The sequence below is a fragment of the Platalea leucorodia genome (assembly GCF_965183815.1).
Source record: "Platalea leucorodia genome assembly, chromosome: 9".
NCBI classification, from domain to species: domain Eukaryota; kingdom Metazoa; phylum Chordata; class Aves; order Pelecaniformes; family Threskiornithidae; genus Platalea; species Platalea leucorodia.
The window spans coordinates 27,589,577-27,661,041 of record NC_138831.1 but is presented as its reverse complement, the minus strand read 5'-3'; the positions used below and the strand labels follow the sequence as shown (position 1 = coordinate 27,661,041).

At 51.0% G+C, this 71,465-nt stretch overlaps 1 protein-coding gene across 1 annotated transcript in view; it reads right to left on the bottom strand.

Moving 5' to 3' along the window:
• Nucleotides 1–69,911: 69,911 nt before the first annotated feature.
• Nucleotides 69,912–71,465, bottom strand: part of LOC309594892 (alpha-2,8-sialyltransferase 8F-like) — a gene marked incomplete at both ends in the record, with an annotated part of 4,616 nt that continues 3,062 nt past the window's right edge. Inside the window, 2 exons of the mRNA XM_082321294.1 lie at nucleotides 69,912–70,371; nucleotides 71,325–71,411. Of these exons, the coding sequence (XP_082177420.1) occupies nucleotides 69,912–70,371; nucleotides 71,325–71,411 (547 nt within the window). The remainder of the gene's footprint in view (nucleotides 70,372–71,324; nucleotides 71,412–71,465) is intronic.

The following is a 71,465-nucleotide window of genomic DNA, read 5'->3' as shown; positions in this document are numbered from 1 at the left end:
CAGAGAATGGCCCATTTCCCAACAACAAGCTCCACGCAAAGCGCTTGCCTCTCCCCGTTCTGCTCTCCCTGCTGGCAATCCCAGCCCACCAAGAGCAGGCCCTATCTCCGACACCCTCCACCCATCAGCAGGAGGTTCAGCAAAGTGGAAGAGAACGAGCTCTTTCTCAAGGAGCTCAGAGCAAAGCAGAGCCAGAGGAGGCACGGCGAGGCCTGCCGTGCAGCGAGGAGCAGTGGGCACAGGTCCCTCCTGCCAGGTGGGATGCGGACACCCAAGCCCATCTGCAAGCCGTGGCCACGCTCCTGGTGCTGCAGGGTCCCCGTCTTCCTTCCCACTCCGAAGGGGATGATCCGCTGCCTTCAGCAGTTCAGACTGCAGCGAGGGGGAGGCAGACACAGCCCTGCCCCCCCCAGACCAAGGGAGCCCCCAGAAGAGATGGGAACCCCCGCGGCGCTGAGGGAGCTCCCAACAGCAGCTGACAGAGAGGATCCCACGGCTGTGCTCTGAGGGAAAGAGGTGAGGATGGGGCCCGGCAGGGTCACCACCACCGGGGAGGCCTCAATGGCCACCGTTGAGTCAGCGCAGCGGGCGACACAGGGCTCACTGCAGCTGCTTGCAAGTGGGGTTGGGCCAGAAGCACCACAGGGACGTGGGAGACAGGGTCTGAAGCAAGACATCTCTCAGTGAGGGAGGCAAAGCTGAAACACAGAGCAGGCAGGGAACACGAACCTCAGTATCACTCTGTCTTTTCCTCAGCTCTCTCCGTGGACACTCTTTGTTTTCAAAAACACACACTGTACCTACAGCTCCCACGGCCCTCATCGTGCCCTGCGAGTTGCACAGCACAGGAAGGCTGACCCGCTTTTGGGACAGGACCCGGCACAGGGGCTTTAAAGCACCTGTGGAAAGACTGATCATACCCCATCTCCAGAACAAACATTGCTGCATTGCAGGAGGCACTGGATGCACTTGGCCATTTGCCTAGAGACCACCTGCCTTTAGGCAGTAATTCTGGTGGGCAGACCACCCTGCAGCGGAGCCCCATTGATCCCCTTCTGCTGGAAAGAACTCCCCTCTTCCCACCTCTCCCCAGCCACCTCCACCAAAAGGGCAAGAGGTGACAGCCCTTCAACTGTTCTGTTGCAAGGCCAAGCTGAGGCAGCCCCAGTGTCAACCTGAGTAGCCACCGTGACAGCAGTTCAGCCCACAGGGAGAGATGGAGCGGACTGAGGCTTACCTCGTTCCTCGAGGAAAGGGAGGCAAGAGAGGAGGGTGCAGAGCCTGGAGCAGCACAGGCTTTTATGCTGTGTCCCAGGTGCCCCATGGGGCCTCAAACATTCCTCGCTCATGAAGCATCTAAACACCTAGTAGTTGCCGCTTGCCGGTGACCACCTCGCTGGTGATTAAGCCCTTGTCTTTTTCACTTGAAATGTTTTTCTCCCACTTCATACCACCTAGAATTATAGAATGAAGCATAGAATGGTTTTGGGTTGGAAGGGCACTTACAGATCATCTAGTTCCAACGTTTCAAGTGCAACATCCAGTTTCAAGTGCAATGATGTTCCTGGTAACTAAGAACTGAGACGCCCTCATTTCTCTTGCAGCTTATGGCCTGCAGGCCAAGGGAAACACGAGGAGCCTCTCTCAACTAGAATCTCAACCTGAAGGGGGCAAAGCTTCTCAAGTGACTGATTCCAGGGTTGCATAAAGAAAAAAAAGCAATGTTCATCACTGTGCTGACAGTCAAAACACCAATCTGGCCGGTGGAGTCATATGCAGGGTTTGGGTTAGTGCAGAATTTAGACTCCCACTATGTCATCGGCAATGCTACAAGCAAGTGGAGTTACGAAGAGGGCGACCATTATTGCACAGGCTCTGTTCCCTACTGAAATGCCCACCCTAATCCTGTCTTGGAGTCACTCTAACTACGTCCAGGCCTGAAAACCTGAAAACCAGCACTTTCCTCCTTTCCACTCCACACTCATCCCCTGGAGTATATTAACATTCACATCTGAACAGCTGTTATCAATCCACATCTCCTGTGACCTCATCCAACACTCATAAAGCCTAAAAGGCCTGTATCATGACACTGAATGGTGTCATGCAACACTATGGCGACAGGCAGTCTTTTTAGGGAGACTCGGTAGAATGCTGTTAGAACCAAATGTGTCATCCTGACTCTCCTGGGTGCGCAGGACCCCTTCAAAGCAGAAGGGTGACCTGTGGCTAAAGGCTGCTTGCTCAACAAGATGGCGTACCAGGGATTAGGAGTAGGATGCACCGGTCAGAAAGGCATCTGGGAACTGAAATTATTTTTACGCTCCAGTATAAGAAACTTGTATAACTTCTTGTGTCTCCCACTATGCTCTTTTCCAATAAAGACAGGATGAGAAAATGAAGACTGGACACTGAGACAGCTTGTCCTGGGTCTTCATCACCAGCTTTGCCAGAGCCCTGGTTTTAAGACAAGCTCCTTCCTGGTGATGCTGGTGGCTTTGCCTGAGAGAGGCGGTTGGTGCCAGGCCTGTACTTGGCTCCTGGCACAGCGTCTGGTGTGGTCACTACGTGGTGGGAAGGAAGGGCTCGGCGCTGCTGAGCTCCTCCAAAGCCCTGCAACACCCAGGGCTCCTAATGGGCTGCAGGAGGCCCCTGCAAGAGTGCTATGCCTTCCTGCAAATGTTGGTGGGGATGAGAGCGGGTAGCTTTTTCCCATCTACCCTGTGCCTCTCCCCTGTGGACATGCAATGGAAGCCCTGGAAGTTTTTCCAGGCTTTGGCTCCCAGCAGACACCTTCATCTGACCCACATCTCAGCCCAATGGGGCTCCCAACAGCCTGCAAGGCCAGAGGCATATGGACAAGCCGCTCTCTTGCTTTCAAAGGCCTGCTCTCAGCCAGAAAGACCTGAGGAAGGGCTTCCCAACTTCTGCGGAGAACAACAGCCCCGCTGGTCCCATACCGCAAAACCAGAACCTGCAGAAAGGCCAAGGAGGAAGCAGGCAAATGTCTGGACAGGAAGGACTCAGCCCAGTGGAGCTTTCAGCATCTTTGAGATTTATTGCTGCCTGTAACCCATGTGTGCACAGCCATCCAGGGGAGCAGCCCTGCTGGAAACCATATAGTAGGGGCTGGACCCCTGACAAGGAGAAGTCAGGGCATGGGGCAGATCTGGTCTTCAGGGCCAACCCCAGCATGTTCTGATACAACCTTTTGCATGTCCCCACTTCTTGATAAACGTGTGCACAGGAAGACCCCATCTGTGGCTCATACTTCCTGATCACGGTCCTTCTGAAAAAAGCCACCAGTTCTTGTGCAGTCTGCAGTGGGATGGCATAGGGATGTCTCTCTCTTGAAGAGACATGCCTGGGCTGTTCTGCTGGATTATCTCAGGAAAAGGACTGACATATGCCCGATGACACCATGGCGGTGACATCCTTACTCCCAATTTCCCCTCTTCCCACTGGTGCTGGTTGTATTTGCAGGTGAGGAACTGCCAGTTCAGGTAAAATTTCTGGGTTCAAAACCTGCTGGTGAAAACCAGGTGTAATTAGGCAAAAGGAAGATTGTCACAGGTTACCAGCCTGGGTCTTGCAAGACCAGGATCTTGCATGCCAGGCTTGCGCAAAGCGCTCTGCCACTCCCTTGAAAGGCCCTGTGAGTAGAGAGTGCCCGGTGGCCGTGGAGGAATGCTGGACTTGGCGATGGCCAGGGGGGATGGAGAAACTGCCAGGCTCAGCCAGGACCATACGGCTTTGTGAGGGTGGCCACAGGGGAAAGGGAGCCCTGGGTCAGGTGGTCCCATGGTGTAATGGTGAGCACTCTGGACTCTGAATCCAGCGATCTGAGTTCAAATCTCAGTGGGACCTCAAGCTTTTGGCTCCTGCAGGGCTTTCCTCCGCGTGCCTACACCTTAACAGCCTTGCTGTTGGGTCACTCATTTAATGCACTCTGATCATCCTTCCTTTCCTGTGCTCCCAGACGTGGGACTGACGTCAGTGCCCCTTCTCCTGCCCTGTGCCCACCACACCTCTGCAGCTTTCCTGAGCGCTGACCCCTGCCCCCTCTCTGCATCCATGGGTTGACGGCTGCTCCTGAATGAGAAGATCCAGCAGAATCTCAGCAAATCACACCACAGCTGAGGTGGAGATGGTGCAGTCCAAGCCCGGCTCAAAGCACGGTCAAGTACAGGAGGTTTTCCATGGCCTTGTCTGCTGGGATGTTGGACATCTCCAAAGGTGCAGAATCTACAACTTCCCTGGGCAACCGTTTCCCATATTTCACCACCCTCACGGCGTTATTGTGTGTGACGTTACTTGTGCTTCCACCCCTGTCCGTTGCTTCTTGCTCCCTCCATTCCTCTGACGCTTTTCTGTCTCTCTTTTGCCTGCTTACTTATTTTTGATACTCTCATATCACTTCAGGGAGCTTCACCCTCAACTGGCAGTGCTCCATGCTTGGGGATATAATTGATGCCATTGGAGAGGGTTGATTCTTGGAGGGCAAGAGGAGGATGCCTGGAGCAGCACAGGCTTTTGTGCTGTGTTCCAGAGCCCTGGGGGGGGGTGGGTGGGGTGGGGGGTGTCACAATCATTCCTTGCTCATGAAGCATCTAAACACCTAGTAGTTGCCGCTTGCCGGTGACCACCTCGCTGGTGATTAAGCCCTTGTCTCTTTCACTTGAAATGTTTTTCTCCCACTTCATACCACCTAGAATTATAGAATGAAGCATAGAATGGTTTGGGGTTGGAAGGGCACTTACAGATCATCTAGTTCCAACGCCATTGCCATGGGCGTTGGAACCGTCCACTAGATCAGGTTGCTCAAAGGCCCATCCAACCTGGCTTGAACAGTGCCAGGGAGGGGGCAACCACAACTTCTCTGGATGACCTGTTCCACTGTCTCACCACCCTCCCAGGAAAGAATTTCTTCCTAATACCTAACCTAAATCTGCCCTCTTTCAGTTTCAAGCCATTACTCCTCGTCCTATCACTACACTCTCTGATAAAGAGTCCCTCCCCATCTTTGCTGAAGGTCTCTCGGGAACCTGCTCTTCTCTAGGCTAAACCACCCCAACTCTCTCAGCCTGTCCTCCTAGGGCAGGTACTCCAACCTCTTGATCATCCTTGTGGCCCTCCTCTGCACCCACTCGAGGAGGTCCATCTCTTTCTTATGCTGGGCGCCCTGGAGCTGAACACGGTATTCCAGGTGGGGTCTCACGAGAGTGGTGTAGGGGGGAGAATCACCTCCCTCCACCTGCTAGCCACGCTTCTTTTGATGCAGCCCAGGATATGACTGGTTTTCTGGGCCGCAAGCGTGCACTGCCAGCTCATATTCAGTTTTTCATCCGCCAGTACCCGCAAGTCCTTCCCCGCCCGGCTGCTCTCAATCCACTCATGGCCCAGCCTGTATCCATGTTTGGGATTGCCACGACCCACGTGCAGGACCTTGCACTTGGCCTTGTTGAACTTCATGAGATTCGCATGGGCCCACCTCTCTAGCCTGTCAAGGTCCCTCTGGATGGCTTCTCTTCCCTCTAGAGTATCAACCACACCACTCAGCTTGGTGTCATCTGCAAACTTGCTGAGGGTGCACTCAATCCTACTGTCCATGTCCCCGACAAAGATGTTAAATAATACTGGTCCCAGTACGGACCCCTGAGGGACACCACTCATCACTGGTCTCCACCCGGACACAGAGCCATTGACTGCAACTCTTTGAGTGTGACCATCCAGCCAATTCCTTATCCACTGAGTGGTCCACCCGTCAAATCCATGTCTCTCTGGTTTAGAGACAAGGATGTTGTGCGGGGCAGTATCAAATGCTTCACACAAATCCAGGTAGACGATGTCAGTCGCCCTTCCTTTATCTGCCAATGTGGTAACCCTGTCGTAGAGGGCCACTAAGTTTGTCAGGCACGACTGGCCCTTAGGAAAGCCATGTTGGCTGTCACCAATCACCTCTCTGTTTCCCACGTGCCTTAGCATAGTTTCCAGGAGGATCTGCTCCGGCACAGAGGTGAGACTGGCCAGCCTGCAGTTCACCAGGTCCTCCTTTTTTCCCTTTTTAAAAATGGGGGGGGGGGGGGGGTGTGTGTGTTTACATTTCCCCTTTTCCAGTCACTGGGAACTTCACCAGTCTGCCATGACTTTTCAAATTTGGTGGATAGTGCCTTAGCAACTTCTTCTGCCAGTTCCTTCAGGACCCTCGGATGCATCTCATCAGGTCCCATGGGCTTGTGCACATTCAGGTTCCTTAGATGGTCTCGAACCTAATCTTCCCCTACAGTGGGTGGTACTTCATTCTCCCGGTCCCTGCCTTTGGATTCTGTGAATTGGGACAATGTTGTTGAGTGCCTCAGCCTTCTCCATGTCGGCTATAGCTAGGTCTCCCGTTTCGCTCTTTGAGAGGGGAGGGGTACAGTTTCTGTCACCTTCCTTTGTTGTCCTATGTTCCTGAAGAAACCCTTCTTGTTAGTTTTCACGTCCCTAGCCAAGTTCAGCTCCAGCTGTGCCTTGGTTTCCTGATCCCTTCCTTGCACTCCTGGGCCGTTTCCCTATAATCTGCCCGGGATGTGTGTCCCTGCCTCCACTGCCTATGCGTTTTGGTTTTGCGTTTTAGTTTGGCTACGAGGTCTTGACTTAGCCAAGCTGGCCTCCTCTCTCCCCTGTCTGATTGATAAGGCCAATTAACTCGGAGGTCTCAGGTTAGCGTGGAGGAAGATTTTAAGTGGGTTTGTGTCATACGGATTGCCATTGTCACATTGCCCTCTTCATGGTGAGTGTGGCCACCAGTCACGGTGAAATTCAGCCATGAGCTCTCAAGTGCAGGCACTCAAGCTAATCCTAAGAGACGTTTCTCCAGTGGGTCATCGTAGACACGCAGGAGACAGTGGGTCAGTTCAGGCAGAAGGTCAAGACTGCACAATCCCATACGGGAGAAGAGACGCACCTCTCCAGGCATGTAGCAAAGCTCAGTGGCAAAGAAGGATCATTGTGGGCTGGAGGGAAGCCCCTTGCGGGCAGGACTGAAGGCCACGAGGACCTTGCTTACCGTCATCAGGCTCTGCCACAGCCTGTTTTCCTGGTTTTTCTGCCCACAAGCCCAGGGAACAAAGGCAGATGCATAGCGATGAAGAGCAGACCAGAGGGTCAGGCAGGTCTCTTTCAAGTGACTTCTCCCTGGGATCTCCACTGCCACGTCCCTTGACGACTTGGCCAGGCCCTCACGCTTCTTCCAACCAGGGGTCTGGGCCCAGCTTGGGAAGTGGAGAACCTCTTGGAAACAGGCCTGTGGAGCCAGTTGCCACCTCACACCTAACATCCAAGCCACGTTCTGGCTTCTGGCCAGTCAGGTACTCAGGTAGCAGGGAGCTCCCTTGCAGATAGATACCCATGCCGTCCTCCTGCTGCCAGCTCGTGAAGCACTCAGGCAAGGAGGACTTCTGGAAGAGGCCACTCTGGATTGTCTTTGCAATTGGCCTGGAAGAAAGTCAGTGTCACTCCTGTCTTCCAGAAGGGCACAAAGGAGGACCTGGGGAACTGCAGGCTGGCCAGCCTCACCTCGATCCCTGGGAATGGGAAGGAGCAAGTCATCCTGGAAACCCTTTCCAGACACATGAAGAACATGAAGGTGATTCTTTTTGTCATTACCGTCTTTCATCAATGAGCTTGTGTTGGAAGGGAGCTTTCGAGATGCCCCCCTCCAACCATGTATCCACCAAACAGGCACGCTTTCACCTGAGCAGGGGCTTGAGGCATGGTCCCCATCCTACCAGCCAGGGGCTCTCACAGCTGTGCCTCCCAGGCCCACAAGTGGGCCACCAGAAGACGACAGTGAGGGTGGCAGCGCCGGTGAGAAGATTCCAGGGTTATGGGGTAATGTCTGGTGGTGGGCAGGAGGTAACTATAGGATTAGGAGTGAAGGCTTCCTTTGGGATTTGCAGTGAAAGCTGTGAGCCAGACTCTTCTAAGAGGTGCACTGCAAAAGGGCAAGAGGCAACAACCACAAGTCGGAACAAGGGAAATACCAGCTGTCTTTGTGGGAGAAGAAGTGACAGGGGGCATGGTGCTGCCCTGCAAGGGCTGCCCAAGAGGCAGTGAGCTCTCTGACAGTGGCAGTGTTCAGAAGTCGACGGGCAAGGCCCAGGGCTTCCTGAGGTAAATGGGAAGCTTAGTCTGCTCGGAGCAGGAAGGCGTCCCAGAGAACCACCAGAGGTCCCTTCTAACCTTCGTTATTCTGGGGTGCACGGAGTCTCATGGGCCCTTGATGAGCCACTGAAAGGCAATGCCTTGGAAGGCGGCAGCAGCATGAAGTGCCATGGAAGCACCAGTTGTTTCAGGAACGGTGCTAGGACCTGAGGAAACGCCCTTGAGGAAAGTGGCACTTTGGGAGGAATGAGGCTTGGAGCTCTGGTATCCCCGGCGTGCCCGAGACCAGGGCACGGTGTCCACTGAAGTCCACAGCAGGGTGACTCATGTTTGCCTGGAGCTGAGGGTTTTCCCCAACTCTTCCACATCCCGATGACTCCCAGGTGCTCTGGGAGACTGATGCAGTGTCCCTTTGTAGTTGGAAATGCATCCTTTCCATCCAGGGATTTTCCATCCCTTACCCAGGAAAAAGGGCCATGAGCTTTGGGCTCCCTGCCCTGCGGCTCTCCTCAAAAGCAGGCCATCCAGGCTGTTGGCCTCTGGGATGACCGTGCTGAGCAAAACAGGTCAATTTGGGTGTGGGTCTCTTTCAGGGAAGGACACGGGCATCTCTTTGATCACAAAACCAGGCCATGGTAGAGCCTGATGAGCGTAAGCAAGGTCGCCTTGGCTGTCACTCCTGCCCGCAGGGGACTTCCCTCCAGCCCACCATGGTCTTTCCTTGCCATTGAGCTTTGCCACATCCCCGGAGAGGTGCGTCTCTTCTCCCATATGGGATTGTGCAGTCTTGACCTTCTGCCTGATCTTACCCACTGTTTCCTGTGTGTCTACTATAACCCATGAGGAGATATGCCTCTCAGGGTTAGCCTGAGTGCTTGCACTGAAAGAACTTCAGAGCTGACTTGCAATGCCCTTCATGGTTGAATTTCACCGTGGTTCATGTACAAGCTCACCGTGAAGACGGCAAAGAGACAAAGGCAACCCATATGACACAAACCCACTTAAAATCTCCTCGTACACTAGCCTGACACCTCCAAATTAATGGGCCTTATGAGGCGGGGAAACGATGAATCGTTTCGATGTTTGATGGTATGAAACGGGAGTACAAAATTTCAGATGAAAGAGGCAAGGGCTTAATCACCAGCGAGGTGGTCACCGGCAAGCGGCAACTACTAGGTGTTTAGATGCTTCATGAGCGAGGAATGTTTGAGGCCCCATGGGGCACCTGGGACACAGCATAAAAGCCTGTGCTGCTCCAGGCTCTGCACCCTCCTCTCTTGCCTCCCTTTCCTCGAGGAACGAGGTAAGCCTCAGTCCGCTCCATCTCTCCCTGTGGGCTGAACTGCTGTCACGGTGGCTACTCAGGTTGACACTGGGGCTGCCTCAGCTTGGCCTTGCAACAGAACAGTTGAAGGGCTGTCACCTCTTGCCCTTTTGGTGGAGGTGGCTGGGGAGAGGTGGGAAGAGGGGAGTTCTTTCCAGCAGAAGGGGATCAATGGGGCTCCGCTGCAGGGTGGTCTGCCCACCAGAATTACTGCCTAAAGGCAGGTGGTCTCTAGGCAAATGGCCAAGTGCATCCAGTGCCTCCTGCAATGCAGCAATGTTTGTTCTGGAGATGGGGTATGATCAGTCTTTCCACAGGTGCTTTAAAGCCCCTGTGCCGGGTCCTGTCCCAAAAGCGGGTCAGCCTTCCTGTGCTGTGCAACTCGCAGGGCACGATGAGGGCCGTGGGAGCTGCAGGTACAGTGTGTGTTTTTGAAAACAAAGAGTGTCCACGGAGAGAGCTGAGGAAAAGAAAGACAGAGTGATACTGAGGTTCGTGTTCCCTGCCTGCTCTGTGTTTCAGCTTTGCCTCCCTCACTGAGAGATGTCTTGCTTCAGACCCTGTCTCCCACGTCCCTGTGGTGCTTCTGGCCCAACCCCACTTGCAAGCAGCTGCAGTGAGCCCTGTGTCGCCCGCTGCGCTGACTCAACGGTGGCCATTGAGGCCTCCCCGGTGGTGGTGACCCTGCCGGGCCCCATCCTCACCTCTTTCCCTCAGAGCACAGCCGTGGGATCCTCTCTGTCAGCTGCTGTTGGGAGCTCCCTCAGCGCCGCGGGGGTTCCCATCTCTTCTGGGGGCTCCCTTGGTCTGGGGGGGGCAGGGCTGTGTCTGCCTCCCCCTCGCTGCAGTCTGAACTGCTGAAGGCAGCGGATCATCCCCTTCGGAGTGGGAAGGAAGACGGGGACCCTGCAGCACCAGGAGCGTGGCCACGGCTTGCAGATGGGCTTGGGTGTCCGCATCCCACCTGGCAGGAGGGACCTGTGCCCACTGCTCCTCGCTGCACGGCAGGCCTCGCCGTGCCTCCTCTGGCTCTGCTTTGCTCTGAGCTCCTTGAGAAAGAGCTCGTTCTCTTCCACTTTGCTGAACCTCCTGCTGATGGGTGGAGGGTGTCGGAGATAGGGCCTGCTCTTGGTGGGCTGGGATTGCCAGCAGGGAGAGCAGAACGGGGAGAGGCAAGCGCTTTGCGTGGAGCTTGTTGTTGGGAAATGGGCCATTCTCTGTGCCTCCCTGAACCCTGCAGACGTGTTTCTTGGTCTCTGTTCAGTGCCACCGCATTTGCTCCTTCTCATTAAAGACTTTGTGCAGCATAGCTGGAGACTCGTGCTGGTTTGCTCTTCTCCCCGTTCCGTTAGCCACCTGCTCTGCAAGGAAGAGGGAGAATCTGCTCTCTCCCAGGACAGGCGCCTCTGATGCTGCTCCTCCCTTTGCGACGCTGCAGGGAGGACACTTTGTGTCCCCCTTACAGGCTTCAGTGGGAAGCCAAGAACTCCCAGAGCTCCCCAGAACGTGGGAGCTGCAGCTCAGGCCAGGCTGACCCACACAGGAGGCCAGGCCACTCCTGGGCCCTGCGCTCCCGAGCTCTATCTGGCTGAGGGCAGGCCTTGGCAAGCCAGACAGCCACCTTCACACAGCAGAAGACTGCAGCCAGGTGCCCCTTCACCTTCTCTTCTCCAGGCTGAACAAACCCGGCTCCCTCAGCAACTCCCTCAATCACCACGTGCTCCGGCATGCTCTCATACCACCTTGTGCATGTCCCCCCTTCCTCTTCCCATGTACACAGGAAGACCTCTTCTATGGCTCATGCTTCCCGACTGCATTCCTTCTGAAAAATGCCACCAGTGCTCAGGCAACCTGTGGTGGGATGGCGTGAGGATGTCTCTGTCCTGTCAGCGGTGTTGGAGAGAAATGCCCCAGAGCCTGCAATGTCCCTGGAAGGAAGCTTTATGGGTTGAAATCCTGCTGGTCGATGCCACATCCTAGATTGGCACCTACAGAATGTGCCACTGGGCCTGACATGGGGAAGGATGCATCTCAGGAGCCCTCCAGCTTCGGGAGCAGAGGGCGGAGGGGCTCCCAGGTGCCTACCGAGAGGGAAAAGTTGCCCCAGTCTCCAAGAAAGGGGAAAAAGGACTACCTGGGGAACCAAGGAAAGGTGATGATAAAGTGGAGCAAGTTCAGCGGAGGATCCGTAGGATAGTCAGGGGCCGGGGGCTCTGGCCTTGTGAGGAGAGGCTGAGGACCCAAGGCGTGCTTAGCTGGGAGAAGAAAAGGCTTTGCGGGGAGCTAATAGGAGCCTCCCAGTGCCTACAAGGAGGCTACTGAGATGGCTGGGGGATGAGAGCCGACGGTCAGAAATTGAACAGGCCGCTTGTGACTGGCTAGAGGAACAAAAAGGATCACCCAGAGGGTGCCTAAGCAAGGGAACAGGGGTCCAGAGAGGCTGTGAAATGTCTGTCCTCAAGGCATTTTATGAGGCGAGAGGACAAAGCACCCATCAGCTGATGTGAGCCTACTTGAAGCACTCTCTTGGCTCCCTGAAAGGCCTTCCGAGGCAGAAGGGTTGTTGGAGTGTAAAGTGGCGACAGGGAAAGAGAGTATTTTGTGGGTGAATGTTTGAAGACTATCCAAGCGCCTCATTTTAGGTGAGAGGCATGCAGAACGTGAGTTCTGTAGGGGAGAGTGGAAACGTGGGAACCCTCCAGCCATGTTTCTCTTCTAAGCCTCCCTAGCTAGTGGCGGCAGCTGGGACATGCAGCAAGAGAGAAGAGGCTGTCAGGAGTGGGACTCGAACCCACGCCTCCCTGCGAGACTGCAACCTGAATGCAGCGCCTTAGACCGCTCGGCCATCCTGACCCACCACTGCTACTTCTGCTGCTGCTGCTGCTGCCGCTGCTGCTTCTGCTGCAGCTGCTGCTGCCACTGCTGCCGCTGCTGCTGCCGCTGCTGCTGCCGCTGCCGCTGCTGCTGCCGCCGCCTCTGCCACTCCTCCCTCCACAGCTGCCAGAGCCAGCCCAGCTCAGCCAGCCTCCTCCGGGCACTGCTGCAGGGGGAGCTGGCTCTAGGGAGCACCCTTGCCCTGCTCCCACCAAGGGCTGCTGATAGGCAACCGCAGCTCCTACACGCACTTCCGACCACCCAGTACCCAGCACTCTTTTTGTTCCTTCCTCCTCTCTCTGTCTGGTGCTTTCTGCCCTTTCTGGAATACGTTTTCACAGAGGGGCCACAACCTTTGCTGATGGCTCAGCTGTGTTGTGCGGTGGGTCCACTGTGGAGCTGGAACTGGCTGTGTCTGACACAGGGCAGCCCCTTACCTTGTCTCACAGAGGCCACCCTGCAGCACCCCCTAACGCCTCCACTTCCAAAACCTTGCCATATGGAGCCGACACAACGCCCATTGGGAATACCATAGGGCATAACACTGAGCTAGCACAGGTCTCCCTGTGCCCCAGACGGAGGCACATTCACGCTGTCCCAGGCGAACGTGTGCTAGCATAATGTGCCCTTTGGTTGAATTAGAAAGGCACAGCAACTAGCCTGGATTTCTTCTTAGGCACCGGATATGTCCATATCATGTACACTTGCCTAGTGTACATCGGCTCGGCAATCGGTGAGTGAAAAGCAGGCAATGCTAGGGTAACGATTCTCTGCCCTGTCGTATAATGTGCAAGTAGGCCAGGTGGATCATTTCTAGCACAGGTTTCTCGGCCTATATAACTTGGTTGGATATGAGCATCTGCCACATGCCATGCTGCATGCCCATAAGTAATTTGTTTTGCAGGACTCTACCCATTACCCGTTCCCGGGCTGACAGCCGTTTCGTGACCCCGTCATACCCCCCTGCTCTCAGGCAGACCTGTGGTTGGCTGTCAGGACCAGCCAACCCTACCCGTGTGCCCAGAAGCACATCTGGAAAGGCAGCCCCCACTCACCACATACAGGGAAGAGGCAACTTTTGACAGCGTCATTCCCCGTGGGTTCTCGTATTGCTCTGTGATTGCCTGACGACCATTTTGGACACCGTCATGCCCGCATGTTCTCAGTTCTCCCTCCGATGGGCTGTCCACTTCCTTTGCACCAAGAAGTGTTCGGATATACAAAGATACACCATGCAGCGGTATCCACTATGGAATGAACGGAAGCACCTAGCGCAACCTATGTTCCTGTGGATGGCCCATTGCCTGCAGAGCCAGAGGTGACCTCACAGTCAACATCCAAGCCATCTTCTGGCCTCTGGCCCATCAGGTACTCAGGTAGCAGGGAGCTCCCTTGCAGATAGATACCCATGCCGTCCTCCTGCTGCCAGCTCACGGAAGCACTCAGACAAGGAGGACTTCTGGAAGAGGCCACTCTCGATTGTCTTTGAAGGGTCATGGCAATTGAAAGGTCATGGCCTGGCAAGAGAAGGAGCAACTCATTCTGGAGCTCCATCACGGGTGCTCTCCATGCCACAAACTTCACAGACGGCTCGGTGTTGTGGAGGCAGCTGGAACCAGCTCTGTCTGACACAGGGCAACCCCTTACCTCTTCTCACAGAGGCCACCCTGCAGCACCCGCTCTCCCCTCCACTACCAGCACCTAGCCACATATAGCCAATACGGTGCCCATTGGGCATACCTGCTCAGCCCTGCCCCTGGCTGGACCTGCGCGTGGGCAGGGCAGCAAAGAGACTAGGATGGAGAAAACCCCCAGATGGTCAAGCTGATCGCACTGTTGTTTGCCAAAACAGCACCAGCCTTGTCCTTCTCCCCACCTGCAGATCCCTGGAGGTTGTGCTTGTGGCTGGGAAGTTGGGATTGAGCTGCCTGATGGGAAGGGAGAAACACCTGTGTCTCCAGGACGCTCACTGCCCTTTGGGGAGAGCTCTGCCTGCTGCTCCACACCCACCCGTCTGCCTTGCTGTGGGGCGCTTTGGGAGTGCTGGGTCCTCAGAAGGCAAAGGAAAAAGAAGGTGGCAGTGGCAGACAGAAGGAGCGGAGGGAACAGGAGAGCCATGGGCATGGGTGCCCAGAGGGCTGCAGCAGTGCAGGTTAAAAGTTGCTTGGGAGAGGCAGTAGCTGCCAGGCGCAGGCGAAAAAGGGCAATTAGCAGAGGATGGTTTCAATCCATCGACCTCTGGGTTATGGGCCCAGCACGCTTCCGCTGCGCCACTCTGCTCCCCCCAGCGCCTCAGCTGGGACCTCCCACAGCCCTGCCTGATGCTCCCTGGCACTGCCAGCACTCCTGCCTCCTTCCCTTCCTCTTACCTGCGACCTCACCTGCGCAGGAAAATTGTCTCCCTGGAAACTTTGCCTGCTTGGGGCCTGTGGTGGGTAGCTCAAGGGTCTTGCTTTGCCCTTCTCCCCACACCTCCTGCACATAACCCTGCAGGGGGACTTTCTCTTTGACCACCCGGGCTGGCTCGGCAGGCGCTGAAGGGAACCGCCAGTGCGAGAGGGCAGCCCTGTTGCTTTGCAGGGCGAAGAGGAGCTGCTCTCCAGCGAGCTCATGAGCGCTGCAACCTGTCACGTCCCACCTGGGGGAAGAGGACGAGTGACTAAGATTCGCAAATCCCCTCGGTGTGGATTCAGGTGAGCCAACACTCAAGGTCCGTACGCAAACACCAACTTTAATCGAAAGCTTCTACAGAAACAAGTATCGAGTACGAATATTTGATGCTCGCCAGCCCTCTCGTGATTATATCTACCCCGGCTATGCGGCTAAGCTAGGCAGCTTTATGGAAAATTGAGGCAGGCCGTGCAGTACTTCACGACAATTTAACAACCTTAACAACTTAATAACCTTAGGAGAAGTGAAAGAGAGAGGGGGAGAGAGGGAGAGAGAGAGAAAGAGGAAAGAAGAGGAGAATCACCGGTCCTGGATCCAGCGCTGGACCTGCCAGCGGGGGTATTCGCTCCCTATTTATAGATTGCCGTCTCTGGACCTCTGGAACCTCCTCTCGTCCCAGTTCCAGGAGTGGTAGAGATACCAGTCGCATTAAGAGGGGCAACCAGTCAAACCAAGAGGATTGATACCAGGTCCCTCCCCCAGGCCGCATGTGTGGGGAGAAATAAGACACTTCATAGACCGCGGGGGATGCGGCCAAGGCAAGACCGTCCCACCTTTGCAGGACTCCCTCCCTCAGCCCCACTCCTGGTACTGTCCGGTCCTGCAGTCCTAGCGACCGCTGCTCTACGTTGTGGTTTTAGCAGCCGTTGAGCACCAAGGCTGTTTGAGACTTCTCGTTGTTTCGCACTAGCGGTTCTCTACACCACCCTGCTTGGCAATTCAGCTCCCAGGGGGCTGGGGCACTGTGCCTGGCGTAAAAGGCAGTTCTTTGCTGGCCAAGGAGGGAGACAAATTGCATAGCAGTTAGCGCCTTGCCTTTCATACCAGCTGGGAGGGCCTTGCCCTGCCCGTGCTGCGCTGTACTCCTACAGAGCTCCCGGCTTGTCCTCCCTCCTGGCACAGCCCCGCCCTTGCTGCTCCCTGACAGCCAACTGCTGCCCCCGCCACCATGCAGGGTGCCAGAGAGCCAGAGAAAATCCCCAACCCCTCCTCTCCATGCCTGGTGCCATTCCTGTCCTGCCCAACACTGCTGGAGGTGGAGGTGGTTCCCAGTCACCACGGGGCAGGGCTGGCCCAGCTGGACTGGGTGGTGGCCAGTCTTAAATGCTGCAAGGCATCCCAGGAAGGCTCTGGGCAGCCTGAGCTGGTAGAGCCTCCTGGTGAGAGGGAGGGATGAGGTGGCACTGCTGAGGCCTGCATTTTTGGGCTCTGTCTGCTCATTTCCTGTCCCATCCACAGGCCAGAGAATGCAGCAACCAGGCAGAGGAGACAAGCAAAAGCGGGATGGACATGGCTGGCATGTGGGTGCAGACATGAGCATGGGGAGTGTGGCCCCAGCCTGCGTGCTGCAGGGGCTATTGCTCAGCGGAAGGTATTTCACTGCAGATCAAGAGGTCCCTGGCACAGCTCCAGGTGCCCTCGCCATTGGCCCCTTTCCTTCTCCATTCATACTGACAATCTCTCTGAGCTTCTTTTTCCCTTGCAGTGCTTCCCTCACCCACAGTGGAACGGCTGCGGGGAACGGACAACGCACCAGCAACCAACCGTCAGGGTTTCCCTTTTCCTTAGGATGCTGCACCATCCAGGCAGGCTACCAGCAGCTCCTCCTCTGCTGCCGCTCTGTTGGGAGCAGCTGCGTAAGGGACTGAAAGAAGCCCTCTGGGAAGCCTCCAGCTCTTTTCTATCCCACCCATCAGGGTCTGTGATGGCAGGGGATGGTCTCCTGATGCCACAGTCACCACCATGTCCTCTTTTGCACTTCCACATCTTTCCCAGAAGAGGCGGAGACAGGAGAAACCCACCCCTCGTCATCTCATCCTTAGGTTAAATTTGGAAAGCCCCTTGAGAAAGCTTGTCCATGTGTGCAAGGGCTGGGGAGGGGTCAGGCAGAATACCCCCAGAACGCCAGACAAGATCTCAGACCTGTGGTGTGTCTTCACTTCATCGTTAGCACTGCGGCCCATGTATGCACAGAAGGACCTCTTCTGTAGGTCATAGTCAGTGCTGTCCCCTTCTCTTCCCGCCACTTGCTTGCTGCTCCGCACCAGTGTGCCTGCCTTCGTGACACCTAAAGTCAGGGGCACTTTGTGAGTGCTGGCAAGATCTCAGATCCATGAGGTGTCTTCCCTGCTTTGTTAGTGTCCTGGTTTCAGCTGAGATAGAGTTAATTTTCTTCTTGGTAGCCGGTATGGGGCCGTGTTTTGGGTTTAGAATGAGAACAATGTCGATGATACACTGACGTTTTGTTCTTGCTATGTAGTTGCTAAGTGGCACTCACAGTGGTCAAGGACTTTTCAGCTGCCCATGCTCTGCCGGGCGCACAAGAAGCTGGGAGGGGGCACAGCCAGGACAGCTGACCCAGGCTGGCCAAGGGGCTATTCCATACCATGTGACGTCATGCTCAGTATATAAACTGGGGGAGTTAGCCGGGGGAGGGGCAACGATCGCTGCTTGGGGGACGGGCTGGGCATCGGTTGGCGGGTGGTGAGCAATTGCAGAGTGTATCGCTTGCTTTGTGTTACTATTGTACTATTGTTACTTGTTTTTATTATTGTTGTTATTATTACTATTACTGCTGTTCTATTTTTATTTTACTTTAGTTATTAAACTGTTCTTATCTCAACCCACGAGCTTTTCCCTTTTGCCCTTCCGATCCTCTCCCCCGTCCCACCGGTGGGGGAGTGATTGAGCGGCTGCGTGGTGCTTAGTTGCCAGCTCGGGTTAAACCACGACAGTCCTTTTTGGCGCCCAACGTGGGGCTCGAAGGGTTTGAGATAATAACAGATTAACTAGAGTGTATTAAGGAATTTCATTCTGTTAACAGTTATTGGTTGTAATATTGATTCATCCGTTCTCGGTACTAGTCTACCTGATCTGCACCATGCTCTTGTTTTTGCTGTGCTTTGCCATAATGAGTGATGTGTTGCCTGGAAGCTTGGTTATTAAAACTCTGGCCTGGAGTGCTATCTGGTATTTGGGTTCTGTAGTGAAGCCATTACTGCACTTTGGGTACCACCTCATGGAGACAATTAGCAATTATACCTCTTCTTCTGAGAGTTTTTTTATGGAGGAAATACAGGATGGCACCTTTGTTACTTTCTTCTATGATGTTTTCTCCTTCATTACAACAACTTTTCATTATCTTGAGCATCCTTGGGTAGTTAAGATATATCCGTTGATAGTTCTTGGGAATTTTGTTTCAGTTTTACCTAAGGTTAATAAGCAGCTTAAGAATATCACCCAGAGATCTCCTCCAAGGCTGGACAGTTATGAGTGGCAGGGTGTGTGGGAGAGTATGGGCAAGTACCTAGGACAATGGGCACCTCCAGTGTTTTGGAACTTCACCCCCGAACAAGCGCAGAATCCTGAAAAACTAGTAAAGTATTTGGAAAATGTATGTTGTGACCCTGGCAACTCCAGAGAGACACAGATCACTGCAACGTGCTGGGGCCTGGCCCATGCCTAGCGAGCCCTATTCCACACTATTCAGTACCCTCAAGGGAAAGAGAAGGTCTCTGGATCGGACGACAAAATGACGGCCCCCGTGGCTGCGCCGGCCCCTGCCACAGGCACTGCGGCTGCGCCAGCCCCTGCGCCGGCCCCCGTGGCTGCGCCAGCCTCCACGATAAGCGCTGCGTCTGGACCAGAGAACCAATCCGTGCCAGTATCACTTGCCCCTATACAGAAGAAAAAATACACAAGGAAATCAGCTCGTTTAGTAAGGGCTGATGATGAGCCAGGGCCATCAAGAGAACAGGGGGAGGAAGAGGCGGAACCCATAAATGAGATGGTAACCACCCGATCCCTCTCCCTGAGTGAGCTGCGAGATATGCGAAAAGATTTTGGTCGTCGTCCAGGCGAGCACATCATCACCTGGCTGCTCCGATGCTGGGATAATGGGGCCAGAAGCCTGGAATTAGAGCCAAGCAGCTGGGATCCCTTTCTAGGGAAGAGGGCATTGACAAAGCGATTGGAAAAGGGGCAAAAGCCCTCAGCCTCTGGAGGCGACTCCTGTCAGGCGTGAAGGAAAGGTATCCCTTCAAGGAAGATGTTATATATCACCCAGGGAAGTGGACCACTATGGAGAGAGGTATCCAGTACCTGAGGGAATTAGCTGTGCTGGAAGTGATTTATAATGACCTGGACAATGAGCAGTTATCCAAAGATCCAGACGAAGTCCAATGCACACGACCCATGTGGCGGAAGTTTGTACGGAGCGCACCATCATCACACGCAAACTCATTGGCAATAATGACCTGGAAAGATGAAGAGGGACCAACAGTGCATGAAATGGCTGGCCAGCTCCGACAATATGAAGAAAGTCTCTCTTCCTCCCTACAGGCCTGCGTATCGGCTGTGGAGAAACTGTCCCAGAAGGTCCAGCAACTCGAAGAGGATATATCCTACTCCTCACCTGTACGGACCAGTATCTCAGCCATTAGGCGTAAGCGGCCCTCTGTTCAAGAGAGCAGATATAGTGGATGCACACCACGGGGCACCCTGTGGTTTTATCTGTGTGACCACGGAGAGGACATGAGGAAGTGGGACGGACCATCTACCTCAACCCTAGAGGCACGGGTACGTGAGTTGCAAGGAAAAACAACTACAAAAGGTGGTTCTCCCAGGAGAGTTGCGGCTCCAGTTTCCAGCGAGCAGTTCCCCAGACAGGGTAGAAGGGCTGATTCTGTTTCCGGTCCTAATAAAGGGATTTTTGACTCGCATTTACAAGAAGTGAGTAACGAGTGCTATGACCAGGACTAGAGGGGCCCTGCCTCCAGCCAGGTGGGGGAGAGGGACAATCGGGTGTACTGGACTGTGTGGATTCAATGGCCTGGCACATCAGCCCCACAGGAGTATAAGGCTTTAGTAGACACCGGTGCACAGCGTACCCTCATGCCATCAAGCTGTAAAGGGGCAGAACCCATCTGTATTTCTGGAGTGACAGGGGGATTCCAAGAGCTGACTGTATTGGAGGCCGAAGTGAGCCTAACCGGGAAGGAGTGCCAGAAGCACCCCATTGTGACTGGCCCAGAGGCTCCGTGCACCCTTGGCATAGACTACCTCAGGAGAGGGTATTTCAAGGACCCAAAAGGGTACCGGTGGGCTTTTGGCATAGCCTCATTGGAGACAGAGGAAATTAAACAGCTGTCTACCCTGCCCGGTCTTTCGGAGGACCCGTCTATCGCGGGGCTGCTGAGGGTCAAAGAACAACAGGTACCAATTGCTACCACAACAGTGCACCGGTGGCAATATCGCACCAACAGAGACGCCCTGATTCCCATCCATAAGTTGATTCATCGACTGGAGAGCCAAAGAGTGATCAGCAAGACTCACTCACCGTTTCACAGTCCCATATGGCGAGTGCGAAAGTCTAATGGAGAGTGGAGACTAACAGTAGACTATCAGGGCCTGAATGAAGTCACGCCACTGCTGAGCGCTGCCGTGCCAGACACGTTAGAACTTCAACATGAATTGGAGTGAAAGGCAGCCAAGTGGTATGCCACCATTGACATCGCTAATGCATTTTTCTCAATCCCTTTGGCAGTAGAGTGCAGGCCACAGTTTGCTTTCACTTGGAGGGGGGTCCAGTACACCTGGAATCGACTGCCCCAGGGGTGGAAACACAGCCCTACCATTTGCCATGGACTGATCCAGACTATATTGGAACAGGGTGGGGCTCCGGAACACCTGCAGTACACTGATGACATCATCATGTGTGGCAACACAGCAGCAGAAGTTTTTGAGAAAGGGAAGAAAATAGTCCAAATCCTTCTGGAGGCCGACTTTGCCATAAAACAAAGTAAGGTCAAGGGACCTGCACAGGAGATCCAGTTTTTAGGAGTAAAATGGCAAGATGGATGTTGTCAGATCCCAATGGATCTGATCAACAAAATCACAGCCATGTCCCCACCAACCAGCAAAAAGGAAACACAAGCTTTCTTGGGCGTTGTGGGTTTTTGGAGAATGCATATTCCAAATTACAGTCTCATCGTAAGCCCTCTCTATCAAGTGACCTGCAAGAAGAACCATTTCAAATGGGGCCCTGAGCAACAACAAGCCTTTGAACAAATTAAACGGGAGATAGTTCATGCAGTTGCCCTTGGGCCAGTGCGGGCAGGACAAGATGTAAAATATGTGCTCTACACTGCAGCCGGGGAGAACAGCCCTACCTGGAGCCTCTGGCAGAAAGCGCCGGGGGAGACTCAAGGTCGACCCCTGGGGTTTTGGAGTCGGGGATACAGAGGATCTGAGGCCCGCTATACTCCAACTGAAAAAGAGATATTGGCAGCACATGAAGGGGTTCGAGCTGCTTCAGAAGTGGTTGGTACTGAAGCACAGCTCCTCCTGGCACCCCGACTGCCAGTGCTGGGCTGGATGTTCAAAGGGAGAGTCCCTTCTACCCATCATGCAACTGATGCCACATGGAATAAGTGGGTTGCACTCATTACACAACGGGCTCGAACAGGAAACCCCAGTTGCCCAGGAATCTTGGAAGTGATCATGGATTGGCCAGAAGGCAAAGATTTCGGAATATCGCCAGAGGAGGAGGTGACGCGTGCTGAGGAGGCCCCACCGTATAATAAACTACCAGAAAATGAGAAGCAATATGCCCTGTTCACTGATGGGTCCTGTCGTCTTGTGGTGAAGCATCGGAGGTGGAAAGCTGCTGTATGGAGTCCTGTACGACAGGTGGCAGAAACTGCTGAAGGAAAAGGTGAATCGAGTCAGTTTGCAGAGGTGAAAGCCATCCAGCTGGCTTTAGATACTGCTGAACGAGAAAAGTGGCCAATGCTCTATCTCTATACTGATTCATGGATGGTGGCAAATGCTCTATGGGGGTGGTTGCGGCAATGGAAGCAGAGCAACTGGCAGCGCAGAGGCAAACCCATCTGGGCTGCCGCGTTGTGGCAAGATATTGCCGCCCGGGTAGAGAACCTGGTTGTAAAAGTACGCCACGTAGATGCTCACGTACCCGAGAGTCGGGCCACTGAAGAACATCAAAACAATCAGCAGGTGGATCAGGCTGCTAAGATTGAAGTGGCTCAGGTGGATCTGGACTGGCAACATAAGGGTGAATTATTTCTAGCTCGGTGGGCCCATGATACCTCAGGCCATCAAGGAAGAGATGCAACATATAGATGGGCTCGCGATCGAGGGGTGGACTTAACCATGGACACTATTGCACAGGTTATCCATGAATGCGAAACATGCACTGCAATCAAGCGAGCCAAGCGGTTCAAGCCTCTTTGGTATGGAGGACGATGGTTGAAATATAAATATGGGGAGGCCTGGCAGATTGATTATATCACACTCCCACAAACCCGCCAAGGCAAGCGCCATGTGCTTACAATGGTGGAAGCAACCACCGGATGGCTGGAAACATATCCTGTGCCCCATGCCACCATCCGGAACACTATCCTGGGTCTTGAAAAGCAAGTCCTACGGCGACGTGGCACCCCAGAAAGAATTGAGTCAGATAACGGAACTCATTTCCGAAACAGCCTCATAGACACCTGGGCCAAAGAGCATGGCATTGAGTGGGTATATCACATCCCCTATCACGCGCCAGCCTCTGGGAAAACAGAACGATACAATGGACCGTTAAAGACTACACTGAGAGCAATGGGCGGTGGAACATTTAAACATTGGGATACACATTTAGCCGGTATGGGGCCGTGTTTTGGGTTTAGAATGAGAACAATGTCGATGATACACTGACGTTTTGTTCTTGCTATGTAGTTGCTAAGTGGCACTCACAGTGGTCAAGGACTTTTCAGCTGCCCATGCTCTGCCGGGCGCACAAGAAGCTGGGAGGGGGCACAGCCAGGACAGCTGACCCAGGCTGGCCAAGGGGCTATTCCATACCATGTGACGTCATGCTCAGTATATAAACTGGGGGAGTTAGCCGGGGGAGGGGCAACGATCGCTGCTTGGGGGACGGGCTGGGCATCGGTTGGCGGGTGGTGAGCAATTGCAGAGTGTATCGCTTGCTTTGTGTTACTATTGTACTATTGTTACTTGTTTTTATTATTGTTGTTATTATTACTATTACTGCTGTTCTATTTTTATTTTACTTTAGTTATTAAACTGTTCTTATCTCAACCCACGAGCTTTTCCCTTTTGCCCTTCCGATCCTCTCCCCCGTCCCACCGGTGGGGGAGTGATCGAGGGGCTGCGTGGTGCTTAGTTGCCGGCTCGGGTTAAACCACGACAGTTAGCAATGAGGGCCATGTTGTGGAAGCTCTCTTTGGAGATGAGCTGCTGTAGTTTCAGGTGTAGGGAAGACAGCTGGTGAGGCTGTGCTGCTTGGGATGTCAGGTGAGACCAGGCTCTTAAGGTCTGCTCAACAACCACCAACAGTGGACCCCTCATCATGGCTCATACTCAGCACTGGTCCGTTCCCTTCCCCCGACTTGCCCACCTTGTCAATGGGAGCAGAATTTCCCATTAATCCAGGAATTTGGGGGGGGAGGGGCGAGGACAAGTGCAGCAGGCAAGCGGGTTTTGCTGTCTCCCTGGGCACCAGGTACAACGTGGAGCTGAGTCCCGCAGCTGCAGTGGGGTCAACTGCAGGCAGCCCAAAAGGGGATTGCGCTCCGTAGTTGGCAGGATTCGAACCTGCGCGGGGAAACCCCAATGGATTTCTAGTCCATCGCCTTCACCACTCGGCCACAACTACCTGCTCCAGCCCTCTCTGACATGCTGATCACAGGCCCTCTGCAATGGCACCGGCCTCCCTGGCAGTTTCAAGGCCAGGCCTCATGCGAAGCCCTGCGGTTCAGACCTCCACTGAGCATGATGGGCACCTGGTGCCAGGCTTCCAGAGCCCTCGAGAGGCGTAACGCCAGGGGCTACAGCTGCAGCTCCCAGCGCCTTGTCCTCAGCCGGGCACCTGGGATATCCTGCCACGGGGGATGTTTTCACTCCCAAGACGGCATCTCATCTGCTCCCAGGGAAGAAATGAAGGCTGCTGTGTGGAGGCAACCAGGGATGGCTGTGACTGTGGGGTGGGCTATTAGACCCCGCTTTGCTTCTCAGATTTATCTGAGGGGGACTCCAAGCCTGCTGTGAGCACTAGGGTGGAGACGGTCCTGCAGGGAAGATGGTGACCTCCTGGCAACACCTCCAGCCTCTTGGGGACGTAAGGTGGTGTCAACCCTTGAACAAAACCCACAGCTGCCATGCAGGCTGCTGGTGTGTAGAGGGAACGGTTTGCAAGAGTGGGAGAGATCTATGGAAAGGGCAAGGTGGAGCCTGGCTGAGGAAAAGTGTGGACGGGAAAGGGAGAGTAAATGGGAGGTGTGGATGACTTAAAGGGAGAGAGGAGAGACTTTGTTTTGGTGGAATAGGAGTGTCTAGGTCTTTTTCCAGCTCTGGCCAGCATTGTCCAATTCCTGAACATGGACTAAAATACCAAGCGGCCTGCAAAACTGATCATTTCCATCACTAGATGAAAGTAGCTCCTATTCCCTTTTGGCTGTGGAGCAGGACTTATTGGGAAAGGGCGTTGAGTAGTTGGTGCGGAGGTAGTACATGTGGCAGTGCGTGTCTGCATGCAGAGCAAGGGTAGGAGGTGGTTGCAGTCGAGAGGCTGAGCATGAGGAGTGACTTGAGGAAGTCGGGGGGGACGGTGCTGGAAGGAGGAAGTCAGCCAATCTGTGAAGTGGAGGAGCAGGAGGCAGGCCAGGCTCTGATCTGGAGGAGCAGGAGGCAGTGCCGCCCACAGGTGCATTGGTGGTACAGTGCTGAGCGGAGCTGCCTTCCAAGCAGTTGATCCGGTTTCTATTCCTGGCCGATGCTGGCAAACGTCTCTTCAGCCTGGCTCCAGGGTGCCTTATATCTTCCGCAGGTAGCCTCTCCTGCTGAAATACCACCCAGCTTTCCCCTGAGGGTTCAAGCCATTCCCCTCACCTCCCTGCAGCCTTGAGACCAACTGAGACCTGTGCTTTCTGCCTGCAGGGAGGGCTGCAGGCTGGGCTTTGGACTGCGGTGCTGGTACAGGAGCCAGGAGAGAGGCTTTTTAGTCCTGGAACTGCTGGTGCTGCTAGCTGCAACAGGCAGGAAAAGCATGCTGCTGGGGCAGGGTACAAATGAAGATCAACAATGCCTAGGTAGTCATCAAGGCACAGACTGGGCTTCATGAGGCCACCTATGCAATTTTGGAGTGCGGTGGGAGGAGGTCTGTTCTTCATGTAATGGCTCAAAGGCCTGTCTGTCTGATCTGAAGTCACCCTGGAGATGCTGACCTACCCCGTCCAGGCTCCGGCATTGCAGAGACATCCTGAAGGTTACTGGAACTGGGTTTAATGATATTCCTGGTAACTAAGAGGTTACCAGGTGCCCTCATTTTCTTCGCAGCTTATGGCCTGTGGGCCGAGGGAAACACAAGGAGCCTCTCTCAACAAGACTTTCTACCTAAAGGGGACAAAGCTTCCTAAGCCTCCGATTCCAAGGTTGCTTAAAGAAAAAAACCAACGTTCTTTGCTGTGCTCTCAGGGTCGTATGGGGGGTTTGTGTTAGCACAGTATTTACAGACTCCCACTCTGTCGTCAGCAATGCTACAAGTAGGTGGAACTACAAAGAGGGGGATCGTGGCTGCGCATGCTCCGTTCCCTACTGAAATGCCCACCCTAACCCCACCTTGCAGTCACGCTGCCTACGTCCAGACCTGAAAACCAGCGCTTTCCTCCTTTCCACTCCATACCCATCCCCTGGGTTTATTCCCACAACACCAATGAAAGAGCGAATTGCAATGGCTGTTTTTCATACAAAGACTGCGAACAACAATTGAGAGGACCTATCAAAAGGGCCGTATCAACATTCACATCTGACCAGCGGGGACACTGACCACCCTCACAGTAAAACAGGGTTACTATGTGTGACATTTCTCGTATTTCCACCTCTGTCCATCGCCTCTTGCCCTCTCACTGGGCACCACTGACAAAAGGATGGCGCTCTCTTCTTTACTCTGCCTGTCCACCCTCCCGTCCCAGCTGTTCAGACAGACGCCTAAGACGCCACCTCAGCCTTCCCTTCCCCTGGCTAACCAACCCCAGCTCTCCCAGCCCGTCCTTGTATGACAGATGAGCCAAGTCCTTGATCACCTCAGCGTCCCTTTGGCAGGGCTGACAGAGCCCTAGCTGTGCAGAAGGTGGAATCAGCCACACAACGACACCCATGGAGTCCCTATAAAGGCACCTGGCATGCCGATGTCCAGGTCTCCTGCAGAGGAAGGAAACTTTGCAGAAGGCTTTCCACTTGCTCCCGGGAGCAGATTAGTCCAAGAGAGAAAGCGGAAGCAACAGCATTCAGTCAGGGGAAGACGTGCACCTGCCCCAGGGCTGATGCACCTTAAGCAGCAATGACTGCTGAGAGGCTTTGGTGGCGCAGTGTTGAGGAGAGTAATGCATCATCGGGGAGACTAAGCAGCGACACTGGATCTCGCTTTGTGCTTCGCTGCACGCTTGCATGTAGGGGGCCCTGGTTTACTGCTGAGCAGCTTAGGTGATTTTGCCTCCAAAACACCTGCAACAAGGTGCATCACCAAAAGGAAAGGAGCTATAAAACCTGACTTCCAAATGCCAGGGCTCTGGCTGAGATTCAGGCTCAGAAAGGCAAGTTGTCCCAGCATGTTTCTGAGGGCACCCTCCACAACTCAGCTGAGCACGCGTGTCCGTTATTTCCTGTGGCCTCAGAAGTGTTGTCACTTCAGCCCAGTTCATAAGCCTGCTTCTGTCCTCTGTCAGGGGCTACTCAGGGCAGGCAGTGAAAAGTCACTGCTTCCTGAGCATACGTGCAAGACACGCTGGGTGCACTGGCAGAAGAAATTACGTTAGCTCTTGAACGCTTTCTGTGGCGGTACTCAAGGGTGACGCTCAGAGATACCACAGGGCTGTGATGACCAGGTTACAGACTCACACTCCATTTCCCGAGGCTTTTTGGTCATTCTCTTGCCTGCTTGCTTATTTTTGGTGCATTGGAGCCCCACACTCAACTGGCGGTAGAGCTCGAGTCAGAGTCCAGTTGCTCTTCCTTGCAGAGCAGGTGGCTAACGGAAGGGGGAGAAGAGCAAACCAGCACGAGTCTCCAGCTATGCTGCACAAAGTCTTTAATGAGAAAGAGCAAATGCGGTGGCACAGAACAGAGACCAAGAAACACGTCTGCAGGGTTCAGGGAGGCACAGAGAATGGCCCATTTCCCAACAACAAGCTCCACGCAAAGCGCTTGCCTCTCCCCGTTCTGCTCTCCCTGCTGGCAATCCCAGCCCACCAAGAGCAGGCCCTATCTCCGACACCCTCCACCCATCAGCACGAGGTTCAGCAAAGTGGAAGAGAACGAGCTCTTTCTCAAGGAGCTCAGAGCAAAGCAGAGCCAGAGGAGGCACGGCGAGGCCTGCCGTGCAGTGAGGAGCAGTGGGCACAGGTCCCTCCTGCCAGGTGCGATGAGGACACCCAGCCCATCTGCAAGCCGTGGCCACGCTCCTGGTGCTGCAGGGTCCCCGTCTTCCTTCCCGCTCCGAAGGGGATGATCCGCTGCCTTCAGCAGTTCAGACTGCAGCGAGGGGGAGGCAGACACAGCCCTGCCCCCCCCAGACCAAGGGAGCCCCCAGAAGAGATGGGAACCCCCGCGGTGCTGAGGGAGCTCCCAACAGCAGCTGACAGAGAGGATCCCACGGCTGTGCTCTGAGGGAAAGAGGTGAGGATGGGGCCCGGCAGGGTCACCACCACCGGGGAGGCCTCAATGGCCACCGTCGAGTCAGCGCAGCGGGCGACACAGGGCTCACTGCAGCTGCTTGCAAGTGGGGTTGGGCCAGAAGCACCACAGGGACGTGGGAGACAGGGTCTGAAGCAAGACATCTCTCAGTGAGGGAGGCAAAGCTGAAACACAGAGCAGGCAGGGAACACGAACCTCAGTATCACTCTGTCTTTCTTTTCCTCAGCTCTCTCCGTGGACACTCTTTGTTTTCAAAAACACACACTGTACCTGCAGCTCCCACGGCCCTCATCGTGCCCTGCGAGTTGCACAGCACAGGAAGGCTGACCCGCTTTTGGGACAGGACCCGGCACAGGGGCTTTAAAGCACCTGTGGAAAGACTGATCATACCCCATCTCCAGAACAAACATTGCTGCATTGCAGGAGGCACTGGATGCACTTGGCCATTTGCCTAGAGACCACCTGCCTTTAGGCAGTAATTCTGGTGGGCAGACCACCCTGCAGCGGAGCCCCATTGATCCCCTTCTGCTGGAAAGAACTCCCCTCTTCCCACCTCTCCCCAGCCACCTCCACCAAAAGGGCAAGAGGTGACAGCCCTTCAACTGTTCTGTTGCAAGGCCAAGCTGAGGCAGCCCCAGTGTCAACCTGAGTAGCCACCGTGACAGCAGTTCAGCCCACAGGGAGAGATGGAGCGGACTGAGGCTTACCTCGTTCCTCGAGGAAAGGGAGGCAAGAGAGGAGGATGCAGAGCCTGGAGCAGCACAGGCTTTTATGCTGTGTCCCAGGTGCCCCATGGGGCCTCAAACATTCCTCGCTCATGAAGCATCTAAACACCTAGTAGTTGCCGCTTGCCGGTGACCACCTCGCTGGTGATTAAGCCCTTGCCTCTTTCATCTGAAATTTTGTACTCCCGTTTCATACCATCAAACATCGAAACGATTCATCGTTTCCCCGCCTCATAAGGCCCATTAATTTGGAGGTGTCAGGCTAGTGTACGAGGAGATTTTAAGTGGGTTTGTGTCATATGGGTTGCCTTTGTCTCTTTGCCGTCTTCACGGTGAGCTTGTACATGAACCACGGTGAAATTCAACCATGAAGGGCATTGCAAGTCAGCTCTGAAGTTCTTTCAGTGCAAGCACTCAGGCTAACCCTGAGAGACATATCTCCTCATGGGTTATAGTAGACACACAGGAAACAGTGGGTAAGATCAGGCAGAAGGTCAAGACTGCACAATCCCATATGGGAGAAGAGACGCACCTCTCCGGGGATGTGGCAAAGCTCAATGGCAAGGAAAGACCATGGTGGGCTGGAGGGAAGTCCCCTGCGGGCAGGAGTGACAGCCAAGGCGACCTTGCTTACGCTCATCAGGCTCTACCATGGCCTGGTTTTGTGATCAGAGAGATGCCCGTGTCCTTCCCTGAAAGAGACCCACACCCAAATTGACCTGTTTTGCTCAGCACGGTCATCCCAGAGGCCAACAGCCTGGATGGCCTGCTTTTGAGGAGAGCCGCAGGGCAGGGAGCCCAAAGCTCATGGCCCTTTTTCCTGGGTAAGGGATGGAAAATCCCTGGATGGAAAGGATGCATTTCCAACTACAAAGGGACACTGCATCAGTCTCCCAGAGCACCTGGGAGTCATCGGGATGTGGAAGAGTTGGGGAAAACCCTCAGCTCCAGGCAAACATGAGTCACCCTGCTGTGGACTTCAGTGGACACCGTGCCCTGGTCTCGGGCACGCCGGGGATACCAGAGCTCCAAGCCTCATTCCTCCCAAAGTGCCACTTTCCTCAAGGGCGTTTCCTCAGGTCCTAGCACCGTTCCTGAAACAACTGGTGCTTCCATGGCACTTCATGCTGCTGCCGCCTTCCAAGGCATTGCCTTTCAGTGGCTCATCAAGGGCCCATGAGACTCCGTGCACCCCAGAATAACGAAGGTTAGAAGGGACCTCTGGTGGTTCTCTGGGACGCCTTCCTGCTCCGAGCAGACTAAGCTTCCCATTTACCTCAGGAAGCCCTGGGCCTTGCCCGTCGACTTCTGAACACTGCCACTGTCAGAGAGCTCACTGCCTCTTGGGCAGCCCTTGCAGGGCAGCACCATGCCCCCTGTCACTTCTTCTCCCACAAAGACAGCTGGTATTTCCCTTGTTCCGACTTGTGGTTGTTGCCTCTTGCCCTTTTGCAGTGCACCTCTTAGAAGAGTCTGGCTCACAGCTTTCACTGCAAATCCCAAAGGAAGCCTTCACTCCTAATCCTATAGTTACCTCCTGCCCACCACCAGACATTACCCCATAACCCTGGAATCTTCTCACCGGCGCTGCCACCCTCACTGTCGTCTTCTGGTGGCCCACTTGTGGGCCTGGGAGGCACAGCTGTGAGAGCCCCTGGCTGGTAGGATGGGGACCATGCCTCAAGCCCCTGCTCAGGTGAAAGCGTGCCTGTTTGGTGGATACATGGTTGGAGGGGGGCATCTCGAAAGCTCCCTTCCAACACAAGCTCATTGATGAAAGACGGTAATGACAAAAAGAATCACCTTCATGTTCTTCATGTGTCTGGAAAGGGTTTCCAGGATGACTTGCTCCTTCCCATTCCCAGGGATCGAGGTGAGGCTGGCCAGCCCAGGTCCTCCTTTGTGCCCTTCTGGAAGACAGGAGTGACACTGACTTTCTTCCAGGCCTCAGGAACCTCTGCCAATTGCTGTCACCTTGCAAAGACAATCCAGAGTGGCCTCTTCCAGAAGTCCTCCTTGCCTGAGTGCTTCACGAGCTGGCAGCAGGAGGACGGCATGGGTATCTATCTGCAAGGGAGCTCCCTGCTACCTGAGTACCTGACTGGCCAGAAGCCAGAACGTGGCTTGGATGTTAGGTGTGAGGTGGCAACTGGCTCCACAGGCCTGTTTCCAAGAGGTTCTCCACTTCCCAAGCTGGGCCCAGACCCCTGGTTGGAAGAAGCGTGAGGGCCTGGCCAAGTCGTCAAGGGACGTGGCAGTGGAGATCCCAGGGAGAAGTCACTTGAAAGAGACCTGCCTGACCCTCTGGTCTGCTCTTCATCGCTATGCATCTGCCTTTGTTCCCTGGGCTTGTGGGCAGAAAAACCAGGAAAACAGGCTGTGGCAGAGCCTGATGACGGTAAGCAAGGTCCTCGTGGCCTTCAGTCCTGCCCGCAAGGGGCTTCCCTCCAGCCCACAATGATCCTTCTTTGCCACTGAGCTTTGCTACATGCCTGGAGAGGTGCGTCTCTTCTCCCGTATGGGATTGTGCAGTCTTGACCTTCTGCCTGAACTGACCCACTGTCTCCTGCGTGTCTACGATGACCCACTGGAGAAACGTCTCTTAGGATTAGCTTGAGTGCCTGCACTTGAGAGCTCATGGCTGAATTTCACCGTGACTGGTGGCCACACTCACCATGAAGAGGGCAATGTGACAATGGCAATCCGTATGACACAAACCCACTTAAAATCTTCCTCCACGCTAACCTGAGACCTCCGAGTTAATTGGCCTTATCAATCAGACAGGGGAGAGAGGAGGCCAGCTTGGCTAAGTCAAGACCTCGTAGCCAAACTAAAACGCAAAACCAAAACGCATAGGCAGTGGAGGCAGGGACACACATCCCGGGCAGATTATAGGGAAACGGCCCAGGAGTGCAAGGAAGGGATCAGGAAACCAAGGCACAGCTGGAGCTGAACTTGGCTAGGGACGTGAAAACTAACAAGAAGGGTTTCTTCAGGAACATAGGACAACAAAGGAAGGTGACAGAAACTGTACCCCTCCCCTCTCAAAGAGCGAAACGGGAGACCTAGCTATAGCCGACATGGAGAAGGCTGAGGCACTCAACAACATTGTCCCAATTCACAGAATCCAAAGGCAGGGACCGGGAGAATGAAGTACCACCCACTGTAGGGGAAGATTAGGTTCGAGACCATCTAAGGAACCTGAATGTGCACAAGCCCATGGGACCTGATGAGATGCATCCGAGGGTCCTGAAGGAACTGGCAGAAGAAGTTGCTAAGGCACTATCCACCAAATTTGAAAAGTCATGGCAGACTGGTGAAGTTCCCAGTGACTGGAAAAGGGGAAATGTAAACACACCCCCCCCCCCCCCCCCCCCATTTTTAAAAAGGGAAAAAAGGAGGACCTGGTGAACTGCAGGCTGGCCAGTCTCACCTCTGTGCCGGAGCAGATCCTCCTGGAAACTATGCTAAGGCACGTGGGGAACAGAGAGGTGATTGGTGACAGCCAACATGGCTTTCCTAAGGGCCAGTCGTGCCTGACAATCTTAGTGGCCCTCTACGACAGGGTTACCACATTGGCAGATAAAGGAAGGGCGACTGACATCGTCTACCTGGATTTGTGTGAAGCATTTGATACTGCCCCGCACAACATCCTTGTCTCTAAACCAGAGAGACATGGATTTGACAGGTGGACCACTCAGTGGATAAGGAATTGGCTGGATGGTCACACTCAAAGAGTTGCAGTCAATGGCTCTGTGTCCGGGTGGAGACCAGTGATGAGTGGTGTCCCTCAGGGGTCCGTACTGGGACCAGTATTATTTAACATCTTTGTCGGGGACATGGACAGTAGGATTGAGTGCACCCTCAGCAAGTTTGCAGATGACACCAAGCTGAGTGGTGTGGTTGATACTCTAGAGGGAAGAGAAGCCATCCAGAGGGACCTTGACAGGCTAGAGAGGTGGGCCCATGCGAATCTCATGAAGTTCAACAAGGCCAAGTGCAAGGTCCTGCACGTGGGTCGTGGCAATCCCAAACATGGATACAGGCTGGGCCATGAGTGGATTGAGAGCAGCCGGGCGGGGAAGGACTTGCGGGTACTGGCGGATGAAAAACTGAATATGAGCTGGCAGTGCACGCTTGCGGCCCAGAAAACCAGTCATATCCTGGGCTGCATCAAAAGAAGCGTGGCTAGCAGGTGGAGGGAGGTGATTCTCCCCCCTACACCACTCTCGTGAGACCCCACCTGGAATACCGTGTTCAGCTCCAGGGCGCCCAGCATAAGAAAGAGATGGACCTCCTCGAGTGGGTGCAGAGGAGGGCCACAAGGATGATCAAGAGGTTGGAGTACCTGCCCTAGGAGGACAGGCTGAGAGAGTTGGGGTGGTTTAGCCTAGAGAAGAGCAGGTTCCCGAGAGACCTTCAGCAAAGATGGGGAGGGACTCTTTATCAGAGAGTGTAGTGATAGGACGAGGAGTAATGGCTTGAAACTGAAAGAGGGCAGATTTAGGTTAGGTATTAGGAAGAAATTCTTTCCTGGGAGGGTGGTGAGACAGTGGAACAGGTCATCCAGAGAAGTTGTGGTTGCCCCCTCCCTGGCACTGTTCAAGCCAGGTTGGATGGGCCTTTGAGCAACCTGATCTAGTGGACGGTTCCAACGCCCATGGCAATGGCGTTGGAACTAGATGATCTGTAAGTGCCCTTCCAACCCAAAACCATTCTATGCTTCATTCTATAATTCTAGGTGGTATGAAGTGGGAGAAAAACATTTCAAGTGAAAGAGACAAGGGCTTAATCACCAGCGAGGTGGTCACCGGCAAGCGGCAACTACTAGGTGTTTAGATGCTTCATGAGCAAGGAATGATTGTGACACCCCCCACCCCACCCACCCCCCCCCAGGGCTCTGGAACACAGCACAAAAGCCTGTGCTGCTCCAGGCATCCTCCTCTTGCCCTCCAAGAATCAACCCTCTCCAATGGCATCAATTATATCCCCAAGCATGGAGCACTGCCAGTTGAGGGTGAAGCTCCCTGAAGTGATATGAGAGTATCAAAAATAAGTAAGCAGGCAAAAGAGAGACAGAAAAGCGTCAGAGGAATGGAGGGAGCAAGAAGCAACGGACAGGGGTGGAAGCACAAGTAACGTCACACACAATAACGCCGTGAGGGTGGTGAAATATGGGAAACGGTTGCCCAGGGAAGTTGTAGATTCTGCACCTTTGGAGATGTCCAACATCCCAGCAGACAAGGCCATGGAAAACCTCCTGTACTTGACCGTGCTTTGAGCCGGGCTTGGACTGCACCATCTCCACCTCAGCTGTGGTGTGATTTGCTGAGATTCTGCTGGATCTTCTCATTCAGGAGCAGCCGTCAACCCATGGATGCAGAGAGGGGGCAGGGGTCAGCGCTCAGGAAAGCTGCAGAGGTGTGGTGGGCACAGGGCAGGAGAAGGGGCACTGACGTCAGTCCCACGTCTGGGAGCACAGGAAAGGAAGGATGATCAGAGTGCATTAAATGAGTGACCCAACAGCAAGGCTGTTAAGGTGTAGGCACGCGGAGGAAAGCCCTGCAGGAGCCAAAAGCTTGAGGTCCCACTGAGATTTGAACTCAGATCGCTGGATTCAGAGTCCAGAGTGCTCACCATTACACCATGGGACCACCTGACCCGGGGCTCCCTTTCCCCTGTGGCCACCCTCACAAAGCCGTATGGTCCTGGCTGAGCCTGGCAGTTTCTCCATCCCCCCTGGCCATCGCCAAGTCCAGCATTCCTCCACGGCCACCGGGCACTCTCTACTCACAGGGCCTTTCAAGGGAGTGGCAGAGCGCTTTGCGCAAGCCTGGCATGCAAGATCCTGGTCTTGCAAGACCCAGGCTGGTAACCTGTGACAATCTTCCTTTTGCCTAATTACACCTGGTTTTCACCAGCAGGTTTTGAACCCAGAAATTTTACCTGAACTGGCAGTTCCTCACCTGCAAATACAACCAGCACCAGTGGGAAGAGGGGAAATTGGGAGTAAGGATGTCACCGCCATGGTGTCATCGGGCATATGTCAGTCCTTTTCCTGAGATAATCCAGCAGAACAGCCCAGGCATGTCTCTTCAAGAGAGAGACATCCCTATGCCATCCCACTGCAGACTGCACAAGAACTGGTGGCTTTTTTCAGAAGGACCGTGATCAGGAAGTATGAGCCACAGATGGGGTCTTCCTGTGCACACGTTTATCAAGTGGGGACATGCAAAAGGTTGTATCAGAACATGCTGGGGTTGGCCCTGAAGACCAGATCTGCCCCATGCCCTGACTTCTCCTTGTCAGGGGTCCAGCCCCTACTATATGGTTTCCAGCAGGGCTGCTCCCCTGGATGGCTGTGCACACATGGGTTACAGGCAGCAATAAATCTCAAAGATGCTGAAAGCTCCACTGGGCTGAGTCCTTCCTGTCCAGACATTTGCCTGCTTCCTCCTTGGCCTTTCTGCAGGTTCTGGTTTTGCGGTATGGGACCAGCGGGGCTGTTGTTCTCCGCAGAAGTTGGGAAGCCCTTCCTCAGGTCTTTCTGGCTGAGAGCAGGCCTTTGAAAGCAAGAGAGCGGCTTGTCCATATGCCTCTGGCCTTGCAGGCTGTTGGGAGCCCCATTGGGCTGAGATGTGGGTCAGATGAAGGTGTCTGCTGGGAGCCAAAGCCTGGGAAAACTTCCAGGGCTTCCATTGCATGCCCACAGGGGAGAGGCACAGGGTAGATGGGAAAAAGCTACCCGCTCTCATCCCCACCAACATTTGCAGGAAGGCATAGCACTCTTGCAGGGGCCTCCTGCAGCCCATTAGGAGCCCTGGGTGTTGCAGGGCTTTGGAGGAGCTCAGCAGCGCCGAGCCCTTCCTTCCCACCACGTAGTGACCACACCAGACGCTGTGCCAGGAGCCAAGTACAGGCCTGGCACCAACCGCCTCTCTCAGGCAAAGCCACCAGCATCACCAGGAAGGAGCTTGTCTTAAAACCAGGGCTCTGGCAAAGCTGGTGATGAAGACCCAGGACAAGCTGTCTCAGTGTCCAGTCTTCATTTTCTCATCCTGTCTTTATTGGAAAAGAGCATAGTGGGAGACACAAGAAGTTATACAAGTTTCTTATACTGGAGTGTAAAAATAATTTCAGTTCCCAGATGCCTTTCTGACCGGTGCATCCTACTCCTAATCCCTGGTACGCCATCTTGTTGAGCAAGCAGCCTTTAGCCACAGGTCACCCTTCTCCTTTGAAGGGGTCCTGCGCACCCAGGAGAGTCAGGATGACACATTTGGTTCTAACAGCATTCTACCGAGTCTCCCTAAAAAGACTGCCTGTCGCCATAGTGTTGCATGACACCATTCAGTGTCATGATACAGGCCTTTTAGGCTTTATGAGTGTTGGATGAGGTCACAGGAGATGTGGATTGATAACAGCTGTTCAGATGTGAATGTTAATATACTCCAGGGGATGAGTGTGGAGTGGAAAGGAGGAAAGTGCTGGTTTTCAGGTTTTCAGGCCTGGACGTAGTTAGAGTGACTCCAAGACAGGATTAGGGTGGGCATTTCAGTAGGGAACAGAGCCTGTGCAATAATGGTCGCCCTCTTCGTAACTCCACTTGCTTGTAGCATTGCCGATGACATAGTGGGAGTCTAAATTCTGCACTAACCCAAACCCTGCATATGACTCCACCGGCCAGATTGGTGTTTTGACTGTCAGCACAGTGATGAACATTGCTTTTTTTCTTTATGCAACCCTGGAATCAGTCACTTGAGAAGCTTTGCCCCCTTCAGGTTGAGATTCTAGTTGAGAGAGGCTCCTCGTGTTTCCCTTGGCCTGCAGGCCATAAGCTGCAAGAGAAATGAGGGCGTCTCAGTTCTTAGTTACCAGGAACATCATTGCACCCAATGCCAGTAAACTTCAGGATGTCTCTGCAATGCTGGAGCCTGAACAAGGTAGGTCAGTGGCTCTGCACATGTGCTGGAGACATAGGGTCCCTGAGACGTGAAGTCTTGTTTGTTAGAGTATTTCAAACATTTACAGTTACAGTCTGTACGAGGATCTGTTGTCAGGCAAGAGTGCTGTAGAGGAAAGAATGCTGTGCTCTGAAGACATACCAGCATCCTCTCTGAAGGAGATGAAACCCCACATTTGACTAATCGGCACTGGATAGACGGAAAGATGGAGGAGAATGGACAGCAAATTTTAGTGTTTTAGTTACTTCACACTCAAAAGGGAATTGAGGGGACTTTCACAGAGTGCTAGAAGTCATGTGTTTTCAGGGTGGTTTTCTTTTTTTTACCCACTCAGGAATTAGCGCTCCTTTGCCAGTGATGACAAAATGCTCTCCGCAACGCAGTTCCACCCATACAAACTCTTTTTTCCTCCCGACCAGCCACACCTGCTATTTCTTCTGCATTTCCACCCTTTTTCTGTGCAGGTTTAGCAAGCCTCGGAAGGCATGGATTAAGGTTGCTTTCTGCTTTGGAGAGGAAGGTTCTATATGTCAGGCTGAGCAGCTGGTGAAAGAGCATTTGGAGAGTAGCTGAGAATAAACTGAAAACTCCATGGATGTTCTCTTGCTGCCATCCAATGGACATTTTGGGTACTCCCATTTCAGTCTGCAACAACTGAATGAGAAAGTCCAAAGCCAAAGTAATTTTGCTGGCTCCTTGCTGTACCACATCCTGGGAGATTTCAGGGAATGCCTCTGTCTCTCATAAAGTACTGTTTCATTGTGCAGTATAGGAAGGTGCTGCAGTGCGAAGGAAGGGAAGGGAAGTGGGAAAAGGGAGGGGGAAGAGGGAAGGAGGAGGAGAATGGCTAGGGGAAGCAGGACTGGTTCAAATGCATTTCCAGCACATGCCAGAATAATGACATGCTTGTGTCTTTGCCCACCAGCCATTCTGAAACTCCCACCTTCAGTGCTGTAGGATTGTGCAGGTCCTGTTCTGTCTGTGCTCCTGCCGGAGTCTGGAGGGGCTTTGTGTCATGCCAATAAACCCCAATGCAAACAAACATGCTTGGGGAGTTGGCCTCAGTTTATTTGCCACCTGTGCCCATAGAAACAGTCTCAGAGTGCTGACAGGCAGCACTAAAGCTGTAAGAGCCTGAGCTGCCCATGGCCACCCAGGGAATCTCCTATTGCTCCCTGAGCAGGATGTTGCCTGGGGCCTGTGCTCATGTCCTCCTTCCCTGGGGGTTGCTGTCTTCTCACTTCGGGCAGAGGCTTTTCTCACACCCTGGCTCTCCTCATTCAAAGTTCCTTCACCCCTGAAACTTCCCATCTTCTTTCTGGTGACTAGTGCATGCACAAGGTAAGTTTTACATTCCCTGGGAACAGGTGAAATTTTGGCTGCTGATCTCTCCTTCCTCAGTGCCAATGGACATCTGTCATCAAGGCATTAGTGTCCCAGAATGAGCCTTGCCTGAGCATTTGGGCTCTGCAACCCTGTGTAGTGGATTGTGACCTGAGGAGGTAGTAGGTGAAGGCCACAGTGGACCTGGCATTCATTTCACCATGGGAGGTGAGGCTGAAGCACTTGGGACAGATGGGACACATGGTGATCCACTCCCCTGAGTGGACACAGTGGTTCTGGGACAGGCTGGAGCAATCAGGGGCAGAAGCAGGAATGCCTTGAATCTCTGGGGAATGATAGATCCAGGCATCCTGAAACCCCTGAACTCTCACCATGCTGAAAGATACGTGAAAGAGCTGTTCATGTGGCAATCAGAAACTACCTCATTTCTGTCATTGCCAAGGTTCATGCACCCCACGCATGTCACCAGTGGCCTTCAACTTCAGGGAGGATTTCTCGACCTTGAGAAATCCTTGAAAAAAAAGAAAAAAGAAAACCACCTTGAGCTGAATCTGGCAAGGGCTATGAGGGGCAATAAGAAATGTTTCTACAAGTACATCCACTGCAAAAGGAAGACTAAAAAGGTGTGGGCCCACTGCTGAATATGAGGGGCGGGGGGGCTGGTAACAGAGCACATCATAGGAAAAACCAAGGAACTCAGTGCCTTCTTCACTTCAGTCTTCACTGGTTTTGCTTTAGGGAAACACAGGCTCCTAAGCACACTGGGAAAGTGGAGCAATGAAGACTTACCCTTGGTAGAGGAGATCAGGTTAGGGAACATTTAAAAATACTGGGTATACCCAGGTCCATTGGCCCTGGTGGGGTGCATCCATGAATGCTGAGAGAGCTCACCAATGTCAATGAGAGGCCACTCTCAATGGTTTTCGAACAGTGATAGTAATCAGGAGACCAGCATGGATGAGTAAGGACCTCCTGATTGAACTAAAGTGCAAGAAGGAAATGCACAGGCAGTGGAACCAGGGACTTCTATCCTGGGAAGAATATAGGAATGGTGCCCAGATGTGTAGGGATAGGATCAGAAAACTTAAGGCACAGTTGCAGCTGAATTTGGTAAGGGATGCGAAAAATAATAATAAGAGCTTCTACAGGTACATTGGTCAGAAATGGAAGCTTAAAGAAAATTTACCCACCCAATGAATAAGGCAGGTGAACTAGTGACAATCGACATGAAGGCTGAGGTACTCAACAATTTTTTTTTCACTGGCAGTCACTCTTCCCACATCTCTAAAGTCCCTGAACCTCAAGGCGGGGACTTGGGGGATAAAGTCTTTCGTGGTTTAACCCCAACCAGCAACTAAGCACCACACAGCTGCTCACTCACTCTCCTCCATCCCCAGTGGGATGGGGGAGAGAATCGGAAGGGTAAAAGGGAGAAAATTTTTGGGTTGAGATAAGAACAGTTTAATAACTGAAGTAAAATAAAATAGAATAGTAGTAATAGTAGTAGTAGTAGTAGTAGTAACAATAACAACAATAATAATATAATACAATAATAACATACAAAGCAAGTGATACACGATAGAATTGCTCACCACTCACCGACTGATGCCCAGCACGTCCCCGAGCAGCGATCGCTGCCCCCCGGCTAACTCCCCAAGTTTATATACTGAGCATGATGTCATGTGGTACAGAATAGCCCTTTGGCCAGTCTGGGTTGGTTGTGCCCTCTCCCAGCTTCTCGTGCACATGGCAGATCATGGGAAGCTGAAAATTCCTTGACTAGTGTAAGCACTACTTAGCAACAACTAAAACATCAGTGTGTTATCAACATTATTCTCATCCTAAATCCGAAACACAGCACATATCAGCTACTAGGAAGAAAATTAACTCTATCCCAGCTGAAGCCAGGACAAAGTCCCTCCCATCGTAAGAGAAGATCAGGTTTGAGACCACCTGAGGAACCTGAACATACACAAGTCTATGGGACCCAACTAGATGCATCCCAGGGTCCTGAGGGAACTGGCAGATGCAGTTGTTAAGCCACTCTCCATCATGTTTGAAAAGCCATGGCAGTCAAGCAAAGCTCCCAGTGACTGGAGAAAGGGGAATATAACATCAATTTTTAAAAGGGTAATAAGAAGGACCCTGGGAACTACCAACAAGTCAGCCTCACTTCTATGTCCTGTAAGATCATAACTTCCTCCTGGAAGCCTGGAGAAGAGAAGGCCCCAGGTAGACCTTCTCATGGCCTTTCAGTACTTAAAGGAGGCTTATAAGAAAGATGGAGACAGACTTTTTACCAAGGCCTGCAGTGACAGGACAAGGAGCAATGGTTTTACAGTGAAAGACTGTAGGTTTACATTGGAAATAAGGAGGAAATGTTTTACAATGAGGGTTGCGAGACAATGGAACAGGTCGTCCAGAGAAGTTGTGGATGCCCCATCATTGGAAGTGTTCAAAGTCAGGTTGGATGGACCTTTGAGTAACCTGGTATAGTGAAAGATGTCTGTGCCCATGGCATTGGGGATGAACTTGATGATCTCTGATGGTCCCTTCCAACCCAAACCATTCTATGATTCCATGATTCTGTAATACAGCAGATAGATAGTCGTGCTGCCATTCAGGAGGACCTTGACAGACTGGAGAAACAGGTTGACAGGAATATCATGCATTTCAATAAAGAGGAAAACAAAAAGTCCTGTATTGAGGAAGAAGATCCTCATGCACCGGCACACAGTGGGGGCTGACCAACTGGAAACAGCTTGATAGAAAGGGACCTGGGAGTCCAAGTTAAAGATAAACCAACAATGTGACCTTGCAGTAAAAGGTGGTCAACAGTATCCAGCATTGCATTAGGAACAGTGTTGTCAACAGGTCAAAGGAGGTGATTTTTCTACTCTACTCAGTAATGGTGAGACCACATGTGGAGAACTTGTCCATTTCAAAGCATTCCAGTACAAGAGAGACATGGACATACAGGAGCGAGTCCAGTGAAGGACCATGGAGATGATGAAGGGACTGGAGCACGTGTCATGTGAGCAGAGGCCAAGAGAGAAAAAGTTGTTTAGATGAGACAAGAGAAGGGTCATGGGAATCTTATCAATGTGTATAAGTAACTGCTGGGAGGAAGCCTCTGCCTTCCCCTGGGCTGCAGCTATCATGCCCTGGTAGAATTCTCAATCTTGAGGGGTACAGGACAGGTAAAGAGTAGAGTCAGGACCCTAAACCTCAGAAAGGCAAACTTTTGGCTGTTTAGGGTGCTAGTGCGTGGGATCCCTTGGGAAACTGCCCTCAGATATAAAGGAGCGAACAAGAGCTGTGAGACACTGAAAGACATTTTTCTTAGGGCGCTAGAGCTCTCAGTCCCAACGTGCAAGAAGTCAGGCAGGAGAGGCAGGAGGCCAGCTTGGCTAAGTCAAGACCTCATAGGCGAACTAAAACACAAAACCAAAATGCATAGGCAGTGGAGGCATCCTAGGGAGATTATAGGGAAATGGCCTGGGAGCACAAAAAGGGGATCAGGAAAGCCAAGGCACAGCTGGAGCTGAACTTGGCTAGGGACGTGAAAAATAACAAGAAGGGTTTCTTCAGGAACATAGGACAACAAAGGAAGGTGAAAGAAACTGTATGTCATCCCCCACCCCAGATGAACGAAAAAGGAGACGTGGCTACAACAGACATGGAGAAGGCTGAGGTACTCAACAACACTTTTGCCTCAGTACTTACCAGCAAGTGTTCTAGCCATGCTGCCCAATTCACAGAATCCAAAGGCAGGGACTGGGAGAATGAAGTACCACCCACTGTAGGAGATGATCAGGTTCGAGACCATCTAAGGAACCTGAATGTGCACAAGCCCATGGGACCTGATGAGATGTATCCGAGGGTCCTGAAGGAACTGGCAGAAGAAGTTGCTAAGGCACTATCCACCAAATTTGAAAAGTCATGGCAGACTGGTGAAGTTCCCAGTGACTGGAAAAGGGGAAATGTAACCCCCATTTTTAAAAAGGGAAAAAAGGAAGACCCGGGGAACTACAGGCTGGCCAGTCTCACCTCTGTGCCCGGCAAGATCATGGAGCAGATCCTCCTGGAAACTATGCTAAGGCACGTGGGAAACAGAGAGGTGATTGGTGACAGCCAACATGGCTTTCCTAAGGGCCAGTCGTGCCTGACAAACTTAGTGGCCCTCTACGACAGGGTTACCACATTGGCAGATAAAGGAAGGGCGACTGACATCGTCTACCTGGATTTGTGTGAAGCATTTGATACTGCCCCGCACAACATCCTTGTCTCTAAACCAGAGAGACATGGATTTGACGGGTGGACCACTCAGTGGATAAGGAATTGGCTGGATGGTCACACTCAAAGAGTTGCAGTCAATGGCTCTGTGTCCGGGTGGAGACCAGTGATGAGTGGTGTCCCTCAGGGGTCCGTACTGGGACCAGTATTATTTAACATCGTTGTCGGGGACATGGACAGTAGGATTGAGTGCACCCTCAGCAAGTTTGCAGATGACACCAAGCTGAGTGATGTGGTTGGTACTCTAGAGGGAAGAGATGCCATCCAGAGGGACCTTGACAGGCTAGAGAGGTGGGCCCTTGCGAATCTCATGAAGTTCAACAAGGCCAAGTGCAAGGTCCTGCACGTGGGTCGTGGCAATCCCAAACATGGATACAGGCTGGACGATGAGTGGATTGAGAGTAGGGGCAACAGTTTTAAACTGAAAGAGGGTAGATTTAGATTAGATATTAGGAGAAAATTCTTTCCTGTAGGTGTGGTGAGACACTAGAACAGGTCGTCCAGAGAAGTTGTGGATGCCCCCTCTATGGAAGTGTTCAAGGCCAGGCTGGATTGGCCTTTGAGCAACCTGATCTAGTGGAAGGTATCCCTGTGCATGGCAGGGGGGTTGGAACTAGATGATCTTGAAGGTCCCTTCCAACCCAAACTCTTCTATGATTCTGTGTGGCCTCTTGTGGCTGCTCATGGGATGGTAAGGATGCTGGTGGCTGGAAAAATCTTATTCCTGTGAGACTTCTCTTCTGAGTCATGTGGGATGGCAAGAGAAGCTGGAAAGAAATGTGCAGGAGGAGGTTGTTTAATATAGTATTTCAGCTGCAATGGCCTGTGCCACAGGCAATGAAGAAAATAAGAAGAATGGTGACTGTATGTCTGTCATGAGTGCTTCTGTCTGTGTGAACAGTCCAGCAGAAAGCAGTCATAGAATCAGAATCGTAGAATATCTTGAGTTGGAAGGGACCCATCAGGATCATTGAGTCCAACTCCCTGCTCCTCGCAGGACTACCTAAAACTAAACCATATGACTAAGAGTGTTGTCCAGACGCTCCTTGAACTCTGGCAGTCCCCCACAACATCCTTCTCTCTAAATTGGCGAGATATGGATTTGATGGGTGGACTGGTGGGTGGATAAGGAATTGGTTGGATGGTCATATCCAGAAGGTAGTGGTCAACAGCTCAGTGTCCAGATGGAGATCGGTGACAAGTGGTGTCCCTCAGGGGTCCATATTGGGACCAATGCTGTTTAATATCTTCAGCAACAACATAGTGGGATTGAGTGCACCCTCAGCAAGTTTGCAGATGACACCAAGCTGAGTGGTGTGGTTAACATGCCTGAGGGACGGGATGCTGTCTAGAGGGACCTGGACAAACTTGAGAAGTGGGCCCATGAGTTGAACCTCATGAGGTTCAACAAGGCCAAGTGAAAGGTCCTGCACCTGAGTCGGGCAACCTCCGGTAGAAGTTCAGGCTGAGGGATGAAGGGATTGAGAGCAGCCCTGCAGAGAAGGACTTGGAGATACTGGTGGATGAAAAGCTGGACATGAGCCAGCAATGTCCGCTCGCAGCCCAGAAAGCCAGCCGTATCCTGGGCTGCATCAAAAGAAGCATGGCCAGCAGGTCAAGGGAGGTGATTCTGCCCCTCTACTCTGCTCTGGTGAGACCCCACCTGGAGTACTGCGTCCAGCTCTGGAGCCCTCAGCACAGGAAAGACATGGACCTGTTGGAGCAGGACCAGAGGAAGGTCACAAAGATGATCGGGGGATGGAACACCTCTCCTTTGAATAAAGGCTGAGAGAGTTGGGCTTTGCGTGCGTCCTCATGTGTGCAGCAGGTGCGCGTGAGCATGCACCTTTTGACATATGCATTCAGTGTGGCCTGTGATGATCACACTGTTCAGCAGTCCTCGTGGCTCACCCTCTGCCCAAGTCATACAGACGTCAGCACTATATCAAACAGGAGGCCAAAGAGTTGGGCTGGTCACTCTCATCAGGAAGGTCCAGCTGTTTCACTCCTGGATGTGAATGGTGTTGTTCCTAGAGGACATCACCTTTGCTTTTCTTCTTCCCACTGGGCATATGAGTTCAGCTTGGAGGGTTTATTGTTTACTGAAAAACAAGTCTATCAAGGGAATAGTCAGATGTTCAAAGAGCCTTATGACTACTTGTCTGAGGGTGATCCAAGCCAAAAATGGATTTGTTTTTGTCCTCATGCTCATCCTAGAGGTCAACAGCCTCTGTGGGATGTGGTAAAGGCAGGGAACCAGAGCTCCCAGGTGCTTTTGTGGGGTCGGAGTGAAATAGTTCCCTTACTCAGTCCAGAAAAGTTGACAACTGCAAGAGCTGGGCAGAGGATGAGCCAAAAAGAGGCTGGCTGGCTGTTGCCCAAATGTCTAAATACACCTGCTAAGTGTATGAGTCTCTGCTGTTCAGGCCAAGGCCCTGAGCTGGAAACAATGACGAGGTGACTTCAGGTGCTGAATTCCTCAGCGCCTGAAGGGCAGTGTGTGGTGTGGAGGGGTGGTGGTCGTGGCCATGCTCCAGGAATGTGTGAGACCAGCATGCCACTTAGCGTCTCTGCGAGCAGCTGAGACAAGATGGACAACAACAACATCCTGTGGCCTTAGGGAGCAACACAGTGACTGCTGCACCACAAAGGGCACATTTCAGTCTTGCCCACCTGTTAGATGGGAGCAAAACCTCTCAGATGCAAGGAGAAAAGATGTAATCATCCAGGACAGCTTTGCAAGCAAATACTGCTAGTTGGACAAGTGCTTCATGCATAAAGAACGCTTCAGGTCCCGCGAGGCTGGGAGACAGGGTATAAAAGTCTGTGTGTCTCCAGGCCTGCCATCCACTGCCCTTGCTGCCATCTCCTTAATCAGCTAAGTAAGTCTGAACCGTCTCGGGCTCTTTCTGCAGGTGCGCTTGTGGTTCTGACTTGTCCGCTTCCCTTGGCTTCTGTCTCATGCTCATGCCCTGATCTGTATTTCAGCTCTGCCTCCCTCACTGAGAGATGTCTTGCTACAGACCCTGCCTCCCTTTCCCCTGTGGACCAGCTCCCCTTGCAAATGGCTGTAACGAGCCTGCTGTTCTACAGTGTGCTGACTCCACTACCATGATTGAACCCTTCCCGGTGGTGGTGACCCTGCCGGGCCCCATCCTCACCTCTTTCCCTCAGAGCACAGCCGTGGGATCCTCTCTGTCAGCTGCTGTTGGGAGCTCCCTCAGCGCCGCGGGGGTTCCCATCTCTTCTGGGGGTGCCCTTGGATTTGGGAGATTCACAGGCCTTGGGAGTGGTCTGTGTGGGCCCCTGCATTTGTGCAATCTGTATTGTTAGGGCCAGCGGATCGCTCAGGTTGGAAAGAAAAACCAGGAATGCAGAAAAAAGATCTGGATCCAGGACTGGGGAAATGCCTGTGGTTTCTGAGTGCATGGGACACCTGCCTCTCCCCTTGACTGGAAGGCAGCCGCGTGTCATCCCTTGACATCGTGCCCTTCTTGCTCTGTGTTTTCCTTGCTACTCCCAGGTAGCCCCCTCAACTCCCTCCTGGGCTTCATAGCTTTTGCCGTTGACCAAGGCAACGTACTTCACCCGCCCTCACCGGCTGCAGCTGCAATGGGGAGAAAGGAGCGTCTCGTAGGCACTTGCATCCCGGTTCCCTGTGGAGCCATGTCCTCTTGCCCTGTGGAGCCCTCGACCTCTCATGCTCTTCCCCCTCCCCTCAAAATGCACACATTCTCTTCTCATTAAAGAGATGCCGCATCCCAGCCTGAGTCTCCTGCTCTTCCTTTCCCCTGAAATTGCCGCTGCCCCTAGGCAATGCGTGCTGTGCGGCTGGTGATTTTCTCTACAGGTCAATGCACAGACTCCTGCTCAGTCATTCCATGCTGCCCTTGCCTCATCCCTGGCCATGTACAGGCTGGTCACTTTGAAATGGATTTTCGCTTGGTCTCCACCAAGCGTCCATGGTGGGCGGAAGAGGATGGAAGTGGCGAGGCTCACCGGGGAAAGGCAGAGAGGGGCATTTGGAGGCCTGCTGATGGAGATGGGGGACCTCTTTGTCCTGCCACCCACCCTGTGCCCTGCTCTGTGTTCACCGAGCACAGAACCGGTGCAGGCAGTTTTGGTCAAGCCAGCAAAGGGACAGCCAGGCCCGGGAAATAGCCCGTCTAAGTGGTGCCACTGTGACCGTTTGAGGTGATGCTCACTCACAGGTATCACTGTCAGTGATTTGCCCTAAGAGTATCATGCAGGCTACAGGCACAAGGGGAGCTGAATGGCAGATCGTGGAATCCCTGGCAAGCTGCTTTGGGTCCTCCTGCTAACTCTGGCTTCTGCCGAACCTCATTCCCTGTCCTCTCTCCTGGTATCCTCTTTGTGGGGGGTCAGCAGCTCAGAAAGGACTGCAATCCAGAACAAGTCTGTTTCTCTCCAGCTTCAGACCTTCTTCTGCCAACAGCTCAGTCTAATGAAGGAGCACAGGCATGAGTGAGATAGAGTGGACCTCTCCTTCTGATGTCATGCCAAGAGCCAGGTGGACAACTGACTGTGCCACACTGGGTCTCTGCCAGACCTTTTACCCACCAGGCAGATGACTAAAACACTCTCGTGTTTCCACACTGACTCTGGAGGAGTGATCTGCTTCTCCTCTTTCACTGCTCTCATGAGACTATGTTATTCTCTCTGCTGGATACATTACAGTTCATACAGACAGAAGCACTCATGACAGACACACAGTCACCATTCTTCTTATTTTCTTCATCACTTGCAGCACAGGCCATTGCAGCCAAAATACTGTACTAAACAACCAGCTCCCGCATGTTGCTCTGCAGCTTCTCTTGCCATCCCGCATTACTCAGAAGAGAAGTCTCATAGGAATAAGATTTTTCCAGCCACCAGTACGTTTACCATCTCACAAGCAGCTACTAGAGGCCATGTGGTGCAGGAAGTTTGCATTTGCCCTTGTGGCCTGGGGCATAAGAGCTAAGATGTCACGAGATACTGTGAAGATCTGAGCCGTATCTCAGGAACTAAAGTGTTGCAGGGGATTGACACATCTGCACCTACTCCAGGGATAGAATTGTTGCACAGGAAAGGAGTAGTAGCTTCATCTCCCCTTGTCTGTCTGCACAGCCAGCTTCCTGCAGCTGTTCTCCGCCTCATTGACTGCATTTCCAACCACACCCAGAGGAAAGCAGGGTTCCAAGTGGGGAGGCTAAGGAGGGCAAACAACATTGGCACAGCATCACCTACAGGAGTAGAGCCTAGAGGAGCAGGACCAAGCTTCTGTCCCTGCCAAAGCCACACAGCACCTTTCTGGCCAACCAAGTCTGCAGGCTGCAGTCCCTCCTCTGTTCCTGGCAAACTTCCTTTTTGGGGGAGTTGGGTTCCTACACAGCAGGACGGGCATTCCCTGGGGAGACCTCCTGCCCAGAGGCATGAACCCACCAGCACATCTGCCTCCATGATCCAATTCTCCTTCTGTGGGAGCATTGTCACTGCTTTCTGGCACCCTTTTCTAAACCCATATGGTCAGGAGAACTCTGGAGAAGGGAAAGGAAGATGACAGCAAGTCCAGGGCCTGGGGCACGAGAAAGAGGCTTGCAAAAAAGCTCAACAGTTCTTCTTCCCTGGCAGCTAATCAAACCTTTCTGCCCCACCTGACATTTGAAGAGACTCACCACCTGGTGGTCAAATGACCTTCGAGGAAAGTCTTTTCTTCAGGGCTGTGGAGAATGATCTTTTGGGCTCTGTCAGAGTCTGATGCCGGCACGGGGTTGCACCAAGCCCAGAGGCCTCATTATTCATGTGCTATAGGGAGGGAGGCCCAGGATGCTCAAGGGCCTACAAAACTTCCCTGGCCAGGTTGCAGGAGTTGCCTGTGGTATCCTCTCTCCCATGGAGGATGGTTGAAAAGCAACAGGCACCATTTCCTAACCTTGACACACAGGGGTGGAACAAACTCCTTGCCCTGCATGAATGAACCCAGCTCAGTCCTGTGTATACACAGTGCTTTTCCCTGATGGCTGCGGCAGCAGAGCAACCAGGGAAGGGAAATTCCCTTGGGGGGAGTGGAGGTGGCACTTTTGGAACTCTATAAGTGAAGGGAAAAAAAAAGATATGATAAAGCAGAGAAACCCGCCTCACCTGATGTACACTCCTGTTCCCCCTTGTGTTACACTGTCTGCTCTTGATCCAGAGCAAAAGGCATAAGGGTGCAGAGAAGACTTGGTCTTTCGCTGGAGGTTGGGATGTGGGCTGGGATCAGGGATACTGCCATTTCCTCTACCCTTGTGTCATGTCCCACCTGGGGAGGAGGGGGGAGGAGTGACTAAGATTCGCAAATCCTCTCGGTGTGGATTAAGGTGGGCCAACGCTCAAGGTCCGTACACAAACACCAGCTTTAATAGAAAGCTTCTATAGACACAAATATTGAGTACAAATATTTGATACCTGCCAACCCTCTCACGGTTATATCCACCCCAGCTATGCAGCTAAGCTATGCAGCTTTATGGAAAGTCAGGGTAGGTTGTGCAGTACTTGTCTACAATTCAACAACTTTAACAACTTAATCACCTTAGGAAAAGTGAGAGAGAGAGAGAGAGAGAGAAAGAGAGAAAGAGAAGGAAAAGAGAATGACCGGTCCTGGATCCAGCATTGGTCCTGCCAACAGGGGTATTTGGTGGGAAAAAGGAGAAGAGCGAAGAGGAGAAGTGAAGGTTCTTATAGAGATGTTGATTCTGCGCAGGGTGCTCGGTGATAATAATTCCACAAATCAAGCACGCACAAGCACACCGTGATACAAACTACAGCACATTTATCAGGCTTCATGATTAGTATAAACCCACCTAAATTTACACTTATTGGTTAGTGATTAACATTTCCTACACTATTGGTTTACTGTATTTAAATTAGCCTCACTTGCAATGTAAATTAGCATGCATGCTCCTTTCCGGTGTGGGGGGGCAAGTCTTTTCGGTCCTGAATTGAGTCTGTGGTCGTGATCTCCCCTCGCCGCATTTACCTTTCACCCAGTTTCTGCAGTTTTATCAAACTTCATGCTTCTCTGGCCACCATCCAGTCTTCGGTGCCAAGATGGTCCCTTTTATCGGCTTGTTAGCTCTTCTTCAAGATTAGATTCTTCAAGATAGTTTTCCACAGTTTGTTATCTTTTAGGTCCCTCCCAAATTCCTTTCCCAAGGCACAGGTGGTTAGTAGTTTTGCTAGTTGGAAAATTACATCAGAGATACCAGTCGAATTAAGAGGAATGACCAGTCAAACCAAGAGAAGTAATACCAGGACTGTCCCCCAGGCAGTAGGTGTGAGGAGGGGGCGGAGGCAAGGCCGCCCTCTCTCCACAGGGCTCCCTCCCTCACACTCACTCCAGGGTACTGTCTGGTCCTGGGTCCATCGCTCTGCATTGTGGTTTTAGCACCCAGGCTGTTTGAGACATCTTGTTGTTTTGCACTAGCCATTCTCTACACCTTGGAACTGTCCCGATATGAAAGAGTACATCCCCAGTAGCCCCTGATGGGGGTGTCTGCAATGCAGTAGATGAGCATGTTTGGCTGCTGTGCAGAAGGCTGCTGGGTCAAACACCCCAGGGACTGTGTGCTCTTGGCAGTGGAGCTGGGAAGAGGTGAAGAGCTCTGTATCTATGTCTCATTCTCTCCAATAGACAACTCATGAAGGACCAGTCCTCCTCTCCTTCCTGAGTCTGGACACTGGTTTTGCTTGTTCCTTCCTGCTTTCATTGGCAGAAACGCTTTCAACCCTGACAAAATGGGTCCACATTTCTGTCACTGAAAAGGTGCTCATGCATGCTGTCCCACTGCTGAGGCTACACAAGAATGAGAAAATGCATGGCTACCTATGCTATCATCTCATTTGTCCTTCTTGTGCTATTCCCAATAAATGGTACTTTAACCAAGATCTTGCAGAGCCTGAGAGCCTCTCTTAATGAGATCTGTGGTAATTAATCACGGACTCCGCGTATGAGTTTAGGCGAAGACAAGCGAAGACAAGTGAAGACGAGCGAAGAAGACAACGACGACAACAATGACAATGACACTTTATTTTTACAATCTGTCCCTTTTATAATATGATCTAGTGTTCACAAGCAAGCAAACCCCATTTCATTGGCTACTGTCTTTTGTCCACGCGTCTCTTCAGCATTACTTATTGGTTCTTCAAGCTGGTGCACACGAGTTCCTCTTTCAGGGATGTATCCAATCTCATCCTTATTTTTCTGCCTCTAAGTTTCACAAACTTGTTTGTAACAAGCCTCAAGGCCACAGCTGCATTCCTGCAAACCTGTTTGTAACAAGCCTCAAGGGCACAGCTGCATCTCGTCAAAGTAAAACACTATCTCATTTATTCCCACAGAGATCCATAATGATTGCATGCACTGATGAATTACAAGACTCTCACCACCCCTACTTTGAGGGACATCCTGCATTAGCCACACACTCTCACACCCCCCAACCCTTCCCTGTGTCCTCAGAGGAAAGTCTCAGTGCACACCACACAGGAGGCTTTGGAGACACAGTCCCCAGCATTTCTTGGTGGGATGGCAGTGTTGGCTGCTCTCACATCCCCTAGACAAAAACTGAGTTCCCCTCCAGAGGAGGGGCTCCCTTTGCTTATAATCATTATGTTGCCCTGGCAAGAGGTGATGCCCTGGCAAGAAGTCCTGCCCTACTTGGACCTAGGCATCATGGCTCTGCCCCAGGCATCAGGGCCTTCAAGGTGCACTTGGTAGTGTGTCAGTGTGTTATGCTGAAGATCCTGCTTTGAAGACTCAGAGAAAGCAGCACCTCGGACCCATGGCCTTATTGTGGGCCTAGCCAGAGCAACCCTCAGCATGTTCTGTGCAAAAAATGAGATGCAGCTGTGCCCTTGAGGCTTGTTACAAACAGGTTTGCAGGAATGCAGCTGTGGCCTTGAGGCTTGTTACAAACAAGTTTGTGAAACTTAGAGGCAGAAAAATAAGGATGAGATTGGATATATCCCTGAAAGAGGAACTCGCGTGCACCAGCTTGAAGAACCAATAAGTAATGCTGAAGAGACGCGTGGATAAAAGACAGTAGCCAATGAAATGGGTTTTGCTTGCTCATGAACACTGGATCATATTATAAAAGGGACAGATTGTAAAAATAAAGTGTCATTGTCATTGTTGTCGTCGTTGTCTTCTTCGCTCGTCTTCACTTGTCTTCGCTTGTCTTCGCCTGTCTTCACCTAAACTCATACGCGGAGTCCGTGATTAATTGTCACAAATGGTGACCCCGATGTGATTCGATCCTACGACGTGATTCGATCCTACGACGTGATTCGATTCTCCGACGTGATTCTGTCCTAAGAACCGCGGACGAGAGAGCGGACGGTGGCAAGCCCAGCTGAACTTTATTGCAGTGGACCATAGAGCTGAACTCTACTGCAGCGGACCAGAGAACTACTTGTCGACAATTAATCGCCTCGGGAAAAAGAGGTGAGCAGCTGCGGATGGGAAAATGGGGGCATAAATGTCCTTGGAAGAAAAATCTATTTTGCGTATATTTTTGCGAATTCTTGCAAAAAGGGGCATAAATTATGATGAAGGAAAGGTTCAGTTGTTGTTAAGTTGGTTGTGAAAAAATGGGCAACAAGCGAACGCAGCAACTGCGTTCCAGGTGGAGACTTGGGAGGAGGCAGGAAAAGTGTTATGGGAAACGGCCACCAGGGGGGACAGTAATGCCACAAGTGTTTTGATGACATGGCGTTTACTGAAAGACACTTTAGAACAATTAGAGTCAGAGCAAAAGGCTATGGTGGCTGCAGCCTCTGCTACCACTCCGGAGCTAACCCCACAGGGCACACCAGAAACACCAACATCGGGTTCGTCCTCCGACATGCCCTTGCTCGCGGGTGCTCAGGCTGCACAACCCACCACCCCCCCCGCACCGCCGCTACCCTCTGCGCCACTTTCTCCTTCACCTGCTCCTATGGCTTCAACACCTCTGCTAGACCTCCCGATCCCTGCAACCAGTACTCCACTTCCCCGCCCACCCCCGGCCCCTGCTGCATCGGCACTCGTACCGCCTTTCTCTACCGCTCCTGATACCGATACCCCACAAACCCATTATCAATTGCCACCCAAGGAATGGGAGCCATCAGCCACTGCTGCGAGGTGGCAAAAGATTAAAAACCAAGCATTGCAAGTGGGAGATACAGCTTTTTGTTCAGCGGTAGCGTGTCCCGTCATACGCAGCAACGCAAATGTCCCCGATGAGCATGAACCTTTTGGCTATAATATTTTAAAAGATCTACGACAAACAGTTGCGTGCATGGACTGGGTTCTCCTTTTACACAATCCCTGCTACAGGGAATATTTACAAATGAAATAGTACCATTTGATATATGCACGCTTACTAATCTTATATTGACCCCAACGCAAAAGGTGATCTTTGAAAGCACCTGGCGTACCGCCTGCCAAAACACCACAATTATCAATATACAGCGACAACAAGGCGACCCTTTACAAGGGGCAAGACTCCCACAACTTATGGGGGATCCGCTGCTAAATCACCCAACGTTACAGGCACGATTACGACCAGAGATATTAGCACAAGGCAGAGACCTTGCTTTACAGGCATTACTAAAAGTGCCGGATGTCGGAAGAGCAACAAAATCATTTACATTAATAAAGCAAGGGACAGCAGAGGGATATATCTCATTCTTAGATCATCTTAAAGAGGCTTTGGAAAAACAAGTTGAAAATGCAGAAGCAAGAGAGGTCCTACTCTTAAAATTAGCCTTTGAAAATGCGAATATGGACTGTAAAAAAGTGCTTTTGCTCTAAAAATCCCTCCTTAATGGACATGATAGAAGCTACTCAAAAGGTGGGGTCAATGTCAAGGTGGGGTCAATATGGAAACATTAGCTACAGCTTTTGCCGCCGCAATGAAAGGGCAGAAATCATGTTTCTTCTGTGGAAAAACTGGACATTTTGAAAGAGATTGCCCACAACTAAGTAAGAGAGATGCGACGAGCTCTAAACAGATATGGACTTGAAATAGCCCCTGAAAAAGTGCAAAAAACTGTGCAGGGACAAAGTGCAAAAAACTGAGCCTAGGAAATATCTGGGCTGGAAAATCTTGCAACAAACAACTGAGATCAATTTGAGCTCATTTTCCAGCAAGAGAAAATGTCCATTTCTGAGCAGGCAGGCAGGCAGGCTCGCCAGCCCTTTGGTGACCAAGGCAGGTATGACTTGGATCCTGAGGCAACCTCAGCTTTCAAATCACTTATGTCAGCATTTACTTCCAGTGCAGTGTTTGCAAGGAGACCCCTGGGGCTCATGCATCTGCTGCATCAGCCCTAGTCAGGTCCTGAGAGCTGACGTTCTCTGTTTTGGAGGTTCTTATTCACAAGAGAGAAAAAAAAATGCTCTGAAAGCTTCGTGCTGCTGCATCAATCCCACTTCACTGCTTGCCCTGGAGAGGGGATCGAGTCCAGCAAAGGGCCAGCACACATGCCTTTGCTCCTGGCTTCATCTTAAAGGTGGTGCAGACAGCAAGATGTGCCCTGATTTTCCAGAATACATGCTATGTTTTTCATTTGGAGCTCAGCTGCTTAGCATTTGTGCTGACAACTGCCAGTGTCTCGGCTGGGTCAGCATGGAGTAGGGGATGTGGATTTTCTCCTTTACTTCAGCATGTGTGCAAAAAGTGTGTGTGTGTGTGTGTCTGTGTGTGTGTGTGTGTTCAGGAAATAGTACCTGACTTGTTACCATGTGTGTGTTTTGCTTCCATCTGGGTTTTGAAAAGTCGTTTCTGGATAGATTGCCCTTCTGGGCAATAAATAGAGTATCTGTCTCCTGTTGAGTTTCCTTTAAGTACTGAAGGCCAAATTTTTCCTTATCATGGTATATAACCTCCAGCTGTATATCTTCCCCTTAAGGCCTGCAATGCTGCAGTCTTTACCGCTGTCTGTGGTTCAGATGTACATTGCAGTGCCTGGGCCACTTAGCTGGGAAAGTATCAGCCCCTAAATGTGAACACTCAGGGTTCAAGTCCTTGTTCAGGAGACAGCTTGGCTATGTGACACATTTGCAGGCTTGAGGAAAGCATGGCAACACCAAGTGCCATGCAGTGAGAGTAGGATAACTTGGAAAACTGTGTGTCCACAGACCGGACTAAGCTCAGAGGAGTAAGGGCTAGCATTCACTGGATTTGTTGCATTGGGAATTACCTGGAAAAGGTAACAGAAGGCAATCCCAGAGGATGTGCCCTGGAAAGCAATTTGCTCCTGCCTTCCCTGGACTACTTGCAAAGTCTATGTTCCTGTGATCTCTCTTTAGGCACACAACAGTCTATCATGCCCTCAGCTGGAAGGAGCCTTGCTTATGTCTCTGCCCTCTTGGGAAGGTGTTTGCATACTTGCTTTTGGCAGCTGCCAGGTACAACATAGACTCTGGAAACAAGATGCTGCATCTAAAGATGGACTCAGCAGATGCGGACAGCACAGCAGAGTTAGGCAGACCTGAACTTGGTAGATGATGCCTGAGGCAGAAAACACCTTCCTTCCTCTTCTCCCCCCACCCCACAAAACCAAACCAAACCAAACCCAACCAAACCAAACCAAAACCAACTAAAACAACTATGGGAAATTAGTTTCTAAAGAGTTTCTGTTCCATTATGATGTTCTGCTCATTTTCCAAGGCTGAACTCCTTAGCCCTGGGGAGTGTGCAAAGTTGGCATGCATACCAGAAACAGTACCTGCCTTGCACCTACCTGCATGTTTGATTTTCCAGTTGAATGCTCAAAAACCCATCCTGTGCTGAAACAGTGTAAATACAAGTGACAGCGCAATGCTTTTGACTATCCAGGGGGGCCTTTTATTGCCCCCTGGGAGCATCCCGTCAGCCCGAGGCTTGTCTCTGGGATCTGCTGCCCCCTGGCTGTTACAAGGGCACCTGTCTGCAGGCAAGAAAGAGAGAGGCATATACATGTTCATATGTATATGCACAGAAGTGTGTCTGCATACATGTGTGTTTCTACACAAATCCTTACGGAACTCATTGAACAAAATATATGTGAAAAAATTTAGATTCTCTGAAAATAATATTCTACCTTCAAGAAAGAAAACTGAAATTATTTAATGAAAACTTACAAGTTGACATATTGTGTTTTCATTTTTATACATTATGTATGACATATATGCAAAGACTAAAATCTGTAGATTGAAGTAGTAAAATGTTTTGAAAAAGTGTTATACTTTTAATAAGACCGATGAAAGATCCTCTATATAAGTATCTTTTATCTTACAAATCTGAAATGTTTCTTAAACAGTTACAGCAAAATCATAGAGAGGAAGAAGTGTAGAAATATCAGACAATATTCAAAGGAAGCCAGCCAAATAAGTTTTTCAAACAGAAAGTCAGCCAAAAAAGTTTTTGTTTCTCACACTTTTCACTGGTAGTAATTTGAGAATGTTATTTGGAAAAAATAAAATTCAAACAATTGAAACTACTTTAAATAATAAAGATTATTATTCTAAGACATAAGAGCACACTGAAAATGTAAATAAGCCACAATTCAGATGCATGTCTTTAGAACTGTTTATGAACTCTGAAACAATTCTGTTCATGTCTGAAATAAAAATTGTTAGCTGTATAAAACAGGAAGAAAATGTTTTCTTTCCTTTTTCCGTTTCTTTGTCCCTTAAAGCAGTCTTTAAAATATTATGCAAACACAAGACATGGTAGCTATCTCAGTAGAAATTTTGCTGGAGATCAATGCCCTCTATGGTTATGTCACACAACACATTTTTGAAAAAGAACCATGTTCATAGAGGAACTCTCACCAGAAAGTGAGATTTGTGAGGTGGAGTCTGATGGTATGAAATGAGGATGGGCTGAAAGTGGGTTTAGTCTCCCTATCACATGGGTGGAGTTTATTTCATCTGCATATAAGTCCCTATAGTGCAAGGGTGGGATTTGATACTTTTCCCAATTACATTTATACAGGTGTCTCCAAGTAAGTTAGGTGTCTAAGCTTCCATTAGAGTCAAAGGAGATTTGGAGCTTGATTGATTCACTTGAACATGTGTGTTTAGTGCTATTTGAGATGCCCAGGGAAGTCCAGGACTTCCTCATGGGTCTGCGAGAGATAACACAGAAATCTATGATAGCCCACAGGTGACATTGTGGCATATCCATCACCTCCTAAATTATAATCAGGAGTTCACTTCCAAAAACTTATGGTATTTCACATGACACTAGATGTCTGTCTGAGGGTAGACAGACAGTGAGTCACTGGAGTCCAGAGACTGATTCCTTTGCTTACAAAGGAGAGACATGCATTGGGTCACATGTATCACTCCATAGACTCCACTGACCATGGCCCAACCCATGTACCTGGTAGCAGGTGTCTATGCTATTGGAGATGTCCCCCAGCATCCTGCCTGCTCTCCCATCCAATACTGCAGAAGGCAACGTCTTCTTTCTGTCCTGTGTCATATCTCCAAGTCCATGTGGATGGCTGAAATGTCCCAGGGAATTTCAGGTGGCAGCAGATGCCTCTGAATACACATAACTGAATTGAGCCAGTCAGATTAACTTGTCTCATAGAATCATAGAATGGTTTGGGTTGGAAGGGACCTTTAAACATCATCTAGTTCCACCCCATCTTTTACTGGAGCAGTTTGCTTAAAGCCCCATCCAACCTGACTCTGAACACTTCCAGTGATGGGGCATCCACAATTTCTCTGGGCAACCTGTTCCAGTGTCTCATCACCCTCATCATAAAACATTTCTTCCTTATGCCCAATCTAAACCTACCCTCTGTCACTTTAAAATCGTTGCCTCTTGTCCTGTCACTACAGGCCTTGATAAAAAAATCTTACTCCATCTTTCTTACAAGCCCCCTTCAGGTACTGAAAGGCTGCAATAAGGTCTCCCCAGAGGCTTCTCTTCTCTAGGCTGAACAACCCCAACTCTCTCTCAACCTTTCTTCATAGGAGAGGTGTTCCAGTCCTCGAATCACTTTTGTGGCCCTCCTCTGGACCCGCTCAAACAGATCCATGTCTGTCTTAAACTGGGGACCCCAGAACTGGATGAAGCACTCCTGGTGGGGTCTCATGAGAGTGGAGTAGAGGGACAGAATCACCTCCTTTGACCTGCTGGCCATGCTTCTTTTGATGCAGCCCAGCACATCGTTGGCTTTCTGGACTGCAAGTGCATATCACTGACTCATATCCAATTCTCACCCACCAGTATCCCCAAGTCCTTCTCTGCAGGGCTGCTCTCAATCAATTAATCCCCTAGTCTGTATTGATATTGGGGGTTGCCCTGATCCAGGTTCAGGAGCTTTCACTTGGCCTTGTTGAACTTTTGAGGTTCACATGGGCCTACTTCTCAAGCCTGTCAAGGTCTCTCTGGATGCCATCCCTTCCCTCTAGCATGTCATAGACATCTGGGGAATAATTCTTATGCCTAAAGGTATGTGCCTGGGATCACATGAGACATCCTACTGTATCCAAGATCTTCATGTGGTACTGGCAACTGTAACTTAACAGAGATGTACATGTTCTATAATGGCAGCTGGAGGCTATACACTTCAAATGCCACCAGATACTCCTGTTCAGACACCTAATTACTTTTTCTGAACTCAGGTGAGCTGAATGCCTTCCTATCCTAAAGGGACCAATTAACACACAGAGCAGAGGTATTTTATTTCATGTCTGTGCAGAGATGGGTGCTAGGTGGTAAATCCACAAAGCTAGCACACCTTTGTACAAAACTACAGAATATTTATTTTACTACATGATTAGTATAATCCCACCTAATTTTACACTTATTGCTTAGTGATTAACATTTCCTACACTATTGGTTTACTAGATTAAAATTAGCCTCGCTTGCTATGCAAATTAGCATGCATGCTCCTTTCAGGTGGCAAATCTTTTCGGTCCTGAATTGAGTCAGTGGTCGCAATCTCCCCTCACCACATTTACCTTTCACCCAGTTTCTGCAGTTTTATCAGACTTCATGTTTTCTGGCCACCATCCAGTCTTTGGTGCCAAGACCTTTTATCCATCCAGTAGCTCTTCTTCAAGGGTATAGCTGTTAGTTTTCCACGGTTCATTAATTAAACAAATACTCTTATATCTTTTAGCTCCCTCCCAAATTCCTTTCCCAGAGCACAGGTCGTTCATAGTTTTGCTCAGTGGAAAATTTTCACTTTCTGCAGGATATCAGTGCCTCCCCGTAGTTCTGGCATTCATACCTCTCTGGCAGTGAAGAGACATCTTTCACCAAACACCATACATAGGCTTAGGAGGGATAAGTGTTTGGGTTTTGTGCAATTTATGAAAAGCATAAATACTAAAAATAGGTAAATGAGTGACTGTAAGAATTTTTCTAGACACTTTAACATTTTTTACAAGAACCACTGTTTTTCCACACTCAGCTTAGGATGGGACTGATTGACTGAACAAACAGCTTCTGCAAGCTCTCCTCCTGGGGCTGCAGGTCTGACTTCCACCTGTCAATGAGTACCCTCCTCTGAACAAAAATCTGAAAGGGAGATCTTAACCCCGTTGTCCCTTCAAGGTATTCATTAATTGCTGAGCACAGGATTTCCTTTCATCTCTGTAGATCTTACTGGAAAGCTTAGTGTTGGCTAACTAGTGCTGGGGTCCTGAGCTGGGTTCTCTTCTTCTCCTTCAGGGAGTCTGGATAGCTCAGCTGGATGAGCAATAGGCTTTTAATCTGAGGGTCCAGGACTCAAGCCCCTGTTCAGGTGAGAGCTTTCCTATTTCTTGAATCATTTCTCCTTTGCAGAGCAGGTGGCACTGCTCGAAACAGAGGAAAGGTGATGCTCAGAGTCACAAACGAGCTCTTTGCATCGGACTCCTTCCTCCCACCACAGATCTCTCCACTTCCTCAGCCTGTGGAGGTGGAAAAGGCAAAGATGTTACCCTCATTTCAACACTACACGCATGCACCTATCAAACATTGCTCTAGTCTCACAGCAAGCATGTCCCTGAAAGTCTGTGCATCTCTGTCAGCCCACTGCACTATCATCTCACCTGCTCTGCCACATCCCTGCTGCAAAGGGACAGCAACCACTGCAAAATGGGCTACAGGGAAGGAAGAAAAACTATATGTGGTTCATTCTGTTTACTGTCCTTCTGACAGCAGCCAGGCAAGACCAACACTTTCTTTTTCCTTGAAAAGTATTTTGGAAAAGCTAATGGCACACTGTCTCCAGTCCTGAAAGTCCACCAGAAGACCTTTGAGCAGGAGAAGCTGGGGAAGTGATGCCTGGAGATTTCCTGTTGAACCAACAGTACGTGAAACACTATGCAGTATGGGGCACTGCACGTCATTGGAGTCACAGCACAGTTTAGCAGCAACAACAAAGCAGGCTGGGTAAATGGCTGCCTTTTACAGAAACCTCATAAAGTGGTACACAGATAAAGGGGCTACCAAAGCCATTAATGTGTCACAGGATTTTACTGTAAAAGACACTGGAGCCATAAATTAATAGTAATTTCTGTAAACTAATCAAATTCTTTGCCAGTTAATAACGATCTATAAATGTCACTTGGGAATGAACAGTTCTGCAGGTAACACAGTATTTCTGGATACCTCAAAAAACAAGGTCAACACCCAGGATGTGAGCCACACCCATAATCCTAGGTTAAAAAAAGGCAGTTCCTTGTGCCTCAGTCCATGGGTGAGGAATAGTGGAGTGCAGGGGTTGCAGGAGCACTTACCCTACTCGGAGCTGATGCTGGGGCTGCTTTGCACGGCAGGTCTTCCAAACTCCTACAGAGCTGAGCCATGGCCCCGTTTGCTGTGTCTTGCTAAGGCACTGCAAAGACCCTAGGAAGGTTTCCTTCCAAGAATGTGTTTGCAGGGCCCTGAGCTGTGGACCTTGCTCTAGAGTCAGTGCTAGCCAGTGGAGAGGGGCTATCAGCAAGGAGAGGCCAGGAGCCGGTCCTCTGGGACCAGGAGCAGATCCTAGAGAAGAGCTGCTTGAGGATGGTATCTCTTCTCTTCTGAGCCTGGCACTGCCTCAGAAGAGGAAAAGGGATCTGAGAGAGTGAAGTAACAGGGCCGTGGAGACCTTACAGGGAAGGGACGTGCACCCCCACAAACATAGCTCTGTGGATCAGGAGGGCCACCTTAGCTTTCCAAACCAGCAAGATTTCAGGGTTTGATCCTCCTAGGCCAGAGCCCCCAGGGCCATTACAGGCACCATACAGCAGGACCTTGAACATGGTCCAGTGGTCTAGTTCTAAATTCCTAGTGGTGATTCCAATGCTATTAACTTCTTGTTAATCATAATAATTGAGGTGCTGGAGCGTGTCCAAAGAAGAGCAACAAAGCTGGTGAAGGGTCTGGAAGATAAGTCTTATGAGGAGTGTCTGAGGGAACTGTGGTTGATTAGTCTGGAGAAGAGGAGGCTGAGGGGAGACCTCATCAGTCTCTACAACTACCGGAAAGGAGGTTGTAGTGAGGTGGGTGTTGGTCTCTTCTCCCCAGTAACGAGTGATAGGACAAGAGGGAACTGCCTCAAGTTGTGCCAGGGCAAGTTTAGATCAGATATGAGGAAAAATTTCTTCCCTGAAAGGGTTGTCAAGCATTGGAACAGGCTGTGGTTGAGTCCGCATCCATGGAGGTATTTAAAAGACATGTAGATGTGGTGCTTAGGGATATGGTTTTGTGGTGGACTTCGTAGTGTTAGGTTAACAGTTGGATTCGATGATCTTAGAGGTCTTTTCCAACCTAAATGATTCTATGATTCTTGCTGATACTTGTATAGGGTGAAGACAAGGGCAAATGAAAGTGGGCACTCTTCTTGTTCAAGTGTGAGCTTTTTCTCCAGGGAAGTTCCGTCCCTAGGAGGCAGAGACTCCAAGGGGGCACTTAGCTGCAGGAGATGAGCAGTTTCCTTCAGCAGCCCAGCTGGGGCAAGAAGAAAAGGGTGTGCAGTGGGTATACAATCATTGCTTGGTCTGGTCTCTGGTACAAAGTCCTGTTTCAAGGCCAGTTGAAGGTAAAAGTGTACCTTTGATGACAGTTACTGCAAAAAGTGCAGTTTTCCAAGAGTGCCCACAATGCAGGTGCTGCTCTTGGGATCCCCTGTTTATTTGGCAGATGCTTTGACTGGCTGAGTTGCAGTGCCCACAGGATGCGGGACCCCTTACACAGGGGTCTGAGTGGGGTCTCACATTCACACAGTACTGGGCATTCAAATAACCTTCCTGCCTTCTGGAGCATCTCTCGCTTTCCTGCATCATTTGTGACACATTCCTTCTTTTGCAGATTGGGGGACGCACTGGTTTGAGGCTGAGCCCAGAAAAACATTCCACCCCTGCTCCTTCCTGGGCCAACATCTGTAATCCTCAGGTGCCTCTTCTGAAATGGTAGAGCTACCAAGCAGTAAAGCAAATGCAGACTGGACACTTCTGCTAGACCTGCAGTACTCAGACCACAGGTTTGCACCCTTTCAGTTTTTTTCCCTCTTGCATTTTAACACATTGGGTCAGTTTGCTTAAAATTACTGTTCTGCCTTTCCTTATCTTCTCTCCCTCCTAGTCTTTAATGTCTTCATTTTTAGCGAGCTGCCTGCATTGACAGGGATTCCCTGTGCTTGGAAACTTTCCTGCCTCCTCTTCCTGCAAAGGTCTTGCGCTGGGGACTTCTAGTGAAGCGCTGTGCAGGGAATTTAGAGCTGGGACAGGACAGTGGAGATCAAGCAGGACCCCAGACTGATGCAGACATGAAGCAGAAGCATGGATGTTGATCAGTCTGGGGGGCTCAGGCTCATCTCCCCAGCGCTAGGGCTTGACAGAGCTCAGCAGGGTTGTGTGTGCATGGGGCCCAGGATGAGAGAGACTGCTTGCTTTTGGGCAGGTACCTCAAAGCTGGAGTATCTGCACTGCAGGTATAAAGGCCTAGGCTCAGCCTCCCACATCCATGCTCTGACCATACTAAGCTGTGAAAACCAAAAGCAGTGCAATCTAACCTCAAGATTGGCCGTGGCTACATAAAGATGCATGGTGTGACCAATGGCTGGGTTCTGGGTTGAGCAGCCCAGCAGCTCTTCACAGCCAGAGCTGGACCCTGCCCAGGGAGCCCCGGGGATGGGGATGAACTTGGGCACAAGAAAAGCAGGGTTCAGTTCATGCTGTGCTCCTGTGATCATCCCCCATGATTGCACCACAGGAGAGTTTGGCCGTGTCATTCCTGCTCAGGCTCTGCCCCAGTCCAAGGACACATCCCCTGCTCTGCCTATACATGCATGGCTCCCCAGCAGAGGAGCCAAGGACACCACTGCCAGGATGGTCCCTCTTTGGTGGGGCAGGGCTTGCAGTAACACTGCCTGGGTCTCCACTGAGAGCCAGAGCCTAGTGACACACAGCCACCTGGGCAGGAAAGGTAAAACAGGGCCCTGTGGGGATGCTCTCAATGTTCCCTCCTCACAGCCCACCCCAGACATTACTTCTTTCTTTGTGACTGAATGAACTCCAACAGCCCTCTGAAGAGCCTATGAAAGTGTCCATGGCCCTCACTGCAATGAACACAGAGGAGGAAGGAAAGGGAAAGCAATACTAACTCTGGAATTGCTGTCTACAACACCCGCCCAACACCACCCCCAGTTCACTACATGGGTGGGCCTTGTAGCTCAGTGCTTAGAGCACTGGCCTTATAAACCAGAGCCCAAAACCTGGGCAGCCATGAAGAGGAGCACCTCCTCGCACAGCTCTGCACCTTCTCTGGGCACTGCCTTACCCCAGCTCTAAGTCCTGCCTCACACCCAGGGCCCCATGGCCACGGGTGGCCCAGAAGGATTTCAAGGTAGGCAAGAGGCAGGCAGGGCACCCCTGGGAGGGGGGCTTCCTGCATCCCTCCTGGCATCCCTTATCCCTTATCCCTTCCCATGGGGTCCAGCAGTAAGGATTCCTGTTTCTCACCCAGGCAGCCCAGGTCCCACTCCTGGTGTGGGAAGACCTTGCTAGTGTCGCTGTTGCCAGATGAGTTTTCGTGGCTTGTGTGACTTGTGTGGCCTTTTATTCTGTCTCCTCTATCTTACCTGCAGCAAATCAAAGGGGGCACAGCTGGGCCCTAGACCCAACTGTCCTGTGTGAAGACTGAGCTCCTCAAGAAACTGTCCTCTAACATCCTTTAACAAGGGCAAGTGTCAGATTTCGCACCTGGGGCATGGCAATCCTGGATGTACATACAGACTGGGGAATGAGAGGCTGGAGAGCACCCCCGCGGAGGGCGATCTGGGGGTTCTGGTCGATGGACAGTTGAACATGAGCCAACACTGTGCCCTGGCAGCCAAGAGGGCCAACCGTGTCCTGGGGTGCGTCAAGCACTGTATTGCTAGCCGGTCGAGGGAGGTGATTGTCCTGCTCTACTCTGCACTGGTGCAGCCTCTTCTTGAGTACTGTGTGCAGTTTTGGGCACCAAAGTACAAAAAGGATACAAAGCTACCAGAGAGTGTACAGAGGAGAGCCACAAAGATGGTGAAGGGTTTAGAGGGGAAGCCATATGAGGAGCAGCTGAAGTCACTTGGTCTGTTCAGCCTGGAGAAGAGGAGACTGAGGGGAGACCTCATCACAGTCTACAGCTTCCTCACAAGGGGAAGAGGAGGGGCAGGTGCTGATCTCTTCTTCCTGGCAACCAATGATAGAACCCAAGGGAACTGCAGAAAGATATGCCAGGGGAGGTTTAGATTGGATATTAGGAAAATGTTCTTCACCCAGGGGGTGGTGGAGCACTGGAACAGGCTCCTCCGAGAGGTAGTCATGGTGCCAAGCCTGACAATATTCAAGAAGCATTTGGACAACGCCCTCAGACATATGGTGTGAATTTTGGGGTTGTCCTATGCAGGGACAGGAGTTGGACTAGATGATCCTTGTGGGTTCCTTCCAACTCAGGACATTCTATGATTCTATCCTCCGCACCTTTCCCTATGTTCCTGTCCCCAAGTGATCCCCTTCTCACCCATCACACAGCACTATCCCGCTGACCTCTGCAGTTCCTTCCCACCACTGCAATGCTTCATCTCCCTACAGGAGAAGGACAGATCAAAGCCCTCAGAAAGTGCTGTCAGGCCTCTTCCCAGCTCCTGCTGTGGCCAGCACATCTCCCTCAGGTCTGTCTCTTTCAAGGCCAGAGACTAAGCCTGGGGGACTTAGTTGAATGTGCCTCTCGATCATCAACCCCAGCACCACTCCAACCAGCAAGTTGGTGGCCAGGAAAGACCACAGGGTGACTGACACAGGGAGAGAAAGACCCACTGTCCCACTGGGAGTCACTACCCAGGGCTGGGCAAAGGGCTACCCACACCTGGATTGATTTCTGGCAGAGTCTGACTAATAGCAGGTTTCTAAAAATCTCCATAATTCCCCCGCCATTGCCTGAGTGAGGAGTTTGTTTGCACCCAACGCTGCTCATCGTGGCAGCAAGATCTTTCCTCCCAAAAGACCAGAGGGCACATCCCATGGCAAGGGGCATGTCCCAGTCATTGGCACTTTGCCGCTCCCTGCCCAGGGAGGTGCCTCCCTGGGAGTCATTGTGAAGTTGGAGTGGGGTACGCACCACATCTATCCAGATGGGCAGTTTGCTGGCCAGCTTGAAACCTGCTTTGTGGAGCTCCAAGAAAGCACCAGGATGACATCTCCAAATCACAGCTTCTCCTTTGGGTCTGAGAAGCAAACAAAGTAGCCACCAGTGAGGAAGAGATGAAAATCCACATGCAATGAGCAACCACCACACAGAAGCAGTACATCCCTTGGCCGCACCACCCTGTTAAACACAGACTGAGCATTCAGACCACAACTGCTCTTGGTATCATGCTACTTCATAGCAGGACCTTTCCCCAGCAGTCCTGTTTCTGGAAACAGGTCATTTCCCACTGATTTCTCCAGAAGGTTGAATTGTCATGCATAGGAACTGTTGTCTTTGTGTTAGCCTTAGAGGCAGTGGAAAAATGACAACTCTGAGAGGGGCCAAAGGGTTCAGAAACTTTTTGTCCTTGACCCCAAAAAGAGACTTCCATTGCCCTTATCCAACTCCAAGTCCACTTCTCCACTGAGGTGCCACTGGGGCAGCAGGGTCTTCTGGAAAACAGGACTGATACCTTAAAAATATGTACTTGAAGCTCTGCCCAGGGACAAACCCCTACACGAAGGACCTACAGATGGAACATCCACAGGGGGACCCCATTTTTCCTTTGTCCAGCACAGCCGGGCTGACAGATGAGCTGGAGCCAGACATGGAGAGAGTTACCCTCCTGGGGCGCATGGCACCTTCGTTCCCCAGCTCTCCTGCCACCCACAGTTTTACAGAATGCTCCTGGCTGGGGAAGATAGTTGAACACTCACTCTTTCCACATTTCACTTCCAGGCCAGTAAGTGAAATAATCTAGGTCCTTACTCTCTTCAGAGCTTATGGGGTTGCTGAGTTTGTTGCAAGGAATGGCATCTGAAAAGGAGGAAAAGCAGCTTCCACTCCCAAATGATGGGGAACCAGGAGGCCAAGGGGAGGCATGAGGCATACTGGAATCTGCTGCTTGGCGCAGAGCTGCTCCTGGCAGGACATAGTGTTCCTGCTCAGGGGTTTGGTTCAGGGAAGGAGATGCCAATGTCTGGGGTGGGCAGGGATAGTCCTGCAAATTCATGGCTGTGTGAAATCTCAAGGAAAAGGCAGAGAGACAATAAATTCTGCTCCTGCTCAGAGAGCTGATGGCAACACATGCATTAACATGTCCAAGATTCTTTGTTCTGCTCCTCCTTAACTACATGTTCTGATAACCAAGATAATGAGATATAAGCTGAAGAGATTTGACAGTCTGGTCTTGTTCCAGCATGCTTTGGGGAATCAAACACAGAGAGAATAGTTAGCGAATGCACTATGAAAACTCAAGAACAAATGCCCTCTTATTATACGTAGCCTGCACCCTTCCACCTTGAAATAAACCCCTGGATGACAGCAGTGCTGGTCCCACTCCCATTTCAGAGGTAACACATGCATAAGGCGGCAGGGGTTCAGCTTGCCTCCTGCACCATGTCCCATCCCCTTGACTGGTCTGTGGAGAATCTCACCTAGGGGTTTGCAGGAGGAATGCCTACAGTTGCTCCCAAATCGCCGTGCAGCCACTTTTGTTCCTTCTCACCATTCCCCACCAGTCCAGTGCCTGCCTTCTGCTTCAGCAAGCACAGGTGCCACAAATGTGCTGCTCTCCAGCTTCACTGGTCACTGCCTGAGCCAAAAGGGACCCCTCCAGACAAGCCCACATCCTAGCTGCCCACATCCTAGCTGCCTGCAGCATCACCAGCCTCGCAGCCGCTGTCCTTGGGACTTGCTCACAAAAAGCCAAGTGTTTTCTGCAGCTGAGCTGTGTTGCCCCAACCCTGGGATGGTGTTGTGGTTTAACCCCAGTCAGCACCACACTAAGCCGCTCACTCCCCCTCTCGGTGGGATTAGGGAGAGAATCCAAAAAAAAAAAGTGTAAAACCCACGGGTTGAGATAAAGACAGTTTAATAGGACAGCAAAGGAAGAAAAATAATAATAATAATAAGGACAAAAGAATACACAAAACAAGTGATGCACAATGCAATTGCTCACCACCTGATGACCAATGCCCAGCTAGTCCCTGAGCAGCGGTCATTGCCCCCTGGCTAACTCCCCCCAGTTTATATACTGAGCATGACGTCATATGGCATGGAATAGCCCTTTGGCCAGTTTGGGTCAGCTGTCCTGCCTATGCTGCCTCACAGCTTCTTGTGCACCTGGCCAAGCATGGGAAGCTGAAAATTCCTTGACTAGTGTAAGCACTACTTAGCAACAACTAAAACATCAGTGTGTTATCAACATTATTCTCATCCTAAGTCCAAAACACAGCACTATACCAGCTACTAGGAAGAAAATTAACTCTATCCCAGCTGAAGCCAGGACAGATGGCAACTCGGAGACAACAGCTGAGCACGTGGCAAAGGGAGATCTTGCAGCCCAGCAGGGAGAGCTACTGAGGGAGACTCTGTACTACTAAGTAAAACTCCCTCAAATGATTGTACTAACATTACTATTGTGGGTTGGAAACTGCTGTATAAAATGGAGATGCTGGAAGTCTGGAACCAGACACAGCTGGGAGTTTGAAAGATGTCAGGTGTAAGTGGAATGATTCAGGACCCCACTCTGTCTCTTTTCTCAGTGACTGTTTAGCTGAGAGGCCTTTTGAGTATGCTGTAAGATACAGCAATAATCTCATAAGAGAACATATACATGTGTGCACTATGTGTATATGCAATACAGTATAGAAAATGTATGTTATCAGTTCTTTAGAGAATCCCATGAGGGTCCAAAACTTAATGCAGTAATATTGGTGGGGACTGATAATTCTGAATGATCTCTTTACCAATAATCCATTTCCTTGCTTCAAGCAAAGGGTTGTATCAGGGACTTGCAGAGGTCCCTTCCCACTGATGGGATTCTGTGTTTCTGTAACACCTTTCCCACAACTTGTTCCCTCTGTCCCTGTCACAGGCACAACAATCAGGACACAATCACGCCTGCTTTGGGTTTGTTCCATTATGACCATTTCTTTCAAGGTCATTTTTTTGGTTGACTTTCACTGTGCACCAAGAGATGCTGCAGGCAGGATGCAGAAAACTGATGTGTACACAGAAATTATTTCTTGGCTATTGCATTCACCGGATAGCAAAAAGCAATGAGGTTAAGCATTGATATGCTCACTGCCTCAGTAAGACTATCGAAGTCTTTTGTCAGTCAGATGGAGAAAAGTCAGCCTCCAGCTCTTGTGGAGAGAAAGATTCCTGTTTTCTTCATCCTTTTCTCTTAATATTTTATACCTCTTCAAGCCAGTGGGTTTTCTCTGGCATCCTTGAGCTATTAATTGTTACCATCTCAAAAAAACATGCTGTTCTGGTTTCAGCTGGGATAGAGTTAATTTTCTTCCTAGTAGCTGGTATAGTGCTGTGTTTTGGATTTAGGATGAGAATAATGTTGACAACACACTGATGTTTTAGTTGTTGCTAAGTAGTGCTTACACTAGTCAAGGAATTTTCAGCTTCCCATGCTTGGCCTGGTGTACAAGAAGCTGGGAGCAGGCACAGCCAGGACAGCTGACCCAGACTGGCCAAAGGGCTATTCCATACCGTATGATGTCATGCTCAGTATATGAACTGGGGGGAGTTGTCCAGGGGGCAGCGATCGCTGCTCGGGGACATGCTGGGCATTAATCAGCGGGTGGTGAGCCAATTGTATAGTGTATCACTTGCTTTGTATATTATTATTATATTTTTTATTATTATTATTATTATTATTATTATTACTACTACTACTACTACTACTACTACTACTATTCTATTTCATTTTACTTCAATTATTAAACTGTTCTTCTCAACCCACAAGTTTTCTGACTTTCACCCTTCCAATTCTCTCCCCCATCCCACTGGGGTGGGGGGAGTGAGCGAGCAGCTGTGTGGTGCTTAGTTGCTGGCTAGAGTTAAACCATGACACATACCTCCCCACGTGCAGGACTTTTTGCATTTCCTGTGGTTGAATTTCATGAGGTTCCTCTCAGCTCATTTCTCCAGCCTGTCGAGGTCCACGTGAAGAGCAGCAAAACCCCTCCAGTGTATCAACCAGTCCTCCCAGCTGTGTATCATCTGCAGACTTCCTGTGGCTGCACCCTGTCCGATCATGCAGATCATGCAGATCATTCATGAAGATGCTAAATAGTACTGGTCTCAGTATCAGGTATACCACTGATGACTGATGACTGGCCTGCAGCTGGATGTCATGCCACTGATCACAATATTGTAAGCTTGGCCATTCAGCCAGTTTGCACTCCGCTTCACTGTCCACTGGTCTAGCCTGTACTTCATCAATTCATCAGTGAAGATGTTATGGGAGACAGTGCTGAAACCCTTCGTAAAGGCATGATAAACAATATCCGCCTCACTCCCCTCATCCATCAAGGCAGTCACCTCCTTGCAGAAGGCTACCAGCTGCATAAGGCATGATTTCCCCCTTTCCATACTGGCTACTCCCTAAATATAGAGGAGCATATATATACACTAATATATAACAACTGCCTAAATCAGCTGGCAGACACCCACAACGTAGGAGGGATTTGGTGTTCATTCATGCACTCAGGGAAGAGTCACTGCTGCATGGGCACTGACACATGTAACCAATCCTTCTAGCCTGTGATCCACAGCTTGTCACTGGCCCAGCTGGCAACCCACCATATTGTGAGGACTGGTCGATTAACTGTGATATTAAAAGGCATAAATGAACATTAACTGAATAGCTCTGATAAATATGCAGAACTTAATGCTTTATGCCTAATGCTGATGATATAACTAAATAAAAGAATCAATGAAATGAGTCTGATTAAAGCAAACAGAGAACAACAAAGAGTAAGCAAAATGTGGCAAGCACTTAATAGTTTATTGACAAGTGGTGTTAGAGAAATAAAACCTTTTGAGATGGGGTACTCAAATTCTGAAATGCAGTTAATAAATTCATACTGCTGGCAAGACAGGAAGTTATTTACTAGCAATTTAATTATGCATTAAGCATGAACAGATGACAATTAGTGACTCCCAATTAATTAACATAAAAATTATCTGATGCTAATGCTACTTACTGAATGGTGACCCTCTACTAGAACAGTGAGGAAAAGAGAAGGAAGCGTATTTTTCATCTTCAGAGTCTCTAGATTTGCATCTAGGTGTGTGTGTTCCCATCAGAAGATCCCAGAATGGATAACAACAGCAGAAACCATGTTCTTTAGACAACATTTTGCTTTATCTTTGACTTCACCCCTTAGCACCGCCCCAGATGCAGCTGCAGCACACCGTGGAAGTGCATATCCACATAGTAAGTGAACTCTTTGGGCATGGTGTGCACCCTGAGGTTGGGAAGCACATTGTCATAGTAATGATGGGGCAGGGAATGGCCATCAGGATGCAAAGAGAAGGGCCAGAAGCCATAGAGTGTAATGTGCTGGCACAACTCCAGAGCAGCATTCACTAGCATGAAACCTGAGGAGAGGCGATACGTATGAAAACCATGATCATGCCAGTACTTGCTTAGAGCACTCAGGTACTGAGGGTGGAAGAAGAAGACATGTGACTGGGAGGCAGAGTCCTGTAAAGCATAGAGTGCTCGGTAAGAAGCCTCACTAGTGCCAGGGTAGGAGAAAGCTGGGATGAGGAACCAAGTCTTCCCATAGGAAGCTGCTGCCTTCACAAATGGCAGGCACCGACCATTGAGACCACGAAACCTGTGAGGCAAGAGATGTGGGACCATCACCCTCTGCCAACCCCGTTCTCATTCCCTTCTGCCCTTCCCACACCACCTTGCCCCAGAGCAGTGAAATACCTACTCTTCACCTCCATTGTCCCCTTCTCTGCACTTTGTGGGTGATCACACTTCAAGATTCTCAGGTGCACCTAACACAGACCAGAGGAGCTGCTTGGAAATATCTAGGATGTTTGCTAGCGATTAGTTGGTTAAAAGGCTGGGAAGTCATCTTCAAATTTAAAACCTTAGTGGCTCCACAGCTCACAATTCGTGGAGAATGATGTCCCATAATGGTGGAGCAGAGGGCTGGGAGAGAATTCATGTCATCTGTCTTTAGAGATCTACTACACAGACATCTACATCTAAGCTAATTGCCTAAATGTCCTTTGTAGTCAGTGGAGAGAAGCAAGCACAGCTGGTCTGATTTGTCTTATTTTAGATGTCTGCTGTAGGATAAGAAGTACCTATTTTCTTCACTGAACATAAAGAGCATTTATGCAGCTAGGATCAGAATGAGATTAAATAGCTCCCATCAGAGCTCCTCCTGACAGCAGCAGTACAGAATACAGCTGAGCCTCTCTACCTGTCTTGATATCACCCTTGAGAGGCTCAGCTCACTGGAAAGACTGGAAATGCCATTAATCTCTAGTGGTAAGCTAAAACAATCAACAGCAACCAAGTCTTGAACAAACTCTGCCCCGAACAACTTCAAGACTTTCAGTATTCCCCTGTATACCTCTGCACAGAGGGGACCATGTCATGGCAATAGATGTCAACAGCTTTTTTTGGACAGGCCTTGCATGGTAGCAAAGGTCTGTCTGTTGTCTGGGACCCAGAGCAGAGGCAAAAGAGATTGCGTCTTCAAGAACAGAGTATATGGGGGAGAAGAAAGTTAGGAGCCCTTTCCTCCATTTTCATTACCACAGCTATTACCGTTTCTGAAGGATACTAGGATTCACAGTGACAATGCTTGACTTTCTGCCCACATATTCAGGGAAGTCCATAGATGGCAGGTTAAACCTGATTGAAGTGATAAGCAAAGGAAGCCTATGAGAAATAAAGCTCCATGATATC